The sequence below is a fragment of the Elaeis guineensis genome, chromosome 5, assembly GCF_000442705.2.
Source record: "Elaeis guineensis isolate ETL-2024a chromosome 5, EG11, whole genome shotgun sequence".
NCBI lineage: Eukaryota > Viridiplantae > Streptophyta > Magnoliopsida > Arecales > Arecaceae > Elaeis > Elaeis guineensis.
This window is the reverse complement of record NC_025997.2, coordinates 130,629,367-130,701,241: the sequence shown is the minus strand read 5'-3', so window position 1 is coordinate 130,701,241 and position 71,875 is coordinate 130,629,367. Positions and strand designations below refer to the sequence as shown.

At 43.3% G+C, this 71,875-nt stretch overlaps 3 protein-coding genes across 6 annotated transcripts; all 3 read left to right on the top strand.

The window, feature by feature from the left end:
* The first annotated feature begins 34,841 nt into the window (after positions 1-34,841).
* LOC105046367 (AT-hook motif nuclear-localized protein 20) lies at positions 34,842-41,186 on the top strand. Of its 3 annotated transcripts, none has more exons than XM_073258609.1 (2): positions 34,842-36,809; positions 40,893-41,186. In XM_073258609.1, the coding sequence occupies exon 1, from the start codon at positions 35,870-35,872 to the stop codon at positions 36,806-36,808; it is 939 nt and encodes a 312-aa protein (XP_073114710.1). In that variant the 5' UTR covers positions 34,842-35,869; the 3' UTR covers position 36,809; positions 40,893-41,186. The 3 variants fall into 3 exon arrangements, with proteins under 3 accessions (XP_073114710.1, XP_073114709.1, XP_010923237.1); XM_073258608.1 differs by lacking the exon at positions 40,893-41,186 and adding an exon at positions 38,797-39,161 and having other exon boundaries at positions 34,843-36,809; XM_010924935.4 differs by lacking the exon at positions 40,893-41,186 and having other exon boundaries at positions 34,844-35,294; positions 35,467-37,070.
* A 3,308-nt stretch (positions 41,187-44,494) lies between these two features.
* Positions 44,495-46,257, top strand: LOC105046368 (protein PSK SIMULATOR 1). The gene has a single exon (XM_010924936.4). It carries the CDS (start codon positions 44,593-44,595, stop codon positions 46,027-46,029), a length of 1,437 nt encoding a protein of 478 aa, XP_010923238.1. The 5' UTR covers positions 44,495-44,592; the 3' UTR covers positions 46,030-46,257.
* Positions 46,258-55,423: 9,166 nt separating this feature from the next.
* On the top strand, positions 55,424-59,345 carry LOC105046370 (ribulose bisphosphate carboxylase/oxygenase activase 2, chloroplastic). 2 transcript variants are annotated; one of them, XM_010924937.4, is made up of 7 exons: positions 55,424-55,633; positions 55,745-56,064; positions 56,184-56,289; positions 56,382-56,467; positions 57,818-58,290; positions 58,619-58,900; positions 59,082-59,345. In XM_010924937.4, exons 1-7 carry the CDS (start codon positions 55,589-55,591, stop codon positions 59,201-59,203), a joined length of 1,434 nt encoding a protein of 477 aa, XP_010923239.1. In that variant the 5' UTR covers positions 55,424-55,588; the 3' UTR covers positions 59,204-59,345. The 2 variants fall into 2 exon arrangements, with proteins under 2 accessions (XP_010923239.1, XP_010923240.1); XM_010924938.4 differs by having other exon boundaries at positions 58,619-58,934.
* The last annotated feature ends 12,530 nt before the right edge of the window (positions 59,346-71,875 follow it).

The window sequence follows — 71,875 nt, the reverse complement described above, 5'->3', positions numbered from 1 at the left end:
AGAAGCATTGTCAGGGCGACAACACTAGGACGACTAGGAAACTGTCCCCAATGGAATGTCAGATTTTCTCGTTGGTACTAACGGTATAGCGACTCGACTCTTCTTCGATGGTTGGGAAGGTCCAACTTTAGCCGCTGCCTCTTCTTGGTAGCGTGCAAATTGATGTCAGCGGCTGAAACTCACGCCCTTGTCCGCATAGCTACAATCAAAAGAAAAGATCAGTACAAAATTAAAAAATAAATAAAAAAAAAGCAAAATGGCCGACTATGTTATACCTAAAAAAGTTACCGAACTAAGTCCGACATCATAGAGAGCTTGTTCGGTCATCAACTTTAGTTGCGGTGGAACTTCCATATCTTTCAGTCGGAGAAAGTCTTTTCGATCATCGGCATCCACCCAAATGTTTTCATTGGGACCAGTTTTTGGATCGCTCCAGCAAGAAGGAAAGCCCCAGGAAGAAGAAGAGACAAAAAAAATTGATTTTTCCATCCATGAATGGACGATGAAAGATCAGAGATAAAAAAAAAGGCCTTTCTTTGGGTTGAAGAGCCATCAACCCTTGGCCTTGGGATGAGGATGAAAGATTAAGCAAGACTGAAAGAGAGAAGGATGAGGTTCAGTCGGGAGAAGCTGATATAATAAAGCAAAACTAATGATCAGTTGAATGAAATTCAGAGCCAACTGAGCAGGACAGAGACCATAGTAATTATGAAGATTGCAGATAAACTTCGAAATCTAAAATCGAAGATCAATCCGAAGATCCTCGACATAAAATACGATCTGATCCAGAGGAGGAGAGTTCACTTGACCATCTGGATCAGGAGCAGAAAGCTGATACTACTTTGAGATGCGGTACTGTTTTCAGAACCGTTCAACCTTGAGCTTGAATAAGGAAGAAACTTTCATTTTTGGATCCGAAAGAGAGTTATCGATTGGATTCTCCGAGCAACTATCCCGAGAAAATGAAGCCTTCTTACTAGCCATCGAAAATAAAAAACTAGAAAAGAGGAGAAAAAATCCAAAGAGAAAAATCGTAAGAGAAGGAAGGAAAACTCGACCTAAAGCCAAAGATGGTGCAAAAGATAGAGCCCGAAAGGCTCTTAGTACGGGCAGCAGAATCTTCTGTTGCAGAGAGATGACAAATATAAAAATAAAGCCTAGATGAAAGTGACTTTATATATATAGGACCCCTCAACGGTCCGGATGAAATTAGTTAAATCAGGATCTCTTTAGATGTTGACATGTAGCGACATTAAGACTGACCGATGGTCAGACGGTTTGATGCATCTATTTTCAGATTACGCCACCTCACTGTTATCCACGTGAACGACACAGAGCCAATGATATTTGGATATGTAGCCAAGATCTATTAGTCAGAATCAAATCGTTCGAATTTTCTGGGCACCGAATTATCTTTCCAAAATGATAGCATAATAATGATCTCACAGTTATTGAAACAACAAAATAGCTGAAGACCTCTCATATTTCAAAAGTCATTAATGCCAGTAGTTGAATCGAGGTTCGAGACAGCATGTTTCAACTCCCCCCGACCAACGCGATAGACCACGTGACAATATGCATGTCAGACTACCTTGGATTTGGGAGTAGGGGCAACTATTGGATAATTCAACCGACCCTCGATTCCGACTATAGATTGGCCTCATAAACATAATATACCAATTAACAATTAGTTGACCGACTGACAGTCGGTTATTCTCAATTATCAACAGACAACTTGGTTAATCTCCGATGGAAGACCATCGGCATATTAGAGTTACCAAACGAAGCTCATTTAAAACTCCACGACTACCGACATACTACTATTACCGACATATAGTCGGCTTACTTGAAACTATCAGTGTAGAAAGCCAGAACGTGATCAATGGCAGGTATAACTGCCCATCTCACGATCACATAATGCCGGAATGTACGAAATCCACGTGTCTAACTATTATGAATAGTTATCGACTATATGTCACGATCATTAATGGGTATAAATAGCCTATTAACTTTATGATTATGGTCTGATAATTGGGATAATTGTTCTTTAGTGCCATAAAAAGCGAGGCCACGTGCTCGATGGTTACATCTGAATCACCTATAAAAGGGAGATAAATAAACAGCATTGGTAAGACAATTCTGGGCTGAGACTCTGCTATTCAAAATTTTTATTTTATTTACTGTTCACTCCTCTCCGCTGACTTAAGTATTGGAGGATCTTCATCAGACACAATTTCAATCAGTGTGGACTTTTTTTGCAGGTACTCTTCTCCGACGACGGGCGCAACATGAGATTGGTCGCAACAGAGCCCAACACACAAAAAAAATTATGAAAAATAACAGAACCTATATCCCACCAAAGAAGAAGCTTTATGGACAAAATAAAACTCATATCCCACCCTAAGAAGAAGCTTTAGAGGGCTTTAGGGGGAAAAAAAATTTAGATGCGCTTGTATTGTAATATTTTCTAGTTCATATGAACCATGAGCGGTCTGCTCTTATACTACTATAATAGTCCAAAAACTCCTCCTAAAAGACTAGCTGGAGGTTTTGTTTGAGTTCTTAGTGAAAGATCTATTGTGGCATGGTTGAGATATTGTTTGGTTGTTATAATTGCAGATATAGCCAATTTCTTTGTGCTTATGATAAAGTATAAACATTTATTCTAGAGTTGAAAGTTGAAGCTACTTCAACTTTCTTAATTTGCATCGCCATGGCTAAGTTGCCAGAGTCTCTTGATTTTTAGTTGCTCAAAGCTCAAAACAAAGTTTAGTCACATAAAAATATTATATATTATTTTGCCTCTATATGAAAAGACAAAGAAATATGGATACACAAATGTGTATATATCTATTTGGCTCTTGAAGTTTGTTGGAGAAAACCGACTGGCCTTTATTTGTCGATCAATCTTCAGAACTGTCTAACCGACATCCGACTCTCACCTGCCAAAAGACGGACGATCCTGAAAGCGACTACCGACTATATATCGGCTGAGCAAGCCGACACTACTTTCAACCGACCGACTGAACCTCCTTTACCGATCTAGATCGATAAACGGTCGATGTTCGGACTCTACAGACAACAGACTACTTCGACTGTCAGTATTTCAGAGTTACTAACTGACAACCGACCCCCGATGCATAGTCGGTCGACTCATTCAAATATATCATAACTGTCATGGATGGTTACTCCACTGATATTGTGGCGTAATCTATGGGGACTAATAATCCATTGCGAGATTACCACCCTGTGATTCTACACCGCTAAATGGGAAATCATATCCGACGATTACGATCATCTACTCTATAACAAGGGATAAGACAATAGTTTTGATAAGCCATTTTTATGCTGAGCTCTGTCATCGTTCTCATTCTACTGTTGTTCGGTCTTCCTCTCTGACTTAAGCATCGGAGGGTCTCCGTCGGAGATAACTTCGATCAGTACGGACTTCATTTTGCAGGTGCTCCTTCCAGACGAACAGACGATGAGGAGATTGACAGCAACAGATTGGCATGCCAAGAAAGGGGAAGACAGCGGCAAGAAGAAAACTCGCAATGATGAGAATCAGAGCTCAACGATCAATGACGATCAGATCGACGAGACACTCCTTCCATCGGGAAGAGGCCCCTCCCCTGCCTCTGGTAGCAGAGCTCAGTTCTTCATACCTCATGGTTACCACAGATGTTCAGATTGGTGCGATCGTGCAACAAATGAACGTCCTCGCGGAGGCGATCAAAAGCCTCCAACAACAGCAAACCCAGCCACCACAACCACCGACGGAACAATCGGTGGCACATACGGTGCCCTCCAGGCACAGCCGCCGTCAACCACGGTGATCTCTGTCTCCTTCACCAGAGTGATCGTCTCAGCTATCTCGTCGGGATGAGCTGCAACATTCGTGGTGCTCCCAACGTCCCACCCGCAATTCGCGGTGCCCTTCTCATTCCTAGTTGGATCGAGCAAGAAAAAAAAAGCGACCGCGAGCACTATCTGCCTCTCCCTCTAATTCATCGGGAGGATCAACCCCCAGGGTCTCCCACCACTAACGGCTTGTGAACTACGAACGCAAGTTCGAAGAAATCGACCACCGACTCACCCAGTTCCAGACGGACGGTCAGAAATCTTCAAATGACTTCAATTTCCATACCATCCAACCTCTCTCCCAACTTATTTCGGATGAACCGATCTCGAGTCGGTTCAAGATGCCGCACGTGAAGCCCTACGATGGCTCCATCGATCTAGTTGACCATCTTGAGAGCTATAAAGCTCTCACGATGATTCAGGGGGTAACTGATGCCCTCCTCTGCATCGGCTTCTCGGCAACACTTTGAAAAGCTGTCAGGGCTTGGTACTCCGAGCTTCGATCGAAAAGTATCTATTTCTTCGGACAGCTAGAGCACTCATTCGTGGTCCACTTCAGCACCAGCCGAAGGCCGCTACGAATCTCGGATAATCTCTTTTCGATCAAACGAGGAGTGACCGAAATACTCTAAAATTTCGTGGCCCGATTCAATGCGGCCACACTTGAGGTTAGGGACCTCAATGAAGATATGGCCATATTAGCCATGAAAAGAGGTCTGAGGGGATCCCGATTCACGTACTCACTGGATAATACCCTCCCTCGAACGTATGCTAAATTCTTGGAGCGTGCGTACAAATACATGTGCGTAGATGAAGGAGCCTCTGACTGACGCCAGACAGAAGGCAAGGGTCAGAAGAAGAAGAAACAGAAGAAAGAAGAAGCTCTGGCTGAATCAAGTCGGCCACTTATCGATGAACGAACTTCACCTCGACGATGGAGTTTGAGATCGAACTACGACAGGTATGACTCCCACACTCCTCTCTCTGCTCCTCGTGCGCAGATTCTTATAGAGATCGAATGAGCAGAATACCTATGACACCCTCCATCGATGAGAGCACCGTCGAGGGACCGCAATCGAAAGAAGTACTGTCGGTTCCATCGTGATCATGGTCATGATACCGAACAATGCATCTAGCTCAGAGACGAGATAGAGATCCTGATTCGATAAGGCTACCTCGAAAAATATTGAAGGGACCCACCGACTCAACCTCTTATCGATCGATGACTCCAGCCAACTGAGAAAGCTGTGAATAACCAGTCGACTGCAGAAGTCATTAACATGATCTCCAGATGGCTGGACCAGGGGGCAACTTTCGACGAGGAGTCGATGAAATGACTGCAGCTCCATTATGTAATAATTCTCTTGGAAGATGATGTTCGAAGAATTCAAACTCCTCACTACGATGCTGCTGTTGTTTTGACAATTAGCTAATAAGATTTCTTTTCGAATGCAACCACTCAGAGAATTAACTGCTTCGGTGTCGACTATATTTTGGTCTTCTTGCAAAAATCGACATCCCGACTGTGATTTTAAAGTGACACAGAATATACTTCGGCTTTCACTGAAAAAGTCAGAAGATCGACGATCTCGACATCGAATATACTTCGACTTTCACTGTAAAAGTTAGAAGATCGACGATCTCGACACCGAATATACTTCGGCTTTCACTGTAAAAGTTAGAAGATCGACGATCTCGACACTGAATATACTTCGGTTTTCACTGAAAAAGTCAGAAGATCGACGATCTTGACACCGAATATATTTCGACTTTCACTAAAAAAGTCAGAAGATTGATGATCTCGACATCGAATATACTTCGACTTTCACTGTAAAAGTCAGAGAATCGACTATCTCGACATCGACGATATACCGATTTCCCCAAAGAACCGATCTATCAACTTTAACTGGAGGCCAGTGCTGGCGACACAGATCCTCTCTACAAAAGCCGCACTGCCCTCATAGTCAGCTCTCCATTGAAGCAGTTGGCTAATTTGCCGATTTAGTATCAACTAAGAAAGGCAAAATGCCAAAACGATCAAGATCGGATTGAAATTATACCGACATGGCCACAGCCAGACGAGAGATATTCGACTTGCCATCATTTATCAGACAATGCAACGTATGAGCCCGATCAATGTTCGGATGATGAATATTCGACTTGCCATCGTTATCCTAACCAAATACGTCAGACACCATTCGACTAGCAGATTCCATAAAGTCTACGAAATAGTTGGATCAATGACCTACATCCAAAGATTATTCTACATACAACATGACGTATGAGCCCAACCAAGGTCCAAGCCATGGGTATTCGACTTGCCATCATTATCCTAGCTAAATACGTTGAGAATTACACTACTAGCAGATTCCAAAGTCTGTGAAATAGTCGGATCTACAATCTACTTTCAGAGATGGATCAACAAGCAAACGCTACAAATTTGACGACACAGGAAAGTATTTCAGAAAAAAATGTTCATTATCAAAAAGAGGAGTTACAAAATTAGATTGGAGTCCGATCATACAAAAAGAAAAACTAAAGGCGCCGACTAATCTTCATTCCACCGAAGAACTGGCAGGTCCGTCTTGGATCGGCATCTCTGATAAATTTCACCTTCCAGCTTGGGAGCTACGCATCGGGTCAGACCGCGAAGATGGTTGGCTGATCATGTAGCCTGGCCAACCACATTAGCAGCCTGATCCACTTTTACATAGAGAATGTGGTTAATGACCGTACCCTCCTGGTTGGAGTCCGATCGAAAATTGGAGTTAGAAAAAGATTTCAGAGTACGACCAATGACCAAACCATCCTCGACGAAATTCAGGCAGCGGCCGCACCTTCTCTGGAAGAGGAGCTAGGGGCGGACTTCAGATTTTCATCTACCAACGAAAATGACTTGGATCATGCAGCTGAGACGGAGATGTGGGATATACAAAAATGGATCGTCGACCCCACCATTGGCACCAGGAGTAAAAAGCTGATATTGGTCTGAAGCACGATGCCACTTCCAAAATTGACTAACGGTCAGACCCCACAACGAAAAAGCCTCCGAGTCCGATAGAGAGTTGTCGATCGAAACCCACGACCGACCACCCCCTGAGAAAACCTCATTCATCGAAAATACTCAAAGAATCTGGACTGAGGAAAGCGACAAGAGACGATTTTCGCTCAAAAGTTGCTCTCTAACAGAGCCCTCTTTCTAGAAGAGACAAAATGAGAGATGAGTACTTGACTGACAGAGCCCCTTTATATAGAAGAATGCCCGACGGATCAGATGAAAGCGGCCAGACCGAAGCCATACCAGATGACGATGCGTGGCAACATCTGAGCCCATCATCGGCCCGATGATTCGATGCACTTGTACCAGATTGAACCATGTCACCTCCATCCGCTTGAACAACTCCGACCCAATGATGCCCCGACACGTGGCGAAAATCTACAAGCCAGAGTTAAATCGTGCGACGTCGGTTCGCCTTCTCGATATAACGACTGGCGCCGGCTCACCTTCCGCAAACGACGTCTGACACCAGATCTCTCTGCCGAAACGACAGTTCAAGGATGACAAAGGAGATGATCGGTCGTATTCCGAAGAATGTGGCGACAAAATCGAGACTCGACATGATGGATAACCGCTCCTTTCATCCAAAGTGACCGACCACGTAGCTACGCACGCGATGACTCACCATTTGACTCAGAAGTGGGGGGCAACTGTTGGAAAACATCGACTGGCCTCCATTTGTTGACCAATCTCCAAAATAGTCCGACCGACATCCGACTCTGACCCACTAAATAAACGGACAATCCTGAAAGTGACTATCGACTATATGTCGGCTGAGCAGGCCGACACTAGTTTCAACCGACCGATCGAATCTCTTTTACCGATCCAGATTGATAAGCGATCGATGTTCGGATTCTACAGACAATAGACTATTTCGACCGTCGGTATTTCAGAGTTACTAATTGACAACTGACCCCCGACGCATGGTCAGCTGACTCATTCAAATATATCATAACCATCACGGACGGTTACTCCACTGATATTACGGCGTAATCTATGGGGACTAATAATCCATTGCGAGATACCACCCTGTGATTCTACGCCACTAAATGCGGAACCATATTCAACGGTTACGACCATCTACTCTATAAAAAGGGGGTAAGACAACAGTTTCGGTAAGCCATTTTTGATGCTGAGCTCTGTCACCGTTCCTATTCTACTGTTGTCCGATCTTTCTCTCTAACTTAAGCATCGGAGGGTCTCCATCGACGACAACTCCGATCAGTACGGACTTCATTTTGCAGGTACTCATTTTCAACGAACAGACGACGAGGAGATTGGCAGCAACAAAGTCTTTGTTATATGTATTATAAAGCATCCGAGAGACAGCAGAATGCATGAAGTAAGGGTATGCACGATCCAATTCAAATCTATTTGAAGCCAACTTCAAACCAAAACAGCTTGAATTGGCTTTGTAAAACCGGAACTACACCGACCGCATAAAAAAATTAATTCATTTCGATTCAATTTGTCGGATTGTGAGCTATTTGATTTAATTATGTCAAATAGGCCACTTATGGGATGGGTTAAATATTGGAATACTATCTATTTTAATTTTTTTAATAATATTAAATAAATAACTTATGAGATGGATTAAATAGACAGTTTGTAGGATGAGCTAAATATTCTAAATATAAAAATAATAAACTATTAAAATTAGAACAAAATATAAATAAATCGGTGACGGTTCATATACATATATACATATAGACGCATACGCATGGGTTGGTTCGATTTACATCAGATTTTTCAAAATTAAAATGGGAACAGAATCAATTTTTTTGATTTTTAAAATTTTAAAATAAAATAAAATTAAATATAAAAATTTGATTTAAATCAAATCAAAATTAATGATTCATATCGTTTTTATAATTTAACCCATTTGCTTACACAGCCCTAACGAAGAGCACCACCAACCAAGCAATCCGACTACTTTCTTTTTTTTCTTTTACTCTTCTTCTTTTTGACGTCAACCAAAAAGAAGCGCACACTGTTGAGTTATGACCATCTCTGTTAAAATTCAAAACCAGAATGAGCTGTATTAATTAAATCTCAGCACGCGGCATCGGTTCAGCCGCAGTGACCAAGTTCGATGTGAGGTCAAGGGGAAGAAAAGACGCTAGTTTCCGTTTTTTTTGAATAATACTCTGTGGTTTCTGTCATCCAGAGGAGAATGGAAGATTGGCCTGATAGAGCCCAAAAACCACTACATGTCTTCGTCTTCTTGGACGATGACATCAACAATGACGCCTCCTGGAAGGAGAGTGCAAGCGGACAAGAAGGGTCGCCGTCGAAAAACCTGGAGAGTGGAAAGACTTTGGAAGAGTCGATTCAAAACCTTCTCCCTCTCTCACCCCTGAAATATAGGAATGATGCTGGTTATTAGCTTGGATATTAACTTGTTTTTAATGTGCAGACGGCGGACGCCTACCTACTCTCCTCTACAGCATTTTTCTCTGCTCGATCCTAGACAGATATTTGCTGGCGTCGACAATTCTCCGGTATGCTCTTGTACCTTCCCACGTGTCCTCTTTCTTGTATTTTAGGAGGTATTTTCGTTTTTATTTTTTTTTGCAATGTTTTGTCGTTTGTGGATGCTGGCCATTGGGTCGTATGATGCCGCTGATGGCATAGCAGGGCTGTAAATGGGCCAGGCCTGCAACTAGATGGTTTAAACTGCTTGTTTTGGGCCAACTTTTTGTTTAAGCTTTTATGATTAATTTAAGAGGATATGAAAGAAGGGTGGAGAGTCCAAATGTGCTTAGGAACTCTCTAGCCTTTCATCAAGCATGTATACATATAAGAAGGAAAGAGAGGAAGTACTGGAATTTCTTCTTTTCTTTTCCTTTCTTTCTTTTCTTTTCTTTTTTTTACTTTTTTTTTGTCCTAGGTTGAAGATATATATGTTTAAAGAAAAAGCACTGAATTTTCCATTTTTTACCGTGAATTTGTCCTGATCATTTTTGATTATAGTTTCATCCTAAGTTGGGTCTTGACTTATAGTTGGGACAATTCAGGCTAACGTTGTTCCTGGTCACGACTCACCATTCACGTTCGTAAGTCCAAACGATGGTCATGACACTTGTCAAATTGGAAGTGTTTTATACCATTAGAAAAAAAGGAGCCGGCTTAGAACCAACAAATTTGGTTCGATTTGTTTAAAAAAAAAAAAGAAAGAAAACTGAGTTTGATTTGACATCAATAGAATGAATTGGCGGCCAGATTTCATTCGCCGAGATGCGCTGCCATGCAATTATGCCAGTGTCCCCACGTAAAACCAAATGGCTTCACAAAGATTGACGGAGACTGCTTCCAAAACCCAGTCGGAAAGGGTTTTGGGATTCCGATTACCATAAAAGGCGTCAACAATTGCAAGCGTTGAAGCCCACCTCAGAACAAGGCAGGCCGGCAGCATGGTTTACTTCCGTAGCTCGGGCGTCAGAACCATTCATTTGACTATGAACAACCTGGCGGAGCGTGACTTCAAAATATTGGAAGGATAAAATAATAATTTATTAATAATTTTTTAAATAAAATATTTTATAATAAATAATAAAATAAAAATATATACAATCAAAATATTATAAAAATATTAATAATTATTTAATTTTATATAAATAAGATAAATAAAAAATATTATCTTATGTCATCTGCAAAATAATTTTGATTGGATAAAAATCTTGATAATTTTTCTACATTAAAAATTAAAAAATAAATAAAAAATTAAAAAATAAATAAATAATTATTTTTTAAAAAAAAATATTATTTTTAATAAAAAAATTAATATATAAATTAATTATATGATTTTTTTTTAACTAATGGACTCGTAATATGTATAAGATTAAAATATTAAAAAAATAATATATATATAAATATATAAATAATAAATATTTTAAATTTTTTTAGAAGGACAGTGGCCCCTCTTACACTCCACCGCCGTAAACATCTCAGACCTCTGATCTTTATTCGGAGGGTAGAAGATCTAATGGCTGAAAATGGCTTAGAAAAAAGTTAATAAATCAACAGATTTAGCTTATTTTGTTTTCTAATTAACCCAGTGGAGAACAAATTTCGTAGTCATCACTATCTGATTGTTACCATATTCTCGTCCCATGGAGCATAAAACTAGGCTGGTCTACTGACTAACAACATCGATGACGCATACGTTCTCATGTATGAACTGTCAACTGAAACCACACCACTTATTAGTTTTTAGTTTATATGTACAAATAACAATAGTCTAATAATCAGATCGATGCACTCTAGGAAAGCTACATGGTATGAGTAAACAGACCTTGAAAGCCTCTCTTTTGGAAACAAATTATATATATATATATATATATACAGGTGTGGGCCACAAGGCATGACTTATGTTTTTGAAGCTATTTTTTGAAAGAAAAAATAATAAAGTTTGTCATCATAGCATTGTGACCATAATATAATTAGTGGTAAAATTTCCACAACTTGTTCATCGTGATAACATGACCGGACGGTTGTGATTAGATTCAAACATAGGAACTATCTCCAAGGGAATTAAGCTTTAGACAGAAGCCATTTTTGCGAAATATATATTGAATTAAACAAGACTAAGCCCCTATAGTGATGGAGAACCCAAGTCTATAATTGAATCATCCAAGGTTACGAATATAAGTAACACACTGTCTAAGTAAATAAGTAATATACTATCTAAACTCTAAAGATCTTCTTTGCCTTTTCTAGGTTTCTAGAGAAATAAAACTTCCTTGCCGGACCAAGTTGACCTCTCTAGGCCGGCTCCTCTTTCCACCTCCTCCTCCTCTTCATGCAACCCTAGCCAGTGATCGATGGAGGCCGATCACCTGAGCTCCGACTCTGAGGAACCGGAGGTGGGCGTGCCTGGAGAAAGCGGTGGCTCGAGCACTCACGCCGGCCGGTCCTACGACTGCATCTTCTGCAAGAGAGGCTTCTCTAATGCCCAAGCCTAGGAGGTCACATGAACATTCACCGGAAGGATAGAGCCAAGTCAAAACAGCCTCCAATCAAAGCCAGTTCCTTTCGACATCTCAACAAGTTTGCTCCTCGAATTCTCCGACCCCTAAGGACTACCCATCCCAGCCGATGCATGGAAGCCATGATAGAGGGTGCATGTCCACATGGCCATGGATGGCTCCAAATGAACCAGACATCGACCCTGCAAATAGGATCACTGACGAAGGTGGGCCTAGGCAGATGCCTTTTGTTTGTTGAGAGGCCATCACGAGCCAAAGAGGTACAGCAGCCGGGCTTTGGAGCAGTGGCAACGGAATTAGACCTTGAGCTCCGACTAGGAGTACCAGCTGAACCATCTGATCATAATGTCTCGACGGCAGGCTTCAGGGAGTTTTTGTGATGCTGCTTGCTAATTGGTTGTTAGAAAGGTATTGTTCTCTTCTCCCATTACCATCTGCTTACAAAAGGGAAGAACATTAAGCTAAGAAAAGGCACTGGGTAGATGTTCTTTATTAGCTTCGACGCTTGTGGAATATATATGCATAGTGATAGAATTATAGTTCCTACTTACCTATACGTTTGATGTTGCTGAAACTCTTATTTGCTTTTAGATTTCCATTATAGTTTATATATTTCTTTCTGGGATAAATTAGTTATGTAAAATCAGATGCTCTTGTTTGTTCATCTGGAGTTAGAATTTGAGAACTAAAAGGAAAACCAGCAAGTGTGTGAACGCAGGCATGTTTACATTTCATTTTCCTATACCGTTTCGGTGCTAGGTATATATATGAGCAAATATTTGTTGCAACGGTGATACCACGGCAAACTTGTAACAAGCTAATCAAAAATCGAAAATTGATAAGATGGTGTGGGATATCATCACGAGAATTAGTGAAATACACGGCAATCAATGAAATGCAAACATTTTCATTGGATTGTTACAAATTTGATTTAGTATGATCACCGTTGCAACGGATATTTACTCATATATATATCAGCCTGGAAAATATGAGCAATGAGTGCATGCTTAGAATGGTCACAGTTATGAAGGCATTGAAATTAAGATAGGAGGGAGTCGTGAAACGCGAGGTGTTTCTCCCATTCTGTTGGGATACTAGTTGTTGCTACTACTAACATATCCCTGAAATCTCTTGCTATTTTAATAAATCAATGCACCGCATGAGCACTTATTTCTGCGGCCAAGCTCTAAGCATTGCCTACTCTCTGTCCTTCATTAATTTTCTTTCCTCCTTTGCACTTGCATATGGTCATTCTTTTAGAATGTGTACAATGACGAAGTGACTCTATTCCAAGACTTTCTTCAAGCTCTAGCTTAAAGACAATCAAGTCTAGGGTCAGGGACCGAATAGTACCGAGGTTTTGCCAAGTTGGTGCTCTACACATGGGCATCCAAATCAAGGGTCAGTTGTAGATTAGGTTAAGAGGCAGTGTACAATTGTCATCAATGGCTTTCCTTTTTCTTTTTTAGATTTTGGTTTTGTTCGACTTCTTGAAGAAGATAATATATACATGTGAACTTTCTCAATAAAAGGTGTAATAAGGAATCAGGATGCATAATTATTAGAAAAACTGATAGTGGCAACACAGCAGAAATTGTTTAACACCACTTTGCCCTTTGATTGATCTGGAAATCTTCTACAGGTCACCTCTTGTATTGGAAAGAAATGCTTATTAAATGAATGATTCCTACCGCGTCTTTGAATGCTGTAGCTATCTATAAACAGGAGATAGGTTCATGTGCTAAGGTCATTCAGCAAGTGTGATTCTCCTGATGCAGTTAGAATCGTCAGGATAACTATTTTAATTCGCTTATCTCGTGCATGATACTTTGAAGACCTCATTTTTCAAGATGGACTTTTTTTCCTCTTAAAACCTTTTTATTTTTTTTTGGAAAATGTTTCATTTTGAAGACTGAATTCTTCTTGATTCTTCAGGTTCTTATCCCACTTGCATGGCTGCCCTCCTGTCAAACATCATCATTAGTGCCATTTATAAACAAGATAATGTGCGTTTTTTCAGATTAGTTTCCCGTTGTTGAACGGAAAGTTCAGTACCTCAAATCGAATGATACTTTTTTTTTTTTTTGGATAGCATTAATTTGACTTTATATGTTACAGAGTGACTGATGAAATTCAGAAGTGGATTAGTTTGCTGCCTAACTTTGAGCTTTAACAATCTTTATTGATATAATTATCAAATTTATGTACATATAGATCGTTCGTTTTATGCTGTCAAATACAACTTATATGAAGTAAAAGAGCTGTATATTTATCTGATGCCTTGTGAAGCGATGGTTGGCATCCAGTATAGCTCACCAGTATGTACAGAATAATGCTACTGCTGAAAGTAGTCCCTTCGTGCTGTAGTAAGTATGATATATTTCCTATATAGAAGGAGACTCATGATAGATAAGCCAGAGCTTAATAGTTAATTCAAGTATTCAATTGCAATTATTGAGTCCAAATTCACAAGTTTACAAAGAACATTACGTAACTAACTCAGTATTTTATCTTAAAGATATCTTTTATGGTAGTCTTAAGGATCTTTTCGCCTCAGAAGTGATGCATGTTATCCAATACGAGGCTATCAAGGAGTTCTCTATACACAGCGACAGGTGGTTTTTTGGCTGAAAGAATAGGAGCTAGAAAAGTATATTGACAATTTTGGGATGGTGAAGCATATATAAGTTGCCATCTTGAAATTGTTTACGGTAGATCATTAGTGCGTTGCATTTCGTTCCTATATATTTCGTTTCCTAGACCACTTTAGGTGTAAGATAAAGACACTATTTCTTTGAAAAATATCCTAGGTAGGAACACTGAAGATGCCTTCAGGTTACACATGTTACTGCTGAGAAATCACAAGGCAAACCTTCCAAATCCAGGAAGCACTTGGAGCACCAAAGTAAGACTACTCCCCTTCAGAATAGGCATGTTTAGTCTTCTTAGATTGAAGGAGCTAGCTATATGTACTGGCTCTTGAAAAGATTAGCAGATAGCTAGCCTATTGTTTAGGCTCTCAATAACAGTAGCAGATTGTCTTGGAGTGTGTGTATGGAGTGAATAGTTATTTTCCAAGTAGTTTACATGTGTAATGTGATTTATGAATCTTAAAAGTCAAAATCATGACCACTCCATTATTGCATCACCATTCTTTATTTGGACCTCCAGCACAATTTCAGAACTTAGGTTTTTGTAAATAAATGATCCTTCGGAGGAAACTCTCCTCCTACATCTGTACATTGACCAAATTACAACTAGATCTATAACGATCACACGGGCTGCAAATGGTTAGAACATATATGGCAGGTATTCGTCTCTTGGAGTAGATCGGAGTTGTGCAACGTGTACATACCGGGCCAAGCCTTGTTCTGTCTTTCTTTATGATGTGCAGGGTGCACAATGTAGCAGGTGTTTAGGATTGATTTAGGAATCATTGGATGGCACCTTGTCCAGATGTCAAATCACCACAATCCCTTTGTTTCATCCATCTGCAAGGATCTTAAAGCAATTAGTGCATGATTCAATGGTTGATATCGTGAAAGAAGGTGAATCATTTACTATTCCAGATCCATAGTCAATATGCAAGGTAGGACTGGACTTGGTCAAGGCCGAATCAAGCTCACATCATGCGTTTCTTAACGGGTCAGACTGGACTCAAGTTGGACTTGGGTCTTCTACGTAGTTCACCAAATCTATGGGTACCAGTTTGGCCCAAACTCGTTCTGATCAGGTGCGGCCCAAGCAATAAAAATAAGAGCGTAATGTCAGCTTTTAAAGCTGTGAAATTCCAATTGCACCGCGCGTAGTGCGGAAGCCTCAACCACCTCCCCCATCCCCTTCCCACCGTACATGATCCAATCATCGCGCGCGGTGTGCGTGTTCTGCACCGCGCGCAGTGCACAAAGAATTGCTCTTTAAAACTAGGCCAGGGCCATTGACTGCACCGTGCTGCTTGGATTGTTTTTTTTATTTTCTGAAGCATGCCAAAATTTCTTAGAATTACAAAACAACCAGGCCAAGTTGAAGCCATTATTATACAGAGTAGAATCCTTCTTAAGTTATAATGTAACTTAACGTGAAAGCAGCTCATATCATATTGTAACATCAAGGCATTGTCTAGTAATTTGTTAATGTTACTTCACCATTGGAGCGGGCTAACTGGTGAGATTGAGTGATTACCACATGGTGCTAGCGTCTCATTCACTATTCATCTGATTTCACGCTTGACGAAAAATGAAACCATGATGTTACCCATCAATGCATGGATGAATTATAGGGATACTTGGTTCATAACCGAAATTGAAATAGAAATAAGAATCGAGATAGACTGGAATAGGAATTGGAGCGATCAAATCTCTCAAAGTATTTTGTTCATGATCGGAGTTGGAATCGAAATGAAAATTTGAATCTATAGGAGAAATTAGGGATTGAGTCTTAAATAAATTGGATCATTTTCTTTTCATCTCAGAATAATCGAAATGGGACTCTCTCCAATCAAATTGCTGGAATGGGAGTCATCGTTTGAATTCTCATTTCAAACCTCAATTCCTCCCAACCAAGTACTGTCTAGATGTATTTGAGTCCAATGGGTACATAATAATCATTATTTCATCCAAAAGATAGTTTTGCTAGAAAGAGGAGGGCACCAATATGAGGGAGAAAGATGGCCTTGTGTCCAATTTATGAATCAATTGGAAGGGCAAATTTTTTCGCCAACAAAAACTTCTCTTATCTCTAATAACTCTAATATGGATCTAAAACATGCCGAATTTTTTTTTTTTGAGATGAAAAATCAATATATGAGTTTTAGAGCTGTCAATTTCAGTTGGACCCATCAGGTTGGCCCGCCCTGCCATATAAATGGAGTGGGTTAGGTTTATATTTTAGCAACCCATTTAAAAGCGGATCAAATGATCCATCCCATTTGGATTAGCGGGTCGGGACAGATTGGCCTACCTATTTTATTTAATTAAAAAAAAATTTATCAAATCTCCTTGAGGCCTTGATCCTTGTCCAGTTATCCCCTTGACCCTTTTTTGAGAAAGAGAGGAGAGATCGAGAGAGCTCTCCGACCCCGGCACCCGCATCGCTACCCCTGGCCCCTCCTCCTCAGACGACCTCCTGACCCCCATCCTAGTCCACCTCTCTGTCGTTGCCCTCAATGTTGCCATGGTCAAGATCCAGTTGGCCTTCTGTGGCCACTTGGTCTGATGCTCCCCAACTCCAGCACTCGATCGCCGCCCGCATCGCGGCCCCCGATTCCCTCCTCCTCTGGCGACCTCCCGACCCCCATCCCCGTCCACTTCTCTGTTGCTGTCTTTAACGCCGCCGCTGTCAAAATCCAGTTAGCCCTCTACGGCCATTTGGTTCGATCTCTGATCGATAATATCCATGCTGTTGACGCAAAGGTCGGTGGATCGAATGGTTGATCCAGTGGCCGGAGATGGTGGATGTCATCCAACGGGATGAATGGGAGTAGCTCCAGGTGAGCGAGGGCCTCATGGGCCATGGCGCTCCTCCTCCGATTGGACCCAGTGCTCGGGTACTATCCGATCGTGAGGGAGCTATGGAGATCTGTTAGCTATCGGATTGTGGGACTTTAGGAGATCCTGGATCTGATCTTGGGGCTGTCAGCCGTCGGTGGGGAAGAATTTTTGATGAGTTTGAAAGAGATCATGGAGGAGATGTGGAGAAGAGAGAAAAATATTATTTTTTTTTTTAAAGAAAAAAAATTTTGATGGGTTGAACAGTTTAATCTGTAGTTCATGATGAATTAGATCGGATTGTAATTTTTTTAATCTATCAGTTAAATGGATCAATCTATCTCATTTTATATAAAGATGGGTCGAAATGGCCGGACGGAACGACATAGATCGGTTTGTTTTGACAGCTCTAATGAGTTTCCGTTCATGCACCTCACAAGTGATCATATTTTAAGGCGTGCACGTGCCAACAAGCATAGGTGGGAAAGAGTAAGAGGACGGAGGGGCCTAGGGTGGCGGGCAGGTGCGCTGCGAGTTCCGTGGGAATTAAAGTATAAAACCCCTCGCAGGTGCGTCGATTCCACCTGCCGTGTCTCCCATTCACTGCCTCGAGAATTTCTTTCCACCCTCTGCTTGCGGAGACGCCACTTTTTTTTACTGCCCACCCTGCAACAAAAGATGTACGTCCTCCTGCTTCCATTCGATCAGTGAAGGTAGGTGCTTGCGTTTCTGCTTTCTAGGAAGAATACCACTTGGTCCACCTTGAAGGTCAGAGTACGATAACTAGGGATTCTTTTTTTTTTTTCTGGTAGAAAGGAATGGTGGAAGCATTAGCTTTTATGTAAGTTGAGATTAAAACCTCTCTTAGTGCCGGCAGTGAGAAGATAGGTGTCTCATCAGTAGACTAAAGATCCTTTGGCAGGTTCACGTTGTCACTATACATTAGACAACCGCATGTAGCTGCACGGTGGAAGAGGATTCTTTTATGCACCTGTTGTCCTGAACAATTGCCTTTTTCTTTCCCCGACTCTCATTTAATATATCTTGTCTGAGCCCTCTTTATTTGGATGGCAGTACTTGCATAGATTCTTGCACAGATTCTCCAACAAAAGGTCTCTAATTTTAATAAAATCATCGAAATCCACTGGCAGAAAATTGATAAAAAGTAGAGAAGGTAATACTATTCGTTATGGAAAGCAACTGCTCCTCTGAGATTAATCTTATCCCTAAGTTACTCCTCCAATTTCCAATCTCTTTCCAATTTTATCGGAACTTTGGAGCTTTAAATTAAACCCATCCGAAGACTTTATTGCCCATATCCAAATAGACTCTTAATTTTATAATATTTTAATAACAGTACTAATTCCTCCATCTCTTTGGCAGTGTTTAGTTGCGGGATGGTGAAAATAAGTTGGCTAAATTGAAGTAAGTTTACAATGAATATTTGAAGAGAAATCAAAGTAAACATTCCCCTCCTGAAGTAGATTTATTCAAATTTATCCGATTAATTAGGCAGAAAGTATTGACTGCATCTATATTCATATAAAATATTTATAAAATTTATCTCGTTATTTGACTCTAACAAAATTATATCAGCCTAGTGAGAAATTATTTCAAACGCAATGTAAAAAATCTTCAAAATCCTTCGGTAAAAAAAATCTATGTTTTAAACTTAAACCATTGTCATCTTTGCACCCCAGTGTATTATATTCATAATCGCCCATGAAACCAGGGCATACACATCAATCCAACCTACCAACTCAACTGGCATTTCAACAGGGAATGTCCCAAAGATAGGCTTGGCGTGCCCGAGCCAGTTTTCTGAATAAAATATGTAAGGAACATTGTATGGAGTACAGAAACCCCAAGGTTGGTTGGCCCTCCTTACACGTACAACAAGAGATACAATTTTGAGAAGAACCAATAAAATCCCAAAGAATCGAAGTACACGTTGCAGGCTTTCCACAAAGCCTTCTTAGTTTTGTACTTACAGACCGAGTCACGAGCCACGAATATCTAGCCCCGCCAAAACAAAATATGATGGGTCATTCACCACCTTTATAGATTTGCCATTCTGGAGACCTTTACCAACCCAACAAGCTGGTGCCATATATTATATTCTCTGAATATATATATATATATATATATATATATATATATATATATATATATATATATATATATATATATATATATATATATATATATATATCATGTTTGATTGCAGTAATAAATAATTCAATGCAATAATAAGCACCGTGGATGCACTGGTCGATCAGCGTCCTTCGATATATAAATTACGAAAGGAAAACTGCAAATAATAGAACAAAAAATAAAAAATATTGTTGCGGCCAATCGCCTCGTCGTCCGATCGCCGAAGAGCGTGCACCTGCAAAAGGAAGTCCGCACTGACCGGAGGCGGCTCCGGCGGGGACCCTCCGACGGTCAAGTCAGAGAGGTGACTGGGCAACAGTGAAATGCAGACAGAGAGCTCTGAGAAAGAGAGAGGGAGAGAGAGAGAGGAGCGAGCCTGCGTATGTGGGAGAGACGGGCGGATCGACCCCTTGCACTGTTGCCTTCTCCGGTATATATAGTGGAGCACGGTATGGCGCCGTCATTAATGGCGCGGACAAGTGAGGAACTGTCAACTCACTGTAGACTGTCAGAGCCGCCGTGAAAACGTCATGTCGCCGTGTAGCCGTCTAATCGCCAGGGTTGACCCGGCCCCGGGCGGGACAATGCCCCTAGGTAATTGTGCCGCATGTCCGTGTCAGGGCTGACAACGTCTGGCGACCGTACGGTGGTTGGTGGAGTCAGCCGACCCCAGGTCGATGGCCAGCAGAGTGGCGTCGGACTCCTCCGTCGGTCGGCGAGCTTCATGTGGGTCGGCTACCAGACCTCTGGGTTTAGTCGGTCGGGAATGGACCGTGGAATGGCCGTAGTTAGCCGCTGATGGCGTCCGTCGGCCTGTCGCCCGACCGACGATCGGCCAGTCAGAGTCGTCCGTCGGGCCGTTGGTTAGTCGGTCGGGCTTAGTCGGTCGGGAATGGACCGTGGAATGGCCGTAGTTAGCCGCTGATGGCGTCCGTCGGCCTGTCGCCCGACCGACGATCGTCCAGTCAGAGTCGTCCGTCGGGCCGTTGGTTAGTCGGTCGGGCTTAGTCGGTCGGGCCGCCAGCCGGTCGGGCCCTCCGATAGTCGGTCGGTCGGTGGGTATCCCCCAACAGTTGCCCCCCTCCACTCCTAAGTCGGGTGGAGAGCTGGCCGATGCCTTCATTCGGGTAGCAAGACCGGACGACTGGGAGTGGATTTGTCGCATGTGCAGATCCGACCGTACCGTCGGCTGATCCGTTGTCAGACACCTCACGAATCCCAAGTGATCCGAACGTCTAGTCGATGCCAGAAGTCGCGCCGGCGTCAGGTGTCAGACGCCACGTCTTGTCGTCGTCAGTCGTCACGTTGGTGTCAGAAGATCGGGCGCCGGACGATACGGCGTCAGTCGATCGGATATTCGGCGCCGATCGCGGGCGAGGCGTCCCATCGGGAACGCGGACCGGCGCGGGCGGCCGACTGCGGAGCCAACCCCCGCGCGCCGCATGTCATGGTGGTTGGCCGGCGTCCGCCCCGGCATTTAATGAGGGCGGTGCGGGCGTCCCGGGACGAAGCGCGCCGAATCCTCAGCCAACCGGCGGGCGCCACGCGTCGCGCATCTGGAGGTCTTTGGTTGGCGCGGGAGCATCTCGGCCGTCGGTCGGCCCTATATATATAGGACCTCCCGGACCCAGGACCCACACTCGCCATTTGCTGGGGGAAACTCTGTCCGGGCGATTTCTCGGTCGTCGCGGGCAGAGCTCTTCTCCACTTCCGGAGGGTCCATCGGGTTCGTGGTCCCCTCTTCTCCTTCTTCTTCCCTTTCTGCTCTTTTGGTTCCTGCATAATGACCAGGAAACCGACCCAGGGAGCTCGGTCGGGGAACCCGACCGACGACTCTCGATCGGCTCCGGAAGATGAGGCTTCCTCGCTTTCGGGGCCGAATGTCGATCAGCTTCGGGAGCACTATCGCATCCCGGAGCAGTTTCGGCTCTCCGCTCCAGGGGCCGGCGGTCGGGTCAACAACCCTCCGCCTGGCGACCTGGCGCTATATGTCGAAGACCTTCGCGCGGGTCTTCGGCTCCCGATTCTGGAGTTCGTCCGGAATCTGCTTGATTACTACGGACTCTGTCCGGCGCAGCTGGCGCCGAACTCTGTTCGTCTGATAATCTCCTTCGCGTTGTTGTGTCAGCTTTTGCCGACCAACCCTCGCGTTTCCCTCTTCCGGGCATTTTTTGTGCTCCGACCCCACCCTAAGGCCCGAGGGTGGTGGCTCTTCAACCCCCGGAAGGGTCTTGCTTTCATAACCGGTCTTCCATCGTCCATTCATGGATGGAAGAACCAGTTCTTTTTCGTTTCTTCTTCTTCTTCTTGGGGCTTTCCTTCCCGCTGGGGTGTACCCCGAACTGAGGCCAACGACAACAGTCGGGTCGATGCGGACGACCGGGAGGACTTCCACCGACTCAAAGACATGTCGGTCCCGAAGCAGAGGGAGCTTGTTACCGAGCAAGCTCTCTATGATGCCGGCCTGAGTCTGGTCCCCCGAATAGGTATCGCCCGATCCCCCAGCTTTTCTTTTTGTTCGGCTTTAGGGTAGTTCTGGTCCGGCCTTTGACACTGGTCGGTTTTGCAGGGACACCGCCGAGGATGAGGCCGACCGATGCCGAGATTCGTCAGTTTGCCGCCGCGAGGAAGAGGCCAGCGTCGGGGGCTGGCCCTTCGCGCCCTTCCAAGAGACCAACCCTAGTCCCGCCGACCGTGGAAGCGTCGGCGACCGAGGGGTCGGAGCCGATCATAGCCCTCGTGGCTCCGACTGTCCAAGTCGAAGAGAGGCCGACCGAGGAAGTGGCCGAAGGAGTGTCGGCGGCTTCGCCGCCGCGGGTGGAGCCGGATGACGTTCGGGAAGCCGAACATCGTCCGGAGGCGTCCGCTGGCGCAACGGGGGGCGCCGGGTCGAACTCCAGCGTCCCATCGCTGCCAGCCCCATCGGTCGGGGCAGCTGATCGGGGAAAGCCCCGATGGAGCCCTCGGAGGAGGAGAGATCAATGCCCCCCAGCGCATACTACCCTGAGGGTGCATCGGCCTTGGCCGACCACAACCTTGCGAGGAGGTTGTGCCAGGGGATCCTCCTCCCTACCGACGTGCAGTCGTTGCGGTCTCGGTAGGTGACCGAGATGCTGTCGCGGTTCTACCCGACAATGGTGGAGGTAAGCTTCGCGTCACCTTTTTTCTTAGAAGAATTTTTGCTTGCCACATAATTCTGACGAAGTTTTTTTCCGTCGGCAGCTGATCTTCACCATGTCCGAGTTGGAGGCCGGATACCGAAGGTTCGGCGACGTTCGGGCAGCCTTTAAAGAAAGGTCGGCGGCGGCCGAGGCCGAAAGAGCGAGGCTGGTCGACCAACTGCAGGAGTCGGCCGACCGGGAGGCCAAGTTGACGGACGAGGTCTCCCGGCTTATGGCTGAACTGAAGTCGGCCAAGAAGGAGGCCAAGCACAAAGGTCGGGCCGTGCGTCGTCTTCGACGCGAACGGGACGGTGCCACCTCCGAACTCCAAGGGGAACGCGAGCAACTTCGGGTCAGCCTGGGGAAGCTCGCGGAAGCCGAAGAGGAGTTGTCCATCGCCCAGATCGACGTCGAAATTGCTAGGGTCGAGGCGGAGTTGGCGAGGGAGGAGCTGGCCCACACTGAGGACGAGGCACGGTCGGCGAGGGAGTCGGCCGATCGTGCGGTTGAGGACTTCCGGGCCTCCGACCGGTACAAGGAGGAGATGCTCGAGTCGGGTTTCGCCTCCTACCGGGTCGGGTTTGAGGACGGTCGGGATGCCGTCCATGCCTTGTACCCGGAGGTGGACGTCAGCCGAGTCGTCCCGCTACTCGCCGAAGAGGAGGGAGCCGAAGAGGAAGCCGACCAGCTGTCGGGAGGCGTCATCCCAGCGGAGGAAGCCGTCCTGGAGCAGGAGCCGACCGAAGGTCCCTTGCCGACTGAAGGACATCCTTCTGCCGTTGACCCAGCGCCGCTCACGGTCGAGACGCCGATCCTTCCCGATCCTCCGTCGGTCGAAGAGATCAACCAGGACGAATGATCGGTCCAGCCGACCGTCTTCTTTTTGTTTCTTTTTGAAAATACGTGTAATCGGGCTTCGGCCCGACTTTGTAATTTCCTTCGATCAATGAATGAAATTGTCTTTTCTTGTGTCTTTTGTTTGAAATGTCTCTTATTGCTGTAATGTCGAACCCTAGTTACCAACTTAGAGAAGTCGCCAACTCGGGTAAGTCGGTAGGACTTAACCGACTTGCACAGCTCCGAAGTAGCTTGTGTCCCGACTTTAGGTCGGCTTTCAATAGTTGAAGTCGCCGGTCGGGCGCATCTGTTAAGTCGGGAGCCGACCAAACCTGGTAAAGGTTCGGTAGTCGGACTTCCGTAGATGCGTTCAGTCGAACATCGACCGGCGCAGTGTCGGGGGAGCGATAGTAAGTCGGATCCCCAAGCTCTTGCGTCGGGTTCTGTGTCGTCCGACATATGGTAGCAAGCCGGATGTCGTTCGACCGACCGTCAATCGGTCGGGAAGCTGTGGGTGCGACTAAGGTCGCGTTGTGTGAAAACGGTGGTAAGCCGAATATCCCTCGACCGGCCGCAGCCTGGTCGGAAGTCGCGACAACAATCGCGTGGGCTGTCGACTCCCGTAGGTGCATCGGTCCTGGTAAGGGGCCGATGGATCGTTGAACGTCGAAGGAGTATCGACTCCCGTAGGTGCATCGGTCCTGGTAAGGGGCCGATGGATCGTTGAACGTCGAAGGAGTATCGACTCCCGTAGGTGCATCGGTCCTGGTAAGGGGCCGATGGATCGTTGAACGTCGAAGGAGTATCGACTCCCGTAGGTGCATCGGTCCTGGTAAGGGGCCGATGGATCGTTGAACGTCGAAGGAGTATCGACTCCCGTAGGTGCATCGGTCCTGGTAAGGGGCCGATGGATCGTTGAACGTCGAAGGAGTATCGACTCCCGTAGGTGCATTGGTTCTGGTAAGGGGCCGATGGATCGTTGAACGTCGAAGGATCAGGACTCCGAAATTTAAAACTGAACTTGTATTCCAACCACAAAATTCACTGGTAATACAGCTTCAAGTTGTCGGCGTTCCAAGTCCGGGGAATGGGCTTCCCCTCAAGGGTCTCCAGCCGGTAGGCCCTCGGCCCGAAGGTGTCAGCAACCTTGTAGGGTCCTTCCCAGTTGGGAGCCAACTTCCCTTGGTCCAAGGGCTTCGACACTTCCGCCTTCCTTAAGACTAGGTCGCCAGGCCTGAAGAGCTTTGGTCTGACCTTAGCGTTGTAGTACCGGGCGACCCTCTGTCGATATGAGGCCATTCGGATTTGAGCCTTATTTCGCAGTTCGGGGAGAAGGTCTAGGTCGGCCCTCCGGCTTTCGGAGTTGTCCGGCTCGTGGTACTGCTCGACCCTTGAAGACGGCAGGCCAATCTCGAGCGGGATCATAGCCTCTGTCCCGTAGGCCAAACTGAACGGCGACTCCCCGGTCGGGACACGGGGGGTCGTTCGGTAAGCCCATAGGACGGAGCCCAGCTCGTCGACCCAGAGACCTTTGGCTTCGTTCAGTCGGGTCTTGAGTCCATGGAGCAGGGTTCGGTTCGTCACCTCAACCTCACCGTTGGACTGTGGGTGCCCGACTGAAGTTAGTCGATGGCGGATGTGGAACCTGGCGCAGAAGTCCTTGAAGTCTTGGTTGTCGAATTGCCGTCCGTTGTCGGTGATGATGGTGCGCGGCAATCCGAACCTGAAGATGATGGACTTTTGGATGAAGTCCTCCATCTTCCGCTCGGTGATCTGCGCCAAGGGCTCGGCCTCGACCCACTTCGTGAAGTAGTCGATGGCGACAATGATGAACTTCCTCTGGCCTGACGCCGGTGGGAAGGGGCCGAGAATATCGACTCCCCACTGAGCGAAGGGCCATGGAGCGACAATGGGAGTGATTTGGCTGGCCGGTTGGTGCTGAATATTGGCATACTTCTGGCATGGCTCGCACCTTCGGACCAACTCTGCCGCATCCTTCCTCATGGTCGGCCAGTAGTAGCCCTGTCGCAAGACCTTGAAGGCTAAGGACTTGCCCCCCAAGAGATTCCCACAAATTCCTTCGTGAACCTCTCGGAGAGCGTAGTCAGCGTCGGTCGGTCCCAAGCACCTGAGCAGAGGGAGGGAGAACGACCTCTTGTAGAGTCGGCCGTCCATGATCACATATTGCGACGCCGACCATCGGAGTCGCTTGGCCTCCGCGGGATCTTCGGGACTGGTCCCGTCGGACAGGTACTGGACGATCGGGTCCATCCAACTTGGTTCAGACGTTAGCTGCTGTACTTCTTCGACCCGATCGATGCTCGGCTGTTGGAGGTTTTCGACAAACGTCCGACCCAAAGAATCATAGGCCGACGTTGCCAATCTGGAGAGAGCATCGGCACGGGCGTTCTCCGTCCTGGGGATGTGGGAGATCTCGAAATGCTCGAGGCGGGCCACGAGATCCTTTACCTTCTGAAGATACTTGATCATGGTCGGATCTCGCACCTCGAAGTCGCCCTTGACCTGCCCCACGATCAGCTGAGAGTCGGAGAATGCCCGGAGGCTGTCGACGCCCAGTTCCTTCGCCATCCTCAAGCCCGCGAGGAGTGCCTCGTATTCGGCTTGATTGTTGGAGGTCTTGAAGTCGAACCGGAGGGCGTATTCGGTGACTACCCCATCCGAATTCGTGAGCAGGAGCCCGGCCCCGCTTCCCTGAGCGTTGGAGGCTCCGTCGATGTGGAGTACCCAGGTGGAGATCGAGTCTGGCTCAGAGATCGAATCTCGTCCCGGGCCTTCAGCTCCCGACCTTCGATCGGTCGTCGGGCATTCGGCGATGAAGTCGGCCAAGACCTGAGCCTTCAAGGCAGGCCTCGGTCGGTACTGAATGTCGAACTCGCTAAGCTTCATCGCCCACTTAGCGAGTCATCCAGATGTATCGGGTCGGCGCAGTACGGCCCTCAGGGGCTGGTTGGTGAGTACCACGATGGCGTGGGCCTGGAAGTATGGTCGGAGCCGTTGCGCGGAGACGGTCAGGGCGAAAACCATCTTTTCCATCTCCGAGTATCTGGCTTCGGCGCCGTGGAGCACTTTGCTGGTGTAGTAGATGGGCTGATGGGTTCGGCACTCGTTTTCCCAAATGAGCACCGAACTAATCGCCTCGAGAGACGTGGCCAAATAGAGATACAAGGTCTCCCCGACCTGCGGCTTCACGAGCAGCGGTGGGGAAGCCAAGTACCTTTTCAGGTCTTCAAAGGCCTGTTCGCACTCATCCGACCAAGAGAAACCGTTCGCCTGGCGCAGGGTCTTGAAGAACGGGAGGCACCTTTCAGCTGATCGGGAAATGAATCGGCTAAGAGCGACGATTCTTCCGTTCAGCTGTTGGACCTCCTTCTTGGCGTTCGGATGACGCATGTCGAGGATTGCCTTTATCTTCTCAGGGTTGGCCTCGATCTCTCTCTGAGAAACGAGGAATCCGAGGAACTTCCCTGAGGTCACCCCGAAAGCGCATTTGGTCGGATTGAGCTTCATTCGGTGTCGTCGAAGGGTGCGGAAGGTCTCCTCGAGATCTTGAACATGGTCCGGGATCTGCGTGCTCTTTACCAGCATGTCGTCCACGTATACCTCCATGTTACGCCCGATCTGGTCTTTGAAGACCTTATTGACGAGTCGCTGGTAGGTGGCGCCGGCATTCTTCAATCCAAAGGGCATCACCCGATAACAGTAGAGGCCCTTGGGGGTCACGAACGCGGTGTGCTCCTCGTCTTCAGGCGCCATCCGGATCTGATTGTACCCGGCGAAGGCGTCCATGAAGCTGAGCAGTCGAAATCCGGACGTCGCATCCACCAGCTGGTCGATCTTCGGGAGTGGAAAGCTATCCTTCGGGCATGCTCGGTTGAGGTCGGTATAGTCGATGCAGATCCTCTATTTTTCGTTGGCTTTCTTGACCATGACGACATTGGCGAGCCAATCGGGATACGTGGATTCCCGAATGAAGCCTGCTTCGAGCAGCTTGTCCACTTCTTCGTCAATGGCCTTCTGCCTTTCTGGGGCGAAGGACCTTTTCTTCTGCCTCACCGGCTTCATTGTCAGGTCGATGTTGAGTTGGTGAGTAATTGTTTCTGGAGGGATGCCCGACATATCTGCTGCCGACCATGCGAATATGTCGGCGTTGGCCGTCAGCAGCTCCGCCAGTCGGTGGCGTTCGGTGTCGGGCAATTGAGACCCGACCCAAACTTTTCTGTCGGGATTTTCTCCTATCGGGATCGCCTCGAGCTGCTCGGCCGGCGAACCCCGCTCTTCCTCCTCCCGTTGATCCAGTTTGTCGATTGTCAGGGGATCCTTTGTCTCGTCGCTTTGGACGGAGATTTGGAAGCATCGTCGGGCGAGCTGTTGATCTCCGCACATCTCCCCGACTCCATTTTTGGTCGGGAATCGAACAAGGAGATGGTACGTCGAGACGATCGCCCTGAGGGCGTTCAATCCGGGTCGCCCGAGTATGGCGTTGTAGGCCGAAGGAACTTGGACGACCGCGAAAATCAGGGAGACTGTGCTTTGCCGTGGTTCGGCACCGACCGTCACGGGCAGGGTGATTTCTCCTTCTGTCGTGACGGTGTCTCCGGCAAAGCCGATCAAGGGTGTGGAGACCCTACTAAGTCGATCAGTCGGTAGTCGCATTCGGGAGAAGGTCGAGTAAAACAAAATATTTGTCAAACTTCCATTATCAACAAAAATTCGTTTTACATCATAATTGGCTATTGTCGCCGACACAACAACAGCGTCGTCGTGGGGAGTCTGGATGCCCCGAACGTCGTCTTCTGAGAAGGTAATCACGTCGTCCGGGCGTGGCTTTTTCGTCGGCTCCCCCCTGTAGACGTCCCCGATCCCAGCCGCTTGGAGATCATGTTGATGACTCCAGCCGTCGGCTGGTTAGTCGGCGCCTCTTCAGTCGGCTGGGGGCGTCGATCGGCAGTCGGTCGGGTCGGCGGACCCTTTCGAAATTTGCCGAGATACCCCCGGCGGATGAGATTTTCGATCTCATCCTTCAACTGGATGCATCGCTCGGTGTCCTGGCCGTGGCTCCGATGGAACCGGCAGTACTTCCGATGGTCGAGGCCCTTTGCCTTCAGAGGTGGAGGCCGTCGCAGGTATTCTTCCCCTTCGATCTCCATCAAGATCTGCGCACGGGGAGCGGAGAGAGGAGTGTAGGAGTCATACCTGGGACGCACCGGCCTCGGAGTCTGTCGGCGGGGTGATTTTTGGATCTGTCGGGGTGGAGAAAGCCGACTATTGGCCGGGGGCCTGCTTGGTTCGGTGGGCTCCCGACCTTTTCTTCGCTTCTCCTTCGGACCTCTGGGCTCGACCAAGCGTCGGTCGGACGCTCCTTCGTCCGCGCGCATATACTTGTATGCGCGCTCCAGTAGCTCGGCGTATGTTCGGGGGAGGGTCTTGTCCAGAGAATAAGTAAATCGGGACGACCTCAGGCCCCGCTTCATGGCTGAAACCGCCATGTCTTCGTTGAGGTCCCGGACCTCGAGCGTGGCCGCGTTGAATCGCGCCACGAAGTGTCGGAGCGTCTCGTTTTCCCCCTGCTTGAGGGAGAAAAGGCTATCCGATGTTCGCGGCGGCTTTCGGCTGGTGCTGAAATGGGCCACGAACGAGTGCTCGAGCTGCGCGAAGGAATGGATACTGCCCGATCGAAGACCGGAGTACCAAGCCCTGGCAGCCTTGCGAAGTGTGGCGGGGAAGCCGATGCAAAAAAGAGCGTCGGTTGCCCCTTGAATCGTCATGAGAGCTTTATAGCTCTCGAGGTGGTCGACTGGGTCGGTGGAGCCGTCGTATGGCTCCACGTTCGGCATTTTGAACCGACTGGGAATCGGCTCATCGAGGACCAGTCGAGAGAGAGGCTGGGCGGTCTGAAAGTCGACGTCGTTCGAAGACTTCTGGCCGTCCATCTGCAGTTGGGCGAGTCGGCGGTCGATCTCCTCGAACCGTCGCTCGTCGTCGTCCGCTCGTCGATGCTGGGAGACCCCAGGGGTGGAGCCTCCGGAGGATTCTGAAAGAGAGGCCGACGGTGTGCGCGGCCGCTTTTCCTTCCTCGCCCGTTCCAACGGGGAAGGAGAGGGCCGCTGGGACCGTCGGTCGTCGCGCCGTGGTCGCCCCTCCTCTCCGTGGGAGCGCTGTTGGGAGCGCTCGCATGGAGGCGACAGGGGTCGGCGCGGCCGTCGGCGGCTGCTCCTGGAAGGCATAGGTCGGGCCGCCGGTTGTTGCTGGAGGCTTTTGACTGCGTCGGTCAGTACGGTCATCTGCCGTACGATGGCCGCAATCTGGGCCTCCGTGGTCACTGCAGGGCGCGGAGAGCTAGGCTCCGCCGCCGGTGGGGGCGGGGAGGCTTCTTCCCGGCGGGAAGAGCACCTGGCCGACCCAGTGACTCTCGATCGTTGAGCTCTTGTCTTTGTCATGCTGCTCCCCTACCTGGCGCGCCAATCTGTTGCGGTCAATCGCCTCGTCGTCCGATCGCCGGGGAGCGTGCACCTGCAAAAGGAAGTCCGCACTGACCGGAGGCGGCTCCGGCGGGGACCCTCCGACGGTCAAGTTAGAGAGGTGACTGGGCAACAGTGAAATGCAGACAGAGAGCTCTGAGAAAGAGAGAGGGAGAGAGAGAGAGGAGCGAGCCAGAGTATGTGGGAGAGACGGGCGGATCGACCCCTTGCACTGTTGCCTTCCCCGGTATATATAGTGGAGCACGGTATGGCGCCGTCATTAATGGCGCGGACAAGTGAGGAACTGTCAACTCACTGTAGACTGTCAGAGCCGCCGTGAAAACGTCATGTCGCCGTGTAGCCGTCTAATCGCCAGGGTTGACCCGGCCCCGGGCGGGACAATGCCCCTAGGTAATTGTGCCGCATGTCCGTGTCAGGGCTGACAACGTCTGGCGACCGTACGGTGGTTGGTGGAGTCAGCCGACCCCAGGTCGGTGGCCAGCAGAGTGGCGTCGGACTCCTCCGTCGGTCGGCGAGCTTCATGTGGGTCGGCTACCAGACCTCTGGGTTTAGTCGGTCGGGAATGGACCGTGGAATGGCCGTAGTTAGCCGCTGATGGCGTCCGTCGGCCTGTCGCCCGACCGACGATCGGCCAGTCAGAGTCGTCCGTCGGGCCGTTGGTTAGTCGGTCGGGCTTAGTCGGTCGGGAATGGACCGTGGAATGGCCGTAGTTAGCCGCTGATGGCGTCCGTCGGCCTGTCGCCCGACCGACGATCGGCCAGTCAGAGTCGTCCGTCGGGCCGTTGGTTAGTCGGTCGGGCTTAGTCGGTCGGGCCGCCAGCCGGTCGGGCCCTCCGATAGTCGGTTGGTCGGTGGGTATCCCCCAACAAATATATATCAAAGTCATAATTTTATTATACTTGATATGTTATACGGGGTTAGATGGGACCCTACTTGGTGCTATGTCATATATTTCCAGAGATCTCTTACTGTCATGTTCTTGGGTAAATTGTTATGGCGTGCCTTTTATGTAATGTATGGTATCCATCCTGTCATCTTCGTTTTTGTAAGTATGACTTTTTATTAATATAATCTTCGTGGTTACCAAAAAAAATGATGGGATGATAGTTTATGAGCATGGAAAATGTTGTTATGATATAGTTTTTTTCCATTTTTCTTTCTACCTTTATGTTATTAGTTAACGTCCTTATCTTTTCTTTTGTCCCCCTTTTTTTTTTTTTTTTTTTTTGTTGGATATGAATGTCCTTACCTTATTTTTCAGCAAATCAACGCAAACTAATTTCAATTTGGTTTGGCCCTATGTAAAGTTGAGTCCATCATCCTAATTTATCTTGTCCAACTTAACCAGGTAGGACCCGGCTTAATAATAGCAAACTCAACCAACAATGACTCATTTGGGCACATGATAGAGTCCTGATCTTGCACCTAACGAGCTAAAGATTTGTATCATTATGGCAGGCCCACATAAGGCACTCTAGATTTTGCAACTTGTGAGACCCAGATCTGACCTTATCAAACTAGCTTGAATAGTTAATTAGTAGATAACCAAAAATTTCGCGATGGGATAAAGAGCAGAGTGGTTTTTTTTAAAAAAAATGATAAATTATATTTTTGGGCCTTCAAATTTCACAAAAAAAAAGTTTTTGTAATTTTAAAATTTTAAATTAAGTTCTTTAATTTTTAAAAATATGAGTTAATATAGTTAATTTTTAAAAATATGAGTTAATATAGTCTTTTCAATTTGTTGGTGCAGAATTCCGTCGAAGCCGGAGGAGCTGGAGCTGGGATGACCGCGATCGCCATCGGGACCTGCAAGGAAAGTCTAAACCAGAGTTGGGGGTGCTCCGGCAAGACCCTCCGACGCTCAAGTTAGTACTCTGCTTCAACAGAAATGAAGTGCTCAAGTGAAAATTTTAGCAGAGTTTCGAGATAGAGTTTAGAGCTTAGAGAAGAACGTATCTGGGGGTCCTTTTTTATAGATGGAGAGCGTAACTGATTGACAGCGACGTCTGTAACCGCTTGATAGTGGGCCGTTCAGAGCCACGCGGAGTTTGTTACGGAGAGTAGTGGCATCAGGGGCCGTTCAGGGCCACGCAGAGTTTGTTACGGAGAGTGGAGTGGTGTCCGTTGTCGCGACTTGCCAGAGAGTGGTGGAGCCACGCAGAATCCGTTGCAGAGAATGGAGTAGGGTAGTGGCCATTGTCGTGACTTGCCAGAGAGTGGTGGAGCTACACGGAATCCATTGCAGAGAGTGGAGTAGGGTAGTGGCCATTTTCGTGACTTGTCAGAGAGTTTGGATCTGTCGGTTGGAGCTCGGCTGGGATGTCTGATGGAGTGGAATGGCTCTCTATCTCGTCGATCTAGGAGAAGCTCGGATATTTTCGAGGTTGTGACGGGTCTACTATTGTTGAGTGCCTAGAGCACTGATGCTGCAGGCGGGAACCGTCTGCTGTAGAAGCTCGGACGGAGACTTTCTGTTGGAAAGTTCGGTTTCATGAAGATCTGATGGAGGGTCGGCCGGAGGTGGACTTCGGATGGCGTTGGAGAGGTTCGTCCGCTGGAGGAGTCTGGAGATCCTGTGGAAGTCTGAATGACGTTGTTGAAGTCCGATTGACGTCATTGAAGGTTGATGGCTGGAGAGGTTCGGCAGACACCGGAGGCGATCGGCCGTTGTAGAAATCCAGTTGCTAGAGCCCATCTGTTGTAGAAGCTCGTCCGGAATCCATCCACTATAGAAGTTCGGATGGAGCCCAATTCTTGCAGAAGGCTGAAAGGAGGCCGTTTATTGTAGAAGCTTGGTCGAAGATCGGTTGTCGTGGAAGCTCGGAGCAGTAACCTGGTCGGTGGAGTCTGTCCCATTGTAGAAGCTCGTCTGGGATCCGGAGTAGATATCCGAAGTAGACCGCCTGCAGTAGGAATTCGGAGTAGACTGCTTACTGTAGAAATTCGGCTCTCGCAGGAGTTCGAATGGAATCCGGAAGGTGGTCGACCGTCGTAGAAACTTGGATGGAGTCTGGTTACTGTAGAAATCTCATTGTCGGAGAAGCTCGGATATTGACGACGTCTGGAAGAAGTTCGGAGTAGGGTCGTTCGTGGCCGGAAAAAGTCTGGAAGGGATTCGGAGAATAGTTGATCACTGTAGAAGATCGGCTGATAGTGAAGCTCAGAGAGCCTTTGGAGCGATCCGATAGATGAATGGAGAAGCTCATTATCGGAGAAGTTCGGATGGTATTATGGAAGTTCGGACGGTCGAGGGGGTTCAGAAAGATGCCACACAAGATCGGAAGTCGAAAAAGTCTTGGAAGGGTCGGTCTTTTACAAACTTCGGTTGAGAATATTTTATACCCAACATAATTAATTCTGACCAATTTTCGATGTCAAATTAGAAAGATACATGTCATACACACAAGAAGTTCTTTTTCTTGCCAGCATTACTATCAGTATATGAATAATATTATGGCATAACTTTATCAAAAAAATTCTAAATACCCTTCCCTCGATATAGCATGGCAAAAAGAATCCTCGCTCAAAAAGGAAGTTACCCCGCAATATCAATGGCAATGTTGAGAAGTGATTTGAAAATCTAGCAGCCAAAAGAGCAAGAACCAGCACGGCACTAAGAAAACCTCTATCAGAAAAAGAATGGTCAAGGGGGGAAGGAGGCGCTCTCACATGCAGAAAGTTAAGGATAGAGGCATGCTCCTGCATGAATTGGAGCTCTTAGCTGGGCCTTACAAGAGGATTGAGGGGTTGATGAGTTGAATGATATTCTGATTACATTACCGCTGGTCCTCATCCAAAGGAGTGATCGGCTCGTGGTTGGCGTTAGGGACCATTGGGTTGGAGTGGTGCAAGTAGTGCAGGCTTTAGGGAAGCGAAAGGGCTTTGTGGGTTGTTTACTCCAACTATTGTTAACTTTCGAATATATATCTTTCCATAGGAACATCATGGCCAGGACTTCATTAGACATGAGAGAATTTGGCTGGAGGGGTGGGTAAGGAGGGCTATTAGGGCAGAAGCAAAGCTTTTGGATAGGGAGTGAAAAAAGAATAAAAAAAAAAGAAAAGAAAGAAAGAAGGACGGCAAAAGTGGTGGAGGACGACTTGGATGATAGAGAAGTAGTGCCCACGTTAGAGACGAAAAGGGACTAGGGGTTGTGAAAGAATTGGAGAGGAGGGATAATTAATTTAGGAATTTGAATGATGAATTTTTTTTATTGTTGTATATTTTAAAAGAATAATTTAAAAATATCTTTAATAAAATTATGCTATCACGTTCATTTTAGTGTCAGCATGGGAAAAAATTGCACACGCAAAACGCGCAACTTTCTGACATTAAAAATTAATTGGAACCAACCAGTATGGCTATATTAAATTATATTTAAAAAGCAAAAAAATTAAATATATATTTAATTTATAAAAATTATTTAAAAATATTTAGAAAATTTGAAAGATAAAAAATATAATTAACCTTCAAATAAAACAGCAATCCAGGCGTTGGTGGCCCTTAAAAGGGCAGACCCATCGGGTGCAGAAAATGTGTCAGTGGCCGGTGGGTTGGAGAAACGGTGATCAAGGATTTTGTCCTAAACCGGAGGGAGGCAGTGTGTCAGGAAACTGGGTCCTGTCCTTTAATTGATGCCGTGCCCCTCACCTTGTAATCGATGCTGTGTCGGGACTCGAGAAGGTGACGTGTTCCGACTAAGCCTTCCACTTTCTCATGCGCACGTTACCCCACTCCCCCCATTCCAATCAACCCCACCCCCCTCCTAATTAAACTCCAGAGAGAGGATGGACGGAGAAAACCAGGATCCCAGTATCTAACATTCCAAAACAAGGGGATAGCATAATTAATCCAGAGTTATGGATTAATGCATTATTTATGCTAGCCAGTGATAGCATATGGAAACAGGGAGAGCGAGCGTGAGAGAGAGAAAAAGGTCAGGGAATGACTGGATAAGTACGATTGACCTTTCTCTTTTTTTTTTTTTTGGCCCTCCGATGAAGGTTGGATCTGGAGAGAGAGAGAGGGATGGCTTCTGGTTATAAGCCACAGCAGGAGTAGCGGCGGCCTGGCCGAGAGGAGATACCCTCTGCTTGCCATAAGCAGTGGAGTCAGAAATCAGGGAGAGATAAAGATCACGGCCACAGCCTTCAGAGGTTTACTTCTGAAAGAAAGCTGAGACACAAAGGTCTTCAAACTCCAGATCCAGCGGTTCAAAAAATTGGTGCATCTCTTCAGTTTTGAAGGTGCGTTTTGGAATTAGTCTGAGCTATGATTCTTCCCTATTATTTATGTTTGGATCTTTACTAAGGGTGCAGCTGGTGGGGCTCTCGTGATCTGAGTCCATAGGACGGCTTTCAGGTGGAATAAAATTTAATCTTATTTTTCTCCTGCTCTCCTTCTGTTGTGTTGGAATAGTTTGGGAGATCCGGTAAAGAGTGAGGAGGGCTGGTCGACTGGTTTTGATCCTTCCAAGAAAAGAGAAGAAACCTAAGGGAAGCTCAAATATTGGAATTAAGTAGAGAGAAGTGAAATGATACGCTAGCTCGTACTTGGATCTATAAGTACTCTTTAGTTTCTTCCATGAAGAAATACCAGCTATATATAGCTGGAAAGCAAGGAATAGAGAAGAATTGTGATCTATATCACAGGGTAGAAAAATAAACTGATGAAAGAATAGCAGAAGCGGCAAGCTATAACCTAGAGAGCAGAAGGCTAGCTAGCTAGTATAGTTTTCCTTGCTTTTGTTGTTGTTCTCTTTAATTTTTGTCTGCTCAAAGAAGGAAAGCTGGCGAACCGGTGGTGGGCAGGCAGCGTGAGCATGGGAGGTGTCGACCCGGTGGTCACCTCCACGACCTCGGCCTCTCCTCTCCATCTCCGCAACCCCACCAATTCCCACCTCAGTCCTCACCGCCCTGACCAAGACCCTAACCCTACCATCACCAACAGCAGCGGCAGCAACAACCACCTCAACAACGACGACGACGCCAATGCCGATGACCACTCCCCTGCCGGTGGTCTCGATGTCGTCGAGGCCGGATCCAGCGGCGGCAGCGCCCCTGGCCGTCGCCCACGCGGCCGCCCACCCGGATCGAAGAACAAGCCGAAGCCACCTATCATTATCACCAGGGAGAGTCCCAACGCCCTCCGCTCCCACGTCCTCGAGATCGCTAGCGGGACCGACATCATGGACGCCATCGCCGTGTTTGCTCGCCGGCGGCAGCGGGGTATCTCCATTCTCAGCGGCAGCGGCGTGGTCACGAACGTAACTCTCCGCCAGCCAGCGGCGCCGCCCGGCGCCGTCGTCACCCTCCACGGCCGCTTCGAGATCCTCTCCCTATCCGGGGCCTTCCTCCCTGCTCCCTCCCCGCCGGGTGCCACCGGGCTGACCGTCTACCTTGCCGGCGGGCAGGGACAGGTGGTGGGGGGGAGTGTTGTGGGGGAGCTAGTCGCGTCGGGACAGGTGATGGTGATTGCAGCCACGTTCACCAACGCCATATACGAGCGGCTGCCGCTCGGCGACGAGGAGGCCGAAGCGACGGCGCCACCGGGGGGAGGGGAAGGGATGGCGGCTTTGCAGCAGAGCCCGCCGGGAGGGAACGGATCGGCGTCGCAGCAGACATCTCATGTAGGGTCGGCAGCGGTTGACCCGTCGTTGATGCCGCCCCTGTATAACCTGCCACCCAATCTGCTGCCGAACGGCCAAATGACGCACGAGGTGTTCGGCGCTTGGGCTCCTCGTCCTCCACCGTCCTACTAATGCAAGTCCCTCTCTCTCTCTCTCTACTTCTATATATAATTTGCCAGAAAAGGAAAAAAAAATATTTATGCTTCTATGTTTTCCTTCTATTATTAATGTTATCATCATCACAGGTTCGGTTTGTTTGTTTAAATGCTTGTGTTGATGTCATTGCTTTCGCTATTTTGTAAACAGTACATGTATTACTGTAGAATTAGACTGTTCCAATGTCACCTTTATTGTCTTTGTACAAGTTTCAATTGAATGTGTTGTTCTTTGCTTCTTCTTCTTCTTTAGTTATTCTGCTCTTTAATTCTATACATCATATCTGACTATCTTTATATATATTTGTTATTATTATATATTTCATTTAGTTTTCTTCGATGGGTTTCATAGCTAGACCAGGAGAAGTTGGTTTTATAATTTATTTTCTTTCCTTTCTTTTTTCAATTTTAAAAAGTCAGTTTTGTGGTCTTGGCGGAGAAAACCGATACAAGAGAGGAGAGATGACGAGGCCATTGGGTTCATCTCCGTGGAGCTTTAATGGTGGGGTTGAGATTTTGAGGAACTAAGGAACTTGAGTTTGGATAGGCATGGAGGCTGGGATGGGACTTTGATGATTGGTGTCTGATTAGGCCTGGGGAAGCCCATCTATAGCTTGGTTTTGACAACCACTTGGAGTCTTTTGCATGTCTTATGCTGTGTTTGTGTATGAATTGACTGGCGAGTCTTATATGCCCCCTTTCTCAAGAAAACATGGTGGCCACAAGAAACCTTCCGCAAAATATATAACCATATGGAGACCCATCAACCATTTTATTAAGTAAATGAATAGGAACAGATGCTTCTTTTCTCAGTGAATGAGTGCAAGTGTTAACATGTGGTGTAACTTGTCAGGACCCAATTTTTTTTTGGAGTTTGGTTGGTTACTGTGTCAGTGTGGCATCTGTTTCTTGCTCATTTCTTTTATTCGAGTGAGGTAGTTTGGTTACTGTAACAAAAGGCGAAACATAAAGCTGAGATATGCCTGGAAAAGACCTAACGCGACTCCAGTCAATTGTGTCTCCGGCAATTTAATTCTATCTTGATGCAAGTAGGCGTGATTCTTTCTTGTTCACATACTGTTGTACTGCAGCCTACTTACTGCATGTTTTTCATATATTTGGTATCCAGTGGCCTTATTAATTCTTGTTTGTTCGCATCCATAATTTTGTTTGTTCACATTCACATGCAATTGCTTGCTTCTTTCTTACTGTTTAGCATTCTATATTTGCGTGCATATGTATAGACTCTGCTTTTGTAACGCATTCAAACTTCTTTATGCATGCACTGACTTTGTCCAGTGCCGGTCTTGGCTGATTTTGTGAAAGCTTGATAGTAAATGCCACCCAATTTTTTTTTATAAAAAAGTTAATGTATATGTACCTAATTCAAGTTTTTAAGAACATTTTCGTTTCAATCATGGACTTCTTTGTCTTGTTACACCAAAAAGATGCATCAATCTAGTAAATAGTTTGCAGATTTATTGGCTTTCTTCAGAGTATCAGTCGCTCAGCTTAGTTCATTGTACTTAAAATCCATCAAAACCATATAGGTAGGTCATTAGGCCAGATATTCTTATTCTGGCTTGTTAGCCCTTTACCTGCTTGCTTCATTCATGTGTGCCTACTTTCAAATATTTGGAACAATTTAAGGTACTCATGTATTGTTGGCGGAATTTGTTACTAACAAAATACTTCTTCATGGTTTATACTTCATAAATGCTAAGAAAAAAAATAATAAAGCACACTTCACCAAGAGTAAGATTTGACTTCACCAATGCATGAGCATGTCATGCACCGTGGTTTGTGTTAGTTTAAATGGACTACTTTCCATTTGATTTTCTTTTTGGTTCAGAATATTGGCCATCCTCATCTTCATACATATTACTTCAAATTTATTGAACGATAGACTGGTAAAACGTTTGCAACTTTTATCCATGGCATTTGAAATTGGTTGTTTCATGTTAGTGCCATGGTCAACTGTTCAACATCACAAATGGAATGTGTTTAGCATTCTATCTACGAGGCCCAAAGTATTATTTAAGGACCATATCCTTCCCTTGCACGGCCAATGCGGGACATGCGAAATGGTAGACGTGAGGTGGAATAGTCTCCAGGAGGCAATGGCAAGGGAATACACCAGGCACTATCTTAGGATTTCCGTCCAAATGCTTGACTTGATAGGAGGAAGGGCCCAAGAGTATTTAGTCTGTATGCTTCCCTTTGAACAGTCCATGTGGAACTGTCATAAATGCAATCCAGAAATCATTGTTTGTAAAAATTTGGTCATCTATGGCTGAAATATCAGATGGTTCTTGGATTTTGATTTGGTATCTTCTTTCCTATTCGCATTGGTTTCTATTTTGTGTGAATCAGTATAGTAGCAATCTTCCTTCATGACCTGAATCATATAGAATCTTGTCTCTCATATTGCTGAATCATAAAATTCTGTCATTATAATTATACAACCTTGGTAGGATGAGTTAAGAGTTAAAATATATTTACCTTTTGGCATATAATCTGTAAAATATTTGTATCAAAAATTCGTGCAACATATTACTTGTAACTTGGATTTCTTAGGTCAGATGGTGGCTCTTCTTTTTTCGGTTGCTGTAAGCCCTATTTTGATATGAAAGATTGTTTATTTTAGCACTTTTGATTGCATGATAGTACGTATTTACCCTCCATTTTCAGTTAGTATCTAAAACCTTATTTTTATTTCTCTGAAGGAGTACTTAAAACCAATTTGATATAAAAACCTATACTTTGTTAGCTTTTTATCAGCATTAATCTATTTCAAGAAGAAAACAATCGTTAATTTGGAAATAGAGCATGATGGCAGATGCAAGTTCAGATTGTTCTTTTCTTTTGTGTAGTAACTCCATTACTCATAATATTCTCTTCGTAATTTGAACTGTCTGTGACCATTAAGTTATATGTAATGGATGATTTAGTCTTCTTTGGTTTTCATTGGAGTGCACTCTTCGAATATTGTTTAGTAAAATTTTGTCCACACTGTGGGTGGCTTTTCATTCTTTACAAATGGGACTTCAATAAGTCCCAAGCGCATATCGCCCAGGTATTGGTCTCTTGGCATTACTGGTTATTTATTGTTTTATATCCTGCAGACAAGGAATACCGGGAATGACTAGGATAGCAGTTATTCAAATACAACAATGGTTCTACCACATTGTTTCGGAAAATAATTCTGTCATACCATATTCTGCGCGTTTGCTTCTTTTTTCATTGCTCAATTTTTCTTTGGTTTTTGTTAATTTCCTTCTGTTTTTACTTTAGTTTCTTTATCCTGTAATTTCTGTTCATCAATTAAATATGTGGCTTCTGCCTCCTTTCAATCCACAAAAAAAAAGAAAAAAGAGGATATGTTATTCATCAGAGTTCAAATTCCTCTACTCGATGAATCTTAAAGCATCAGTCCTTGCCTAGAATGGTTCAACCCTCTGGGTAGCTGTCATGGCTTCTAGTAGGAGGAAATGAAATTGATTGGTATCTTACATCAAAAAAGAAACCGACTGATATCTACATCTCTATTCAAGTAGTTACATCTAATGATGTTCTACCAAGGGTTTGTCTTAGCATTATCATGCATGGTGTCAATAGATCATCCATTAGGTAAGGGAAATCAATGCATTCAATAGATTAGGTAAGGGAAATCAATACATTAGATCCATGCTTTATGGTCTCTGATATTTAATAAAGCGACTTGACCATTAATGGATAATTCTGTTTTGGGTATTACATTATCAGAAGTGCTACTTGCCTTCCCTAAAAATTAAAGAAAGGTGCTACTTTGAGCATTGGTGGATGGTGATATCTTATCCAACCTCAGACAACTAATGATCAGTTTCCAATCAGAGCACGGTTTCCCCATTTCTTCATTCTTGTTTGGCAAGTTGTCTTTAGACTTCGCTTGATCAGGAAAATGAGCTCATCATAATATGGTCTTGCATGGCTGCATGCGTGCAATCAACTAAACCCTCTATGATATATACTTTATTATAAGATATATGCCCTTCTGACACCGCCTAGCTACAAGCATGCAGACATGAAAACGTGAAGGATTCTTGATTCCGTCGAGTACTGCCACTCTGGGGGAATAAGCTTGTTCCTTTGGCGACAGGTCATGAACCAAGGTGACGCCCAAGTTATCGTGTGCATTGGACTAACTAGCTAGCATGTGCGTGACCTGTCTCGTCTCCCATCCCATCCATGTAGATAAGTTCTCTTCTTCCCCGTCTCTTCATGTCCAACTTAATGAATGAATTGCTCCAGAAGTAACCATGAGTTGAATGGATACGCTTTCCTAGCTATCCTAGCTATTTGGCCCGTGCAAACGACGTGATGTCATTCTGCATGATCAGAAGCTTGGTGGTAGGTGCAACATCTTCAGAGTTCTTTTTTTTTTTTTTTTGTGTGGTAAGAAACTTCTTCAGAGGTTAATTACATAGATTTCTGGATTGAGATGAGAGACAACGCATGTTGGGGAACCAGGAGCTACAACGAGTCCTGTAATGGACGTTTTTGTATGCATCTCTCAATTTTTGGCAGACTTGAGAACAACTCAAACTGGTGTGAAAATTTAAGGTCACATAGATCCTACACCGGAATTTTTAGAACTAGCAAAACCGTTTCCTCAAGTCTTCATTGTTTACCAGTGGCGGATGTAGTTAGGAAATTGTGGGGTCAATTGACCCCACAAAAAAAATGGGCCCTGTATATATTAGATTATTAATAGAAAAGTCATGTTGATCAATAAAAAAAATAAAATTGATTTCATAATATTAGACATAAATATATATAGTAGTAAGAAAAGTTAAAATTGATTTTACTAATTTTATGAATCGACTTCATATGTAATGTAAAATTTAAAAAAATAAAAAATAAAAAAAAATCACATAAAAAATATACTTACGATCTATATTCTTCTTTCGATGACTCATATATCTTCTCTCTTTTCTTCTCTCATTCTCTTTTTATTTTTTTTCCTTCTTTCTTATTTTTTATTAATTATTTTTTTATTTATCTTTTAATATTCTATCTCAAGCTCATTCGTTCATTTTTGTATTGAAACTCTATATTAATTTATTTTTTATCCTAAAAATATCATATCAAAAGATGAAAAGAGTAATTATGATCTATATTTTTTTGATTAACATATTTTATATCTCTTTTTCTCCCATGTCATTTTGATTTCTCTTTTCCTCTCTCTCATTTTTTTTTTTTTTAATTTCATTACTTCTCTATTTGTCTTTTAATAGCCTCTCCAACCTCATGATCTCCATCCACCCGTCTTTTATATTTAAATTTCATATCAATTTATTTTTTTATATTTTAATTAATATAAATATAATAAAAAATTATATATTCTCCTTATTTTTCCTCTCAATTTGAATTAAATACGTCTCTTTTAGTTTCTTTTTTTGATAACATTCTTTGAGTTTTTTTTTGTCTTCTCCTTTTTTTTTACTCATATCAAATAGATATAATTAGAATAGTTTTTGATTAGTTATTATAATTTTAATATTTAATAATATTTAAAATTTTATTATGATATTTGTTTATAATATTTTATTATAAAAGATATTTAAGATATTAGATATTATTATTTTTTATATATTTTATTATTTTTAAAAAATAATATTTTATTATTAATATTATTTTTTCTCTCTCTATAGCTCCTCCATTTTTTTCTATTATATTAATCTCACAAAGAAAAATTTCTGGATCGGCCACCGTTATTTACCGTTTTGATCAAATGCTTGATGTTGCTATGGGGAAAAAAATGTTTCTGTAAATGTGTCCTTTTATGGATTTATTATATGATTTAACTATATTATCATGGCTTATAGCTGCATTATTTTTTTTTTTTCCTTTCCTCCGGAGGAGATCAATTTGCAGGATCATTCTAAGAAATGCTCAAGGCATCTTACTGTGTGAAGGTAACCGTGCTTCTTTTTCGTTAATGGCATGGAGATCTTATATATGTTTGGTATTAGTTGTTGGAGATCTATGGAAATTTGGACATGTTGCCATTGTCTGCATCAATAAGAGGAGGTAACAATGCTAGGACTGGCTTTAACATTTTGGGTCAAAACGACTCGTAACAGAAACCAATGATGCCACATGCACCTTTCCATACGGGTTGTCTAACACTGCTTGCGGGGATACGAATTCCCAAGTTGTCGAACACTGCAGCCTGCTCCCTTCTTTTATCATAGACATGGTAGACTGTTTGGGTTTGAACACCAAGGAGATTGTTACCAGCCATTGGAAACCAAAGTCTTATTTCGTAAAGTTGATGATTTATTTTATATTTCTATATGGGAATAGGTTTAGGCCTTTAGGTGGACGACAAGCCAGGATTCTGTTGGGCACGATATTCTTTGCCCGGCCCAAAACCCCATGCAGGTAAAGCTAATCCCGCTGATCTTCGCTGTCCAGGCTTCTTCAGCCCATATGATATGGCTTCAGGGGTGGCCGGTGGGTGAATGAAATCGTCCTCAGGAATTTCGCTTCAAAATCCCAGCATCATCCTCGCTCACGAGAAAGCGAACAACATCAGAAATCAAACGGCCATGATTTCTACTCCAATTTCTCCATGCACGAAATATTCTGCAGGCCCATAGAATAGAAAAGCATATGTCGACAAACAAACATTGACTCGCATTGTATACATGTACATGTGGCCATACTTCCTCACGTCAAATCGTCCGTCTGATTCACCGATGTCTTAAATGCATTCTGGGACATAAGGTTCATCGCTGCCGGTCGGTCGGTCTGACCGGTTAGTTTGGTCAAACGTTTTGATTGGCGATTCTGGTAGTCTGTTCAGTCTGGCAACTCGGTCGATTGTTTGGATCTGTTGCTTGGTCGATTGCTCGGATCGATAGCGATTATAAGTTGACGAATGCATACCGTAGCGATATCCCCTGTCAACTATGAATTATGAAACGAAGCAAAGCTTGTGTTGACCGAACTCTCAGCCTATCCCATAAACCATGGACCCCACACGCAGAGTACATGCCCAGCCACTGCGTCCTCCCATTCCCTTCCAACATCAACCAAAGAGAATGAGTCATACCCACCCAATTTCCAGGTCAGTGTTGCATGTAATGTGTATGCAAGAAAATGCGTAGTCTCTTGCTTCATGAATAAGTCAAAAAGGATTTCAGAAAGTCTCTCCGATGATTGATTGATGGTTCCAATTTCTGTACCTGGTTTTCTTTCTTTGGTGGAAAGGAAAAGAAAGTCCATCACTGGTTAATGGTTATTGCCATTTCATTTTCTAATAGGCCATCCTATTTCACATTCTTAGGTTATTTAATCTTACCACATGAACTTCCCTAAAATTCAAGAGAGCCAAAGATTTGGCAATGATAAAAATCTAGAATAAATTAAATTATCTTTTCAACAGATCATCTACCACGCACCACATGGCGCTGCCTGATTACATTACTTAATAATAAAAAGCATTTCATAGTATTAGCGATGTGGCAGTAAACGCCAAGCAGTCACTATCTGGCCGACCTTGTCCTCTTCGTTTCCCATTGGACGTTCATTCCTTGATATCCGACTGTCTCAAAGCGCGTCCAACGGAAGCCTCTCAGAAAACGGCAACCTCACTCCCTCCCCCTCTCTTATACCCCGCGCCTCCCCTCTCGCCACCACCAACTGATACACCAACGATAGCGGTAACAGATCCCGAAACAACCGCATATCCCGGAATAACACATCCACCTATCTATGGTCGTGACGAAGTCATGGCGGAACGGTCCGGACCGCGAGTGCCTCGACCTCCGGCTCGACGAACCGGCGGGCGGGGGGAAGGCCTCCGGTATCGGGATCCTCGCCTTCGAGGCCGCGGCCACCATGTGCCGCCTCGCGTCGCTGCATCGGTCCCTCTCCGATACCGAAAATCTTAAACTCCGATCCGATACGATGCGCTCCCGGGGCGTGGCCTATCTCAACTCCACCGACCAAGCCCTCCTCCTCCGTCTCGCCTGCGCCGAATTCATAGCCGATCTCGATCGTGCCGCCGCCGCCGTCTCCCGCCTCGCGTTCCGGTGCCAGGGAGGCCTCGCCCAAGGGTTCGACCGGGTCTATACGGACCTCAAGGCCGGCTCCGCCTACCCCGACCGGCTCGGTTTGAGCGTTAAAGGAGTCGAAAAAAGGATGAAGAGAATGGAGCGACGCGTCGCGGCGACGGCGAGATTATACGAGGAGATGGAGGTCCTTGCCATGCTGGAGGCGTCGAATCGGAAGTGGGACCGATACAGCGGGCCGATACCGTTACAGAAGCCGAGCAAAGCGGAGACGGTAAAGCTCGAGCTGAAGTCGCAGCGCCAGAAGGTTCTGCAGCTGAAGGAGAAGTCGCTGTGGAACCAGAGCTACGACATGGCCGTCTGCCTTATGGCCGAAGCCGTCTGCGCCGTTTTCGCTCGAATCTGCACCGTCTTCGGCCCGTTCGTTCCGGGGTTGCCACCTGTCCTCGTTTCGCGCGGCACATCTCGTGCCACTGTCGTTCCGGCCCCTTGCAAATTACGACTCTACCCCCGGTTCCCAGCCAAGCACTCGTCCGGTCCGCTCGAGAGACCAGTGGTAGACAACGTAATCATCACCAATTCCTGCCCCATTTTCAGCAGCACCAAAGAATCGGAGCCGAAACACTGGAGCAGGTTACTGCAACCGGCACCGCACACTGTGGGTGGTGCCGGGCTAGCGTTACGATACGCTAATGCCATTGCACTGGCTGAGAAGGTGTTAATGACAAGGTCTAACTCCAGCGAACCGGAGAAGGGTGAGGCGGCGGCGAGGGAGGAGCTATACGAAATGCTTCCAGCTGGGCTCCGGGCTATGGTAAGGTCGAAGCTGAGGGATTGCTGGAAGCAACGGGGGCCGAAGGACGGAAGGATGGCCCAAGGGTGGAAGGAGGCGGTAGAGAGGATACTGGCATGGCTGGGACCGGTGGCGAATGACACGATTCAGTGGCACGAAGAGCAGCACATGGACCGGAGGCAGCGATTCGACCGGAGGCCGAGGGTGCTGATGCTTCAGACGCTGCACTTCTCCGACCGGGAGAAGACGGAGGCGGCGATCGTCGAGGTTCTGGTTGGGTTGAGCTGTGTGTGCTGGTACGAGGAGCGGCGCCGTGGGTCCTCAAGGTTCCCATGCAAAACATAGGGCTTTGCTCGACATTGTTATTTGACATCTGGATGGAAGCCTGGGTCATGCAGGCTAAAACCTTTACCAATATCAGGTTCCAGTCTCGACGTCAAGGAACCAAGTTTAGCTGAAGTTTGAGTACCAAATTAGCATTGCTTTTGCTCGCTTATGATTTAGATAGAAAGGATGATCATGGTTGCCTGTAAGCCTACACTGATTTATTTATTCATTCATTTATTTATGGTACACAGTTTTAATCAAAGGGAACGGGTTAACTGTATCTTTCAGGCAGAAGGACTCCCGTTCCTTCGTAGAAATGCACCGTTGGATCGTCCATTGGTCGCTTTGCATCTGTGCAGGTAGGTGAGTGGTGGAGTTTTGATTGCATTTCAGATCTGTGCGGTGGGTGATCCAACGATGTATTCACACATATAGGAAGGTGAATCTTTCTTTCGTGCGATAAGATGAAACCCGCGTCTTGATTCTAATGTAATTAAGTTAGAGTTTCTCCATTCATATTTCACCGTTGACTCCGTTTGAATTGTGAAAGAAAGTGGCAGTGGCCACGCAAATGCTTTAGATATTTCATAAGATATGGCTGATTGATAGAATTGATCAGATGCATGATTATTTTACATGATAAACTCTTTATTACACATGATTTTTTTTTTTAAATCTCAGAAAAAAGTGAGATTTTTTTTTTTTTTTGGAAATTCTTATACCTTGAAAGATGATTGAATATTTGAGAAAGATTGACCTAATTATGGATGCTCAACTGATAGGAAAATTGAATTCAATCAGTATCAAAAGTAAAGCCGGTATGCAGAATTGGAGAATCGCGTGAGTTCAATTAGCATGCTGCCTCGAAGCCAACCCACTCGTGGCTACCTCTTTTTATTTGTTATAAAATCAACGAAATTCAGGAAAAAAACAAAACACGCAAAGGAAAATGAAGCTATATATTATTCCATACATCATTACATAATTAGAATTCCATTGATTGGTCATCTATGTTGCCCTTATTACTGAGGTCCTATAACTAAATCATGCATGTCTTTAGCCATATGAAATAAAATGCTTAATTCATGGTGGTTTTAAAGGATTTTTTTAACAATTATTGCATTTTAACCCAATTCAAATGGAGAATTCTAACTTTTCGTGGCATCCATTTAAGCCTGTCTGAGACATAGGTACAAGTATGCTAAAGATCATGCCAATTATGGTACCTAATAGGAATCAATCTATCAATGTGACAATATCCATGGATAATTTTAGGTATTGGAGGTATGCTTCACATGGTATCATTCGTTTGATTGATCTCTTACTGGATTTCAGGTGAGCATCAAATTCACCATCCACATGGCATGCAATGCATGCCTTTTATATGTGGATGGTTAGGACATGGGAGGGAGAAATTATTGGTTATAACCATCTTACTATGTGTATATTAGATCATTCAGGGTGTGTTTGGTTAATCATTAAAAAAAATATCTTTTTTATTTTTTGATTTTTAAAAAATAAAAATCAAAAAATAATGTTTGGTAACACCATGAAAAGCAAAAATCAGAAAAATAAAATAATTGCTTTATATGTAAAGCAAAAATTTTTTACTTTTCAAAATTTACTTTTTTATTTTTTTTGCTTTCGCACATCTAAAACGTCAAATCAAAAAGTAAAGAATCTGAACTTTTCTTCCTTATCGAGCTCTTCACCTCCCCACCCTCTTCTCCCTTCCTTCCCGAATCCTTCTCCTTCGTCGAACTCTATATCTGCCATCCCCAAATGTTGCTTTTTGCTTTGTAGCAATGTAGTTACCAAACATACTTTTTACTTTTTTTCTTTTACTCAATAGCAAAAATAAAAAATATTTTTTAAAAATCAAAAATCAAAAGTGTAACCAAATGCACCCACAATAACAAGTTATCGCATCATTTATTATTAAAAAAGAATCCACTATTATCCAAAACTTTGAATGGAAAAACATTCACTTTAATTACTAGTTGATAATTTTTGATGATTTGAATGAAAAAAGTTTGATTTTTTTTTAATAATGTGGTAACTTTTTATTAAATAATCTAAGGTATGCATGATAGAATAGTTCTCATCAATATTTTTTTTATTGGAGGTCTGCTTTTTGTGATAATGCCGACGACAAAGTTAGCTTTCTTTCGACTAGGACTCTATATGGGCATCAAATATATCATCAGGCAATTAGTTAAATGGTTAGGCAACTTAAATAGCTAATAGTTAATCAATAAACTTAAAATTATGGATTATTTTATGAGGTCAAATTTCCTACAAATCAAAATGAAATTGTGATTTTGATATAATGGTATATTTAGTGAGACCAGTGCAATAGATAGACGGACAGCAGCCGCTTTCCTAATCAAAGAAGCACATGGAGCTAGCTCCTTTTGCCTGGGGGTGGTCCTTAGGCAATTTAGAGATATTTTTATGAATTATCCATCTAAATAAAAAAAAAGAAAAGATCGATTTTTTATGGACAAGAATCTACTCCACCTTCAACTTGTAACACTTACAAAAACTTATAAAGGAAGAGCTGATGCCGTGATGTCGCATACTAGCTCCTTGCCAATAGAAATTTCACACGTGGTCTGAAATAATTGGTTACGGCGTTGTGCTCCATATTAGGTTTTTGAAATACATGGACCAGGGGCGCGGGCCGGGCTTTCGCCTACATGTCGCCACCCTACGGCCTTCGCGTGGCAGCACGGTTTCCTCCAGACGCAAATCTATTAATATTCTTCTCTTGACGCCCGGTTTCTCGTCCGCAACCCTCCCCTTCACTTCTCTCCCTCCTTCCTCGCCGCTCTCCAAACTCTAGACCTCCCGAAGCCCCAAATTTCTGTATGATATCGCCCTCGAATCCTCTTGGATTCGCGTATCTTCCGCTCTCCGATCTCTACCGGAGGTTCTCTGCCCCCGCTTCCGCTTTTGGGAGCCGTTGATCGTTGGAGATAGCGATCGGGGTCTGCGCTGTTTACATCCTCGGTGTCGACGACGCCATCAGCCAGGTGCGCGACGAGTTCGTGAATTTCGGGTTCGGAGAGAATGTGCTGAACGAACTCCAATTGGTAAAATCTCTTCCTCATTTAGTTCGAAGATAAGTTAAAATTTTCCATCTGATCAGTTTCTAGGGTTTATTTGTCTTCTGGCAAGCTATTGGAATCAAAGAAACTGAAATGTTTGTTACCGAAAAAAAGAAACTGGAATGTTGTTTCCTCTTTTGATTTTGGTTTTTTCGTTTGATCTATTTATGTAATAATGTTCCCCAAGAAAAGGCTAAATTTACTCATCCGATGTGCTTTTAAGGGTTTAAGTTGTCCTCTGGCAACCAAACAAAGAAGCTAAAATGGCTTTTTTATCCCCTTTTCTTGGCATCTTTTGGTTTAATATCTGCATACGCTACCTTTTTATTTCCAGAAAAAGGCTAAGTTTCTTCAGTCTGCTGCGATTTTATGTTGTTAGTATCTTCTTGATAATCTATTGGTCTCTTTTTTCTTCCCTCCACAAGTCTTTTGATTTCTCACGTAACATCTTTTGATTTCAATCTGCTGTGGTTTCATGATCTCTGTTCCCCAGATGCAATTGTATGTGTTTATGGAGGAGCTCTGACTGGTGAATTACATTTCATATGTTTTGGTTATCATTTAAGGCACTAATCACAGAATCAAATGATTATGTTAGCTCTTAGTTAAGACACTAAATCAAAGGATCTAATGGGAAAAAAAAAAAAAAAAGAAAGAAAAGGATCTTTGAGCATTCCACATCTCATGTGTACTCAAAAGAAATTTTTTTTTTCCCCTGATAAACATGCTAGTTGTTTTGTTTGGAAAAGCATCAAGATTTCTCTTCCCCTGTTCCATATGTGATCATGTCAGCAAAACATTTTATTTGCCCTTACTGCACTGACTACCAATAAATTTTCATCCATTTTCTTGCTGAATATTCTGACATTCTGAAGTTGATGTTTACACTCTGTCTCAAGTGCCAACTAAAAAAGATAGAGGATAGTTTCTGTTATAACAAAACCGAAAGGAGGATACTCCCGTTATATTTTTGGATTTCTTTTTTCCGGAATAAGAATGGAATAGTAATTTCAAGAGGAAATTGAGGTCCTTCTTAATTCTAGTGTCTGTAATAACTTTCACCTTCCCTGGCCTTCACTTTTTTTCGGAAGAGGTGGCAGAGAATGATCAATAAACTTGTACATTCAGGTACTTTACCCTTGCAACAATTTTGGAATATTAGAGATCGTCTCATCTTAAATAACATATTAGTGATTAAATACATGAGAAACAAATCTGAATAGGATGCTCACTGGAGATAATCCACCTACTTGCACTGCAAATGAAAGAAAGGAGTGAGAGTGACAGGTTCCATCATCACCATGGGCAATGCAGGGTGATGCCATCCACCGTATGTTTGCAGTGGCAACCGCATTCTCTTCTCACCCTCATCTTCAACATCAGCTTTATCCTCCTCTGCCACTCTCTCCATGATGATTGGCAATGGAGTGGGAGAAAGGATGAGTGGTGACAGCTAAGGGATCAGAGCGCAAGAAGAAGGAATGTTTTCCTAAGGGAAGGCTTTGGTGGCAGGCTTGAGCTGGAGGAACATTGCGGCTTGCTTCTGTAGCCTGCTTGGAGGCTTCCTCCTTCAGTCTTGTTAATTTGCCTCCTCGTGGGATTTTGCTTTCCATGATAGCAGCTTCCAGGTTTTCGGACATCTGGAAGGTACAAGTCATTTGAGAGTTTTATAACAAGGAAGGGAGGAGGTAGTCAGCCTCCGATTCTTGTGGCTCTGGTCATGAGAAAAGAACTCCAAAATGTGAGGTAAAGAGAACGGCTGGTTGTTGAAATGTAAACCACTTTAATAACTGTATTCAAATCAAAACAGCTAGGCTACACATCGTGTCACTTATGTCCATATCCTCCTAGAAGCTGAACCAGTTTCCTTGCTAACCACTGTAGCCCTTTCAAAGATGAAGGCTGCAGTGGGATACACACAGATACGTATATAAAATGATATGATTTAGAATCATAAAAATGTGTGGTAAAGTAAAACTTGCATAGATTATGTGTAGGTTACCTATATTGCTATGTTCATGAAGGGCACAATAACTCACCGAAGTCCAAATTGACAAGCAACAAGACACCTTTTTTTTTTTTCCTGAAAGATTTTCATGTTACATTAGCACTGCCCAACATTATGTTATATAACTTGCTTTGCTGAGGCAAAATCTTGCATAACCAATTTTGATGCCAGCATATTGCGGTTGTGTCAAGATATGATTAATATTGCAACATATTGCAATTTAAGGGTATGCAACTTGTACAGCAAAGAGTCTGTTCAAGTGATGATTAACAAGAATCATAATTGCCAACAAACAACCAAACAAAATGCTTCAGGACGTTTATTTTGTGCATATGAAAGTGAGATCACAAAAATTAACGGGTAACTCAGCATTTAACCATGCTGCTGTTAATGGAACTAGTGCTAACATCAGAGTTGCACTGATCCTCTCCTTCTTGTTATAGAGAACTTTTCGAGCTCACAAGTAGCGGCATGGAATTACTCCAATAAAATTGGTACACATCAACAGTTTGCTATCGAGCTCAGAAGTCAGAACAAGAGTCATGCAAGGAAGTATGGGCCTGGTGGGTGGTCACCTTCTGGTAATTTAAACTGAGTGAGGTTTCCTGTTTCCTTTTATTTTCTTACTCCAAACCATGGGATCGAATGGCGAGGGTATTGGTCCTTTCTTCTCCCACATCTCTGCTCCCATCTCTACCGGGACCCACCAAAGCCCGCCACCACCAACTCCTCCTCCGTGACTACTCCGGAGGCCTCCACTATGACCACCGCCGCCCTAATTCGCGACCTTCTCCGGCCATCAAGAAGAGGAAGCCCTTCTGATTGACCCAAATCCCTCCCCTCTACATGCCCAGATTCATTGTCGCCATGTCAGAACTGGGTAATGGGTATGGTAGATGGGTGTGGTTCAGGAGATAAATATGAACTAAAGATTAGAAAGATCTGACAGTTCTAATTCAGGTAATACTTTAAACTCCATATTCATTCCACTCTCCTTCTGAAATGAATTGGCATGGGGTTCATATCTTCCATCTTTAACAATTTCATTATGAGTACTTTTCTTAACATAATCTTTTTGTTTAGTTGACTTCGTGAAAGAGCTCCCTTTGTTGTACGTGTGGATGAGACTTTTTTATTGTTCTATCACAATGACATGACTTATCACTCTTATACTATCATTCTCAGGGATGATATTTCTATTAGTCATGCATTTAAGTAGTTTTTGTATCATTTATTTGCCAAAATGACTAATTTATCCATGTATTTTATGTTGCAAGGCATAAAAATCACCTGCCATGAATTTGTTATTAATTATTATCTTTTAGTTCAGCCTCCTACTGAAAATTTCTCTTAGTGTCGTGGATGTATTATTACCAAAGATTGGAGAGATAAGAAGACATCCAGTAGAAATAGAACTGCATGGACAAAGTGAAAATGTGCTTTTGGTGTTTATGTGACAAGAAGGTCAATGCTTGAGAAATGTGTGTATTAGGCATGACATTATCATGTAAATCTAGTGATACATAGGTGACAAATAATTTAATCTATAATAAGTTATTTGAAGTGGCCTTCTAGAATGGGCTTTCTATTTAAGTGCTTTCAAGAGAAAGGGACAGAAACCTACAAAAAGAATCCTTTAAGTCATGAGAAAGGATTTGAAAGACAACTGTAGTCCATAATATGAATGAACGGTGAAGAAAGATTTACAAAACTTAGATAATTCAGTAAGAAACTTGCTAACTATAGCTATATTTTTCCTTCCTCAAAGAAAGAAAAAACAAGGATTGTCTTTATGGAACTAAACAATCAAACTGATGGACGAATTCATCAGTTATAGTTATATTTTTCTTTTCTCCCGTCTTCTTATAAGCGAAGTCCTTTTTGGCAAGTGTTAGCCGTACAGTTTCTTATATTAGCAGTGTAGTATTTCTTTGTCTTGATAGACTTAATTTCAGACATGACAACTGGGAACTGAACTATCAGGTCTTTTTTATGTTGAAGTACCTGAAAGAGCCCTTTGTTGGAGACTATCATATGCTTGCTCTTGAAGGTGGAAAACCTTCTAGCGGGCAATGAGGATAATGAGTTGATACTCCTCTATACGCATGTCTAGGAGATTTATAAGCAGCAACAGATTTTGGAGCTCAGGTGCTATTGAAAGGCCAAAGCTGTGGCATTGCTCTTTTGCTTGATTTAATTTCCTTTTCTTTCAGGTTCCATGAGCTTTAATATTGCTGTTCTGGCCCTTTCAATGTGACAGTCAGCCTTGATTCAGCCTGCACAGCAGTTTAAGCACTGGTCTTAAAGCACTAATCTAAATCTCTGTCAGAGGAACTAGTTGCTTGCTTAGGTCCAGAATTTACTCACCTGCCAAAACTCAGCTCAGATTTAGTTGCCATGATTTCACTAGGCCTCTTTGGGCTGTACGCTTGAAATTGTTACTTAAACTGGTGAGTTTGATATAAAAAACATAGATTCATGTACTGACTATCCAACCTCTGATGATTCTTTTCTAGGTTAGGCCTTTCCCACTGGTAATGCGCCTGAACTGCGTAAATTCAAGCAACATTGTCGGAGGTTTCTTAAACAATTTCATGGCTTGTAAGTGAGATATCAGGTTTCATTTCCAATTCTATCTCTAAAATGATGGGATTATCCCTTGTCACATGGCTGAGCATGGACCACTGAACCAATGTTGCTTGTTTCATTAGCCAGGCTTCTCTTGTAAGAGGTCTCTAGTCTCACTAGCCAGAATTCTGGTGTAAAGAATCTGCAATCAAAATCATGCAATTGTTTGTTTGTATGCAGTGTGATGAATATGTATTTGGTGCAGTATTTCACCGTATGTGTTATATATGAAAACTTTTGTGGTTTTTTTATTTAAATATAATTGCTCATGCTGAGTTTATTCGGCATAGCAACTATGAGAGAGGCCTGGTAGTTTGATCTTGATGGAATTGGAAATTGCTTCAGCTATAATTATACTTGCTCATTCAGCGTTATTCCCCATGGTGATTGTGAGAAAAGATTGGTAGCTTGATCTGATGATGGATGGAATTGCTTCAACTATAATAAATCCATGGAAGAATTTTGCATAGCCCGAGAATCTGGGATTTTAGTCTGACTCCTTCTGTGGCAATTGCTTTGGAGCTTTTCTGCTGCTTAAAATTTATCTAGTTTGATCTCCCATTCTGGCTTTTGGAGTTCTATGCCGCAATTTGTGTTTACCAAACAGCAATTTGTGCAGTTAAAATAACCATTTTCTAGCTCTTCCATATTATGAATTCAATCTGTTCACAGATATGGTTCCTCCCTGCTATTAGTGGAGATGAATGCGGTGGAGTGAGAACTGGTGTAGCTGAGAAGGGCTGTAGTGAGAATAGCTCAATAAGATTAGAGTTGGTGCGAGAACCATGAGATGAACACATTGATGATGCAAATGCATGCATGAACTTGGACACAAAAATATCACTTTTAGGGAGTACACGGAGTTAGAAAGTACAGGTATTTACTCTAATATTTGGTACATATTTGTGCACGGTTGCTTGTTTATGTCAATTAAAAGATACTCCTTCCACCATTGCATCCCGATAGTAGTAATCTATATGATTTTTTTAAAAAAATTTTTGGGTAAGAAAATCGGAGGGGGGATACCAGCGTAGCAACTCTCTGTGGACGATGGGGACGATAAGGGCCCTCTCCACCAGAAAATATTCGATGCGCTAAAAGGGGATCACTCACTTGACAAGTCAGGTGGCTGCGGCTCCCCACCACAGGGCAGGAGGAGGGATCCTTATGATTTTTTTGGGGTATGAATATTTGAGTGTTTATCAAAATGGTTTAGAATGTAGCATATCCGGTGTGAAGAAACACTCGAGTTTCCATGGTGTTAGGTGCCATGTCCATCATTCTGAGGTCATCATCCAGACTTAATGTGTGCATGAGGACGCACGGACAAAAAAAAAAAAAATCCAATCAGATTAGAAGAAAAAAATCTGAACGCATTTATTCATTTTTTGAGATATAACATCATAGCAAAATAAAATGGAATCATTTTTTTTATTTTACCTGGTTAAGGAACACCCGAAGAGAATAAATTGGTGGTGAAGATATTTCATGGCACCAACACCACCCCTTTGTTCCAACAAAGGTCCCACCCGCGGTAACGCTATCTTGGACGCAACTTATCGCACCTGCAACAGTAGGCTCTGTTGCTGCCACGCGTCACTTGCCCAATCCCCAGTGTGTGGCCGTTAGGAGTTGGAAAGCCACTCCACAAGAGCCTAAGCAATGGAAATTTCAGAACTTCCCCACCACACCACTGCTGAAAAACCAGAGCCAAATATTCTTCTTATATATACAAGCCTCCCACTTCCTCAACCTCGAGCAAACCAGTGGCAAAGCTCTCCGTGGTTTAGATCAGACATCTCCTCCTCCACTTCCATCCCTCGGCCTCCAGATGGCTACTGCTGTCTCGACCGTTGGAGCTGTCAACAGAGTACCGGTACTGTTTTTAATGGGATCTGTTCACTGCCTATTTAGACTTAACATTGCATGTAGATGGTTTCCGTCATTAACTTGTTGAATTGACCTGGTCTTGGTATTCTTGGAGCAGCTGAGCTTGCATGGCTCTGGCTCGGGAGCTTCGGTTCCAAGCTCGGCCTTCTTCGGGAGCAGCTTGAAGAAGGTGAGCTCTAGCCTGAGCCATGGAAAGGTGTCCACCGGCACATTCAAGGTCTTGGCCGCCGATATCGATGAGTCGAAGCAGACTGACAAGGACAGGTGGTCTGGGCTTGCGTTTGATATATCTGATGACCAGCAAGATATCACCAGAGGGAAGGGTTTGGTCGATTCCCTCTTCCAAGCGCCCATGGGTGATGGCACCCACATCCCCGTCATGAGCTCCTATGAGTACATCAGCCAGGGTCTTCGCCAGTAAGGGAACTGAAAGAGCTCTAATAAATTTTAGTTTTATATTTTAGATGTTGTATGGTTCATTAATATTGAGTGGAATTTTTATCTGATCTTGGTATTATGGTGGTAACGGTTTCCAGATACAACTTGGACAACACCGTGGATGGGTTCTACATAGCCCCGGCTTTCATGGACAAGCTTGTGGTTCACATCTCCAAGAACTTCATGAAGTTGCCTAACATTAAGGTATCACCAAACAGCAACCTTGAAAGGTTTCTGTTGGTCATGTTTCGGTAGTTGTTGGTTGGACCTAAATGTTTTTGGTGGTTTCTCAACAGGTTCCCCTCATTTTGGGTATCTGGGGAGGCAAGGGTCAAGGGAAATCTTTCCAATGTGAACTTGTCTTTGCCAAGATGGGGATCAAGTGAGTTTTTCTTCCTGCTTATGTTTTACATCTATTTGCTTTTCTTTCTGCCTCTTCTGATAAGTGCTTGGCACTCCTCTTTCATCCGTCTTATGTCTCAGGCTGTAGGATTGCTCTTTTTATATGAATTGGTATTGTGCTTCTGTGATTCTATTTTGGGTTACAAGTTGCAAGAAACTAGAATTTTATTTCTTGTTTTTGATTTCTTTCCAAACAGTTGATCTCAATTATTCTTGTTTGTTTCTGGACTTTTTGTTTTAACTATTGCTGCACCATTTAAATGTACAAAGATTCGTTTCTTAAATCTATTGAACTAAGTATAGAGATCAATCAACTAGTCACTTGGTTTAGTCATATGATGAAACTGGGTGGTAACTCTGTTTTGCATCTGTTGTATCTTCACCTGGTGACAACACTGAACAAGATCTACCACTATTCTCTTTGAGCTAAGTTCATTAATATTTTATTCCAGTTCTATGTAACATCGGATGTCTTATTCCTCTAACCTGTGTTGCCTTCTCTCTCCATCCAATTCCTCTTCATTATCATATTATCATCTGGTCCTATACCATATTATCCATTTTAATTTCAATTCTAGCACAGAGAATCTAGGAATCATCTAGGATCTCTTTCTATCAAGCAGAAAATTTCTACCTGATCCAGGTTTTCTGGTTTCTGTTATTGCCGGACCACATGAAGCATTTTCAGTCAGTACTTCAGATCCCATTAAATTGTTGCCTTTGATTCCCATCTCCTTTGATCAAGGTCAAAGTTATCCCTCTGCTTGATCATTCATCATCTCGTTGAGCGATTAGATAATACGATAAAGTTAGTTCTTCTAGCTGCTCGATGACCAACATAGTCTATTAGAATCTAGCACCGCTTCATATCCCAACAGAGTCAACCTGATTCTCTCCTTCAATTGCTGAATCATAATATAGCTTCAAGTTCATCCTTGACATCACCCTACTCAATGCAATCCCCAATAGAAGACTTTCACTGGATTTTGCCTTGTTCCCTGCGCCGTGGAATTGCTGGAAGCTTCATGTTAAACCAAGCATGTAAAATTCAAACATGGAGAGGGTAAAAAGCAGGACTCAAATAACCACACAAGTCATCGATTTGGACAGCAAGTGCAATGCATGCATGTGGTTTGCCATGCATACATACAAGATTTGCATCCACTTCGGTGTTACTTTGATCAAATGGGTGACATAGTGAATGAATTCCTTTCTGATATTTTTATCTGTGGAAATATCTTCCTCCATAGAATCAAAGCTCCCTAATGCTTATATTCTGGTTGTTGCTTTCCATTCACAATATTTATCTGGATGTTTGCTTCTTCTTTAGCCCTATCATGATGAGCGCTGGAGAATTGGAGAGTGGGAATGCCGGAGAACCTGCAAAGTTGATCAGGCAAAGATACCGCGAGGCAGCAGACATGATTAGTAAGGGAAAGATGTGCTGTCTCTTCATCAATGATCTTGATGCAGGAGCAGGAAGGATGGGTGGCACCACTCAATATACCGTCAACAATCAGATGGTGAATGCTACACTTATGAACATCGCTGATAATCCAACCAATGTGCAGCTCCCTGGCATGTACAACAAGCAGGAGAATGCTCGTGTTCCCATTATAGTTACTGGAAATGACTTCTCCACTCTGTATGCTCCTCTCATTCGTGATGGTCGTATGGAAAAATTCTACTGGGCACCAACCAGAGAGGACCGTATTGGTGTTTGCCAGGGTATATTCAGGACCGACAACGTTCCCAAGGAACATATCGTCCAGCTTGTTGATGCCTTCCCAGGCCAGTCTATCGGTAAGGCCCCCCAACATTCAAAACTATCATATCTGAATAAACTACAAATCTTCATGAACATGTTGGAAGGAACCTGGAAATTTGATATGGCATTTATAGCTCTTAGTTTGCTGGCTTATTTTTTCTTGAGTAGAAGTTTGCTAGTACGTATGACTCGAAAGTTTTTATCATGCTGACATATTGGAGGGGCTCTTCTATGATCTGAATAACCAAGAGCCATCGCATTGGGTTTGAGTAGATTGTTTATTCACTGTACTGAAATGGTAGAATCATGATAAGAATGATAGATGGCTACTCTGATCAATGGTAATCTTGTATTTGTATGCAGACTTCTTCGGTGCTCTCCGTGCCAGAGTCTATGATGATGAAGTGAGGAAGTGGCTTTCAGAAATTGGAATTGACAAGGTCGGAAAGAGGCTTGTTAACTCACGTGAAGGACCACCAGAATTTGAGCAGCCGAAGATGACCCTGGAGAAGCTTATGGAGTATGGTAACATGCTGGTGAAGGAGCAGGAGAATGTGAAGAGGGTGCAGTTGGCTGACAAGTACTTGAGCGAGGCTGCACTTGGAGATGCCAATGAGGATTCTATTAAGACTGGAAATTTCTATGGTTAGCACTCTAATCCCAGAGACCTTGATGGGAGGTTTGCATCTCGCTTCTAGACTAGTACTATGGCTAACAAAGCATTTTCCTTTTCTTTTTTTTTTCTTTCTTAATGTCCATGCGCACGGACGCACACATAACAAATAAAATTAGGCTCATGGCTTATCTTTTTGTTACCTGCGAACAGGTCAAGGAGCCCAGCAAGTCCATGTGCCAGTTCCAGAAGGTTGCACCGATCCGTCTGCTACAAATTATGACCCTACGGCTAGGAGCGATGATGGAAGCTGCGAATATAAAGTTAAGGCCTAGTCCAAGTCTTGTAATTGACGGGAAGCCTTGGCAAATAGTCTTCTTTTTTAAGCATGGAACGGAGTAATTATATTAGAACTTTCTGTACCTAGCTATGTTATACTTGCGTATTTTCTTCGATTTATAAATGGGTTTTGTTTTATGATCGACTGATTTGTTGCGACTAGATAAGATGGTAGCATGAATGGCCATTCAATTTGTATATGAAATATGTGGTAATCATATGATCTAACCAGGAGCGCTGATGGGAGCTGCAATTGTATGCAATATTCTAAGACATGAGCTTGGTCATGTGATTGGTGGAAGCTTGACGAATAGGGCTTTCGGGTTTTGGTAAGCAGGAGGAAGACCTTTCACCAAGAATGGCAGGAACTGGTAATGGTATACAAAACAAATTCCAGAACCCACACGTTCAGGTCATGGTCGAAGTCAACAGGTCATCAGGCTTTTGCTCCATCCGATCCATTTGCTGTTCTAGGTAAGAATTGGCAACAGGAATTGGAATCATGAAATGTCGCCATAAAAATCATGAGATATGTTGAGATCGATCGACGTTATTAATCTCATAGCCATGGCAGACACAACTAGTGTTTGCAAGGCAAAACAATGCATAGTTGTAGATACCCCACCTTTTTTCTTCCCTTTTTATGCTCTATAAGGTGGTGGTTAGAGAGTGGATAATACAAAGTGATATATCCAGCTAACTAGCCTAACACCACCGATCAAAAAGTCCGAAATAATCTTATCCAATCAGCATGTCAGAAAGGCAGACAATTATGGTAACCTTTTGTCAGGGCCGGGATGAAATACTTCTAACCATCTCTTCAGCCTCTCCATTATTTATCGCTTGTTACTACCCCACTTTCATTGCAGCATTCTCCATCTATCGCAACCACCACCTTTTTTTCTCGCATTGGTTAGGCCTATTTTGCTAGAAGTTAGGGTCCATCAAAGTGGCGTGGCATCTAGCTCCATCGGCCCCAGCAGCCAGAGGCTTGGGACGAGGCCTGCTCCTCACTTTGGCGGCATGAGAGCGTTCTGCATGTCTTGGTCTTGTAATACTCGGCCCATTTGGGTCCTGGATAAAGCCCAAAACCAAAAAAAAAAGAAAAAAAATGATAAAGAAGAAGAGTCTTCTTCCACCAATTCCATCGGAGAGGAGAAGCCGAATCCGGGAAGAATTCGGCCTCCTCTCCACTCTATAAAATGCTCCCTTCCCCCCAAGATCCTCCACCGGCCTTCCTCCCTCTCTTTTCCTCTTGATTTCTTTCGTTGAAGCCGTGACCTCCTGTACTCGTGCTCATCAGAAATTGAAGCCGACGATGCTGCTGAAGCTTGAGGTAAGCCCTTATCTTCCTTCCTCTCTTCCTTCCCCTCCTTTCTACGACACTGTGCACCCCGCCGGCCGTCAGATTTGCCGAAAAATCCGCAAAAAGATGTCCTGTTTTTTTCTATTTTGAACGAGGCTTCTCCCTCACTTTTCTGGCCACTAGCGCCACTGCCCATAGCGCTACACCATGGGTCATGATCTCTATTCTCCTATTTTTCTTCTCCAGAGATTTGGCCGTCGATGATCGGCCAGTAATCAGAAAAAAATCAAAGAAAAAGGGGTGGTACCCTGTTTTTCTGACCTTTTCTTGATCTCTCTATAGCCGAACCTTGCTGTCAGCCATCTCTTGCCCCACCGCCATCGACCGCCACTATCGGACCTTCGATCGTGCCGTCGTACCTCGCCAAAGCACAAGCCACCCCCTTCCCCCTCTCATGTCTCTACTCTGTTCGGCCAGGAAAACAGAGAAAGAAGAGAAAAGAAGAAGAAAAAGAAAAGAAAAAAAAAAGAAAAAGAAGAAAAAAGAAAAGAAAAAAAAGAAGAAGAAAAAGAGAGAGTTCTCTCTCTTTCTTCTCTTCTCTCTCTTTTTTTCTCTCTCCAACTTCTCTCTCTAGATTTTTTCTCTCTCTTTATGAATTTGTCTCTCTAGGATCTTTTTATTCTCTCACTAACTGCATCACGAATCCTAGGATAAATTTGAGATGAAAATAAGATAATCTGAAATCACTTCGAAATTCGTGCAGTAGGTTGGATCCCAATCCGATCATTATTCAAAATTTATAATATCGATCATGGTTAATCTATATTGAATCACTCTGATATGATCTCTGATAATCTCGATCATGATTACCTCATCCAAAGGATACGAAGATTCTCTCTCTATTTTCTCTTTCTAAAATTTTTTCTCTAAAATTTTCTCTCTCTTCATGGATTTTCTCTCTCTAGAAGTCTTGCAGACCAATGGAGGGTCCAAATACTTAGACAAATCTCAATTTTGATTAATCTTAGGAGAGGTCCTGGATTTATGTTATTAGGATCATTTATCTATAATTTCTCCATATATGATTTTATATTTAATCTTGATCATGTAGAGATGTAATTGTTGTACAAGAAGATATAGAGCAAAATATCTTGATTTCAGATTCGTAGATTGAGGAGCTCATCAAATTCTGTATTTAGATCGATCACTGATAGAAGTAAGAATCCCTGTACATGATCACCATTATATATCCTATTTTACCATTGATCTTGCATCATTGATTTTGCATCGTTGGATTTGAGATCGATAAATTGCTATATTCAAAATACCGTCATTTGCTTATATGATTTTTGAGCATGAGTATGTTATGTCAATATATATGTATTAGTGATTGATGGCATGATTATATGGATATGATATATTTATCTTGATCACACTGTAAATTGAAATTAATTAAAGAAGTCAAATATTATAAATCTATGAAAATAAAAAGAAAAAGAGATATGATTTGGACTGACTTTGTCATGTCGAACAGTCTGTCAGAAACTTATGCCTGAGATAGTTCGTCAGGAGCTTATGCCTGAGACAGCCGTCACTGACTTATACGTGGATCAGCTGGCCATGAGCTCATCTTGGGACAGCTTTGAAAGGCTTTTGAGTGAAAATTTATTCGGATGGTGACTGAGGTATAGACTTGGTTAGTCCAAAGTCAGAAAGAAAAAGATTAAAGATCATGTGATAATGAAAAGAGAAACGAAAGATAAGACATGAAATAATTGTTGTACAAAAGTATTTCACCTATTAACATATGATGATGCATCTCTTTTGACAAGATAGATAATTTATAAATATTTACAGTATTCTGGATATTGAACATGAGATTTTATGTTTTATTGCTTATTCTTTTTTTCAGATTATATTATTGTATTGGTGTGATATGAAAATTCTTACTGAGTTGTAAAGCTCACATCCCTCCATTTCTCTTTTTTTTCTCAGAGTTACAGGATACTCATGGTTGGCTATGGTATGGATTTGCAAGTGAACGGATGCATAGATAGAGTATCATGATATCTGATCAGAGGATTGAAAGAATTTTAATTGTAATTATACAAATTTTATTGGTTATTATTGAAATTAGATATTATGGATGTTGAGGTTGTAATGAAATATTTTTGGCCTTGTATATTCTTTAAGACTTGCTCTAAGGAGTGTGCGGCCATCACGTATCCGACTTGGATGTTGGATTCGAGGCATGACAGATCTCCTCCTTCACCTCCCTTCTTTGTTCATTGTTTTCCATGTCGATGCTCGAGCATCATCCCTAGCCGATTTGCTTGGCAAAGCTTTTGTTGAAGCCTCCTTAAGTCATCCCCAGCTGCCGTACTCGTTCGGCCACCACCCTGGATTCGGTAAGGCGTCAAAGTAGATGTTTCTGAGTCCTACGTATGGTTTCTTCTTCTTTTCCTCTGTTTCTCTTTTTTTTTTTTTTTGGTGATCATCATCTTGACATGTTGTGGAAGATTAGATCTATTAATACCCTTTTCATTTTAAGAAGTTGTGATGTGTGATATTTTATTTGACTTCTAAGTAACACACAACCCATGCATTTAAAAAATTGCAGGCAATATGTATGCATATTGATGTGATAGATAATTCATCTATCCTCGATAATGATCAAAGTAGAACCATCTCACTAGTTAATATATGATCTTATTCATCTCGGACATGGACAAACTCAAAGTATGATCATGCCAGCTAAAAAATATCGTCGGTTATTATGTCCATCCAATCATTATCATACGATTAAAATAGCTATAATTATAAGATACTATAATAAACCGCTATAGCACAATAAAGTATCATTATAATTATTGCTATGTAGTTATTATATATCTCACTTACCTTGGTAATGATTATCGAACTCCCTCCATAAGTAAGGGGAGCAAGGACTCTCAAGTAAGTCATGGGGTAGACTCTATTTTATCTCAACTCTCTTTCTCTTTTTCATTGTTATCTAAATTCCAACCTACTTGAGTGTTGAGGGTCTCATGCCAGCAAAATTCTGACATAAGGACTGTATTTCAGATTCGACTTCCATCAAGGAGTAAAAACAGTCATGTCCTCAAGCCCATATAGCACATCGAGAGATTACTGACCTTATGGCCACCTCAACCATACCATCCTCGATCTGTCCTCAGAGTTCATTAGCAACACATACGTTGAGGGAAGGCCTGCAACTTGGATGGCCTTTAGATAATCTTTCGAGCTCTAGGGTTAGGCAATGATGTAGTTGTGGCATCTATTGGTTACATCATGGCAATGCAACTTTGACAATGATGTGCAGCTGTTACAATGGTATAAGGAAAAATAAAGGATCTATTTTGCCATTCCCACTGCTATAACATTTTAATTATGCACTATATGTTATTTAGTTTTGATTTGTGGTTACAAAGCCGAGGATATTTTGAAAATTATTATTTTTTTAACTTTCTAAAAAGGACCCATCGGTGCTTAGCTATCCGATGGAAGTTGCGCAGAGTGACTCCATCTTGAACATGGCTCTACATTGTATTGGCGAACTACTCTTAGTACACTTTTATACCATCCAATAAAATAAAATAAAATTAACTCTTAATACGCCTCTATGCGTGCCTTTGTCTTTTGCGGAGCAAGACCCCATTTGGGCCTTGGCATGGCATGTGATTCTCCGCGGTGCATCACATGCTGGCCTCCTCCCTTCTCCTGGGGCGGTGAGTCCATTTTGTCGTCAGCGTCACATGGCCTCTCGAGAGCATCACGCGTCTGACCCCAGCGGTGACTGAATAGAATTTTTTTTATTTTTTTTTAAAAAAGGGAAAAAAAAAAAAAAAAAAAAAGGAGATAATAGGAATATGCCATTGCCACCACTTTATTAAAAAGAAAAGTGATTATTGAGAAGAAAGAAATTGTAAAATAAGAAGGTTGGAAAGAGAATATATTAGGTGTCAGATTCTTATACATGCCGGAACAAAAAACTTTTAAAAAAATAGTTAGCTCAATCAGATTGGATAGTCTAATACTTCCAGCAATAAAGATAGATCAATATGAGAGTTTGAATCAAAAGATTAGAGTGTCTTTTTGTTTGAGTCAATACAAAAGAATAGAGTTCTATACACCATCATTTGTAATTTCACTATATTTTGACCCTTTTAAAATTTTGAGATGGAAATATTAAGTTTCATTTTTGTACTTTCTTTGGCAAATGATATCATGTTAGGCATGAGAAATTTTTTATGCACCGCGGGCGGTATAGAAAATCTGAGATGGAATGCATTGCTTTATACGATTGGTCCATGTAGTAACTACTTTTCAACGCGCATTTAATGTCTATAGTTTCATTTTTTTGTTTAAAAATTTTATATAACAAAAATATCTCTATTTTTTGAAAAAAATTATGATATCCTGTAGCATATTATGACTTCCTATATGTAGGATATCATAATATGATCCAGAAAGTTATGATATCCCATGACATATTATGACATCGTGCTTTCAATTATAACTTCTTACATACAAGATATCATAATATAGTTCAGGATGTCATAATATGGTCCAAGATGCCTTAATATAGAAGTGATATTTTTGTTCAACCACTTTTCAACATGTATTTAATGCTTACAGTTTTATTTTTTTATTTAAAAATTTTGAATGATGAAAATGTCCTTGCTCTTTGACAAGAATTATGATATCTTATGGTATAATATGACATCCTGCGTTAAAATTATGATTTTCTATACGCAGGATGTCATAATATAGACATAAGATGTCATAATTTTTTTCAAACAGTAAGAGTATTTTCATCATTCAAAATTTTCAAACGAAAAAATGAAACTGCAGGCATTAAATATGTATTAGAAAACAGTGGCTACGTGGATCAATCACGTAAAGCGGTATGCTCCATATTATATTTTCTACACTACCAGCGGTGCACAAAGAATTTTTTTATTAGGCATAGACTTATGCCAGGCTGCAAATGGATCAGGTTGACCCATAACCCAACCCAATCAATCCACTCAAACTCGACCTAATCCTTATTAAAGGACTCATGAAGCCAAGTTGGATTTTAAAATTAAATATGTTCCATTTTTCAGATCAGATCTGGATTTACCAAATTTGGATCCGACCTAACTTGACCTAACCTACTTAGTTTTATTGGTTGATTTAGATCTTATACTCAATGACCCGATCGACTTGAACTCATTGTATTTCTAGCTCTATGCATCTTATCATGATGCTTCGGATGAATATATAATTGAATTCATACCATATGTCAATATCAAGTCTTAGTTTTTTTTTTCCTAAGCTTCAAGTGAAGATGTTGACCACCTCCTCTCCCTTCCAATGTAAATTGTAAATTCAAGCATGGTGAATTCTAATTGATATATCTTTTAATGAATATACTACATGAAGCATTGGAATGTTAGAGTATCTAATAATATGTTTTCAACTATTTTAAATTATTAATAGTATTTATAAACATATATTTTTTCTGAGTTGAACTATTTAAAAGATTTGTTTAGTTGTTGATGAAGTGAGAGAGAAGACATTTAGGAAGGAATCTTCTCTCAATTAAATAAAAAAAAATAGAAAGAGGAGAAAATGAACTTTAGTAGAAAGAAGTTGATGAAATTATAGATCATTGACATGGTTAAGAAATAGTTGTGGTAGTATTTTGGGATTATAGATTTGGATCCAAACCGGACTGATCCAACTTGAATTTTTTGAGTTAGGATAGGGTTATATATGGATTCAATTCGATCTGAATGACATGATGGGTAAAAATTTTTATCTATGGATCCGATTCGACATGATCTGATCTTCTATTGGATTGAATATAGGTCTAACATTAGGATCCGATCTAGGAACTAGATTGGATTAGGATCACTCATGATCCGATCCGACTCGACCTATTGTGCCCCTTAGCTTACAGTCAAAGTAACAAGAAAAGTAGCAAATTAAATTAGTTGATTTTTGTTAAAGAGTAAAATATCTGTATCTATATAATACATGAAAGGAGAGTTGAGTCTCCTGTTAGCAACACATGGCTCCTATTTAAAAGGTTTTGAACTCCCCCTTATACAATAAAAGAAAAGCAAAAAAAATTGTGTACAATGGCTGCATTATTTATACAATGGATTGGTTGATTTTTTTTTTTTTCACTTTAGCAAAATATAGAGCACTTAATTATCATGAGAACAAAGTCCCATAAATCAAAAATTTTGTAGCTAAAGAAGAATCCTTTTGATGAAAAATGCTCAAACTCTACAAAATATGATGTTTCATTCAAGATAAATTTCTTGAAACCTTAAGGGATTAAGTCACACTGCCACAACTCGCACAAAATCCCATGTGCTTTTGAAAAAACCGCAACCAGAACTTAAGAAATCCCTCCGATCTCCCTTAGGTGCTCTCCTTCCCACAGGTCTTCGATAAATAGAAATAAATGAGAAAAAAAAGAAGAAAAAGGTAAAAAAAAAGATCAATCTATGTGGACAAAAATCTTACCTTTAATTTTTTTTCATCTTTCCTTTGTTATCTTTATTTATATATATATATATATATATATATATATATATATATATATGTATGTATGTATATATATATATATATATATATATATATGTATGTATGTATATATATATATATATATATATATATATATATATATATATATATATATATATATATATGTATATGTATGTATGTATGTATGTATATATATATATATGTATATATATATATATATTCCCCTTTTTATTCTCGACTTTTCTATCCCCAGAAGTCTCTTGGTACTTATATATAAGAGTTTAAAGAGGATAAATATATTATGAAATAATTAAAAAATAGATATAAATTGTGCATTATTGATTATTGTAGTTAGGCCATCCAAATATTTGGCATATATTTGAGGGTACATTTGTAATCATAAAGAATAATTTTGGATCTAAAAATAAAATTTTGAGTATTTGGCTACAATCCAAAAGTAATTCTAATTCATATTTAAGATCCCTAAAAATATGGTTTATGTAAAGTTGACCTCTTTTCACTTTCTGTAAACCCAACACCGCAAGCTAAATATTGCATTTGTAGAAAATTAATTTTTTTTAAAAAAAATTACGTGTTACCTCTCAATACCTCTCGTACATTTCTTTTTTTTTTTCTTTCTTGGACTTTTTTTCTTCATATTAATCTCATCTCATCTCCATCCACATCTCCGATTAATCTCCTCTCATATCTATCTAGTTTTTTTTTTTTTAATTTTCAGTCTCCTCTCATCTTCATCTATGTCCCTTCTAAGATTATTAATATCTTCTTCTCTCGATACACATCCTTTTATTCGATTTTCTTGTCTTCTTTCTTTTTTCAGATTAATTTCATTTCATCTTTATCTATCTTTCCGATTAATCTCTTTTTATTTCCATCTACATTCCTTTTTTTCGACTTCTAACATTATTAATCTCCTCTCATTTTTCTTTTTTCTTTTGCTAATTTTTTTTATCAGGACTTTTTCTTTCTTCATATCAATCTTCTTTCATCTCCATCCATGTTATATTTTTTACTGACTTTCTTGTATATCAAGATTTTTTTTTGATTAATCTTCTTTTATCTCTAACATGAAAATAATTTTCTTCATTTTAATTTAATGGTACAAAAATAATCTTGAAAGAAATAAAAAAATTATTTTAGAATAGCAAATTTTATATCCAAATAAATTTGGGATTATTTTTATTATTTTTGATTATTTTATTATTCAAAAATAACTATTGAACCTGTTGTGTATAAAATAATCCCAGCCGAAGTTCGTAAAAGGCCGATCCTTCCAGGACTCTTCCGGCTTCCGACCTTTTGTGGCATCTTTCTGAACTCCCCCGACCGTCCGAGCTTCCATAATACCATTCGGACTTCTCCGATAATGAGCTCCTCCATTCATCCATCGGGCTGCTCCAAACGCTTTCTGAGTTTCACTATCAGCCTATTTTCTACGGTGATCGACTATTCTCCGAATCTCTTCCAAACTTTTTCCGACCACGAATGATCTTACTCCGAACTTCTTCCGAACTTCGTCAATGTTCGAGCTTCTCCAACAGCAGGACTTCTACAGTAACCAAACTCCATCCAAGTTTTTACGACGGTGGACCGCCTTTCGAATTTCATCCGAGCTTCTACAAGAGCTGGATCCCAGTCGAACTTCTACAGCGGATGAATTTCAGACGAATTTCTACAACGGACGGGCTCCACCGACCGAAATTCTTCTGGATTTCTATCGCAAGCGAACTTCATCCGAGCTCCTACAAGAATCGGACTCCGTCCGAACTTCTACAGTGGATGGATCACAGACGAACTTCTACGATGGATAGGCTCCACCGGATCTCTACCCCGAACTTCTTTCGGACCTCGTCAATGATCGAGCTTCCTCAGCAGTGAGACTTCTATAATAAGAAGTCTCCATCCGAGCTTCCATGACAACTGATCTTCGACCGAGCTTCTACAATAAGCGACCTCCTTTCGGACTCCTACGAGAGCTGGACTTTGTCCGAACTTCTACAGCAGAACCGTATCCCGGACTCCTCCAACGTTCGACCTTTCACAGTGTCCTCAAGACTCCTCCAACGGACGAACCTCCACAACACCATCCGAACTCCACTGTCGGTCGACCCTCTGTCGGATTCCTCATGAAACCAAACTTCTCCAATAGAAAGTCTCCATCCGAGCTTCTACAGCAGATGACTTTCGCCTGCAGCATCAGCATCCCAGGGCACCCGACAATAGTAGACTCGTCAGCAACCTCGAAAACATCCGAGTCTCTCTTAGATTGCAGAGACAGAGAGCCATTCTGCTCCATCAGACGTTCCAGTCGAGCTTCAGCCGTCAGGCCCGAACTCTCTGGCAAGTCATGACAATGGCCACTACCCCACTCCACTCTCTGTAACAGATTCCACATGGCCCCACCACTCTCTGGCAAGTCGCGATAACGGACACCACTCCACTCTCCATAACAAACTCCACATGGCTCTGAACGGCCCACTGACGCCACTACTCTCTGTAACAAACTCCGCGTGGCCACGAACGGCCCACTACCAGGCGGTTACAAACGTCGCTGTCAATCAGTTACGCTCTCCGTCTATAAAAAGAGACTCCAGATACGTTCTTCTCTAAGCTCTAAACTCTATCTCGAAACTATGCTAAAATTTTATTTGAGTGCTCCATTTCTGTTGAGGTAGAGTACTGACTTGAGCATCGGAGGATCTTGCCGGAGCACCTCCAACTCTGGTTTAGACTTTTCTTGCAGGTCCCGACAGCGGACGTGATCTCCTCGACTCTAGCTTCTCCGACGTCGGTGAAATTCTGCACCAACAGAATTGGCGCTAGAAGGAGGGCATGTGTCTTCGCAGTACTCTTGTTCTTAAAGGAGTACTCAACGGGATTGCCTTTGATCATCTTCTTCAATATTTTCTCCTTCTTCTCCTGCCCGATCTCCACCTGATGCCTCCCTGAAAGGCATCCATCAGGCGATCTACGACCTCCGCGGTCAGATTTCAATGAGACCCGCAAGCTCTGGCCTCGTCTCCAATTTTTCAGGCTCCTCCTCCTCCAGCAACGGCGATCGGCATGGAGCAGTTAGATTTGCTGGTTCAGCAAATCAGGAGCCTCACCGAAGCAGTGCAGGCCATGCAGCAGCAGCCGCAATAGCCGCAGGCATCAGTGCGACTGGAAAGAGCATCGTCGGAGTTTCAGAATCCGATGACTGGGCGGACCACTTGGGCCAGTCGCCCTGTCTTCCCCGGAAAGGGGAAGCAGAAGGCGGAGAGCCCTCTGTCCGATCATGATTCCACCCTCGGAGGGTCCCTACCTCCGTTCCACCAGAAGACCTTCGAGACTCGCAGTCGAGAGGACCTCCTGGATCAAAGATTTCAGGAGATGAACCGACGGATCGAAGAGCTCCATCATGCTTCCACTGCTTACGATAAGGACATCTGTACTGATCCTTCTTTCTCTCAAATGATTATGCAGGAACCAATCCCGTCAAACTTCAAGCTCTCTCAATTCGAGAGCTACGATGGGACCTCGGATCCGACTGACCACCTGGAGGCCTTTTGGACAATGATGCTGCTCCATGGCACGTCAAACGCCATCTTGTGTCGAGCTTTCCCATCTACCTTGAAGGAAGCAGCAAGAAATTGGTACTCGACACTGAAGCCGGGTACTATCTTCTCCTTTGATCAGATGTGCCACCAGTTCGTTACTCATTTCGTCAGCAGCCGGCATCTCCGGAGAGGTTCGGAGTCCCTCATTAACATCAAGCAAAAGGAGAGAGAATCCATCCGAACTTACGTTAACCGTTTTAACGCCTCCGCATTGGAGGTCCAGAATTTGGACCAGTCAGTTGCAATGGCCGTCCTGAAGAGCGGTCTTCAAAAGAACGATCTTCTGTTCTCTCTGAAAAAGAAATATCCCAGGAACTTCGCTGATCTGCTGGCTCGGACCGAAGGATATGTTCGAGCAGAGAAAGCCTTCAAGCTGAAGGACGAGGAGGCTGCGAAGGAGCGACATGCGGATGACTCCAGCAAGCTCGCAGTTGAAAAAGGACCGAGTGAAGCTCGGTCACATTCTCGAACTCCTCCCAGACACAAGCATGTCCGAACTCCCCCCCGAGCTCGTAGGCAAAGGAGTCCGGACCGCAGGATTCTGTGGAGCTCTCCCCTAGGAAGATTCCACAGCTATGCCTCCCTCAATGTTCCAAAAGCTCAAGTGCTGATGGAGGTCAGGGAGCAGCTGCCAAGACCGGAAAGGATGCGCACACACCCCAAAAAGTACAATCCTAACAAATTTTGCCTCTATCATCGTAACCACGACCACGACACGGAGGAGTGTATTCAACTCCGAGATGAGATTGAGGAGCTCATCAGACGAGGTCGGCTTGACAGGTTCATTCGACGTCGGTCTGAAGGTAGGAAAGATCGACTGAGGGCCCTATCACAATCGGAGCCGCCAAGGAGGGAGGAACAGCCTGAAGATTGACCTCCAATCGGGATCATCAACACAATCTCTGGAGGACCCCGACGGGGAGCAGACCTTCCGCGACTATGGGATTCGAAAAATCTACGAATGTATTACCAATAACTTTGTCTTAAATAAAAGTTTCTTCCATATTCGCATATCTTTTCTTTTGGCATGAGCTTGTAATGATAGGGAGTAGCTCCTTCAGACAATCGAAACTAAGCGTGTCAGGAACAAGAGGAGGACCTCATCCCGATGCAAATGAAGATCCGAATATTTAGAGACCGGATGGGGAGAGAGGTCCTTGCAACGGCTCTTATGCCCC

Bases quoted from the DNA above. Each gene is read 5' to 3' on its own strand.
- LOC105046367 (XM_073258609.1), top strand. From the start codon at position 35,870: ATGGGAGGTGTCGACCCGGTGGTCACCTCCACGACCTCGGCCTCTCCT.
- LOC105046368 (XM_010924936.4), top strand. From the start codon at position 44,593: ATGGTCGTGACGAAGTCATGGCGGAACGGTCCGGACCGCGAGTGCCTC.
- LOC105046370 (XM_010924937.4), top strand. From the start codon at position 55,589: ATGGCTACTGCTGTCTCGACCGTTGGAGCTGTCAACAGAGTACCG. The intron at 56,065-56,183 runs GTAAGGGAACTG...AACGGTTTCCAG, and splicing joins ATCAGCCAGGGTCTTCGCCA to ATACAACTTGGACAACACCG. The intron at 58,901-59,081 runs GTTAGCACTCTA...ACCTGCGAACAG, and splicing joins TAAGACTGGAAATTTCTATG to GTCAAGGAGCCCAGCAAGTC.